This window comes from Mirounga leonina, unplaced genomic scaffold, assembly GCF_011800145.1.
Source record: "Mirounga leonina isolate KUSES-001 unplaced genomic scaffold, KU_Mleo_1.0 Mir_100832, whole genome shotgun sequence".
Classification (NCBI taxonomy): Eukaryota; Metazoa; Chordata; class Mammalia; order Carnivora; family Phocidae; genus Mirounga; species Mirounga leonina.
Window position 1 is genome coordinate 362,043 of NW_023270020.1, and position 72,089 is coordinate 434,131.

Consider the following 72,089-nt stretch of genomic DNA (forward strand, 5'->3'; position numbering starts at 1 on the left):
CAATTAGCATCATGATAAAAACTGTAATTATAAACATGACAAATCAAGGGTCCTGATTTCATAGAGTTGCTAAATATTGAAATATTTATTCTGTCTTCAAAGCCTACTGTAGTGCTCTACCTCCAGCAAGCATATACTAGATGAAAATAATATTTTCCTTAGCAATTTTCTTTTCATTTTCCTTTTCTTTCTATAATTATAGCTGCTTAAATACTTGGTATTGCATTCATTTCTTATGTACCCTAAAACTTCATAGAGCTTTTATTACAATTAATTTTGTATATAACTATACTATAAATTTATTTCCTGATACTCAAGAAGTCTCTTTGCCTTGAAAAAGTAAATTTTTTTTTTTGCTGAACTAGTAAAATGTCAATTTCAAATTGATGACCCCAAAAAGAATCTTTTTAAGTACTTACAATTTATCATTTTTGTTTTCCCAGAATTAAACAGTTCTTAGCATTTAAAATCTTCTTTTGTTATTATTATTCAAAGAACTATATAAATAACTAATATTGCCATCTACTTTATCTGGGTCTCTTTTCCATACTACACAATGTTGCAGGTTATAAATTGTAAAAGAAAATCCATAACACAAATGGTACTGCCATAAAAAAGAAGAGGAAGGGGCGCCTGGGTGGCTCAGTTGGTTAAGCAACTCCCTTCGCCTCTGGTCATGATCCTGGTGTCCCGGGATCAAGTCCCGCATCAGGCTCCCTGCTCAGCAGGGAGTCTGCTTCTCCCTCTGACCCTCCCCCCTCTTATGTGCTCTCTCTCTCTCAAATAATAAAATCTTAAAAAAAAAAAAAAAAAGAAGAGGAAAAGATGACAAGGATGAGGAAGAAAAAGAATAAAATGACATATCTAGGTCATTTTATGACTATCATAGAGGAAATGCTAACATAAGCCTCTCTGATTCTGAGATATTATTCTGTTGACTTCATAGACTTAAACTGAATTATTATTATTCGACCTAACTCTGGGTCTTAGAAGCTGGTTATACCTTTCTTTGATGTTTTACATTTTTTTCAAGCACATTTAAAAATAAAAGCTACTTACAAGTTTTTAAAAAATCCATGTAACTTGTCATTAATTTAAACAAATGTTTAAGATGCTTCACAAGTGATTTCTTAATGTGTAAAACAATTAGTATGGTATTGGTGCCTACCCTAAAGACACTGATACACACAAGCCTCTTCTCATTCCTGTAGAATACAAAGGAAGGGAAAAGTTGCCATTGCATAGACCATTTACAAGTAAGCCTTGAAGCTTCTTTTTATGTAAAATGAAATACTTCTCCACAGCCATTATTAAACTCATCTATCACAAAATTCTATTTTATACCTTAAGACTAAAATTCAATTTCTTTGGAAAATAAAGAGCAAACCCAAGTTACATAAAAATGAATTTAAAACAATGTAACTTTGAAGTGGAATACTTATGAGGCTAAAATATTTTTGACACAGGACAAAGCAGTATTATGTTTTTTTATTTAAATGAAATTCATAGAACATAGCATCAACCATTTTATTTTTTAAGTTTTCATTTAAATTCCCATTAGTTAGCATACAGTATTATATTAGTGTTCCGGGTGTACCATATAATGTTTCAGCACTTCCATGCATCACCTGGTGCTCATCACAAAAGCACTCCACAATCCCCATCGCCTATTGCACCCACCCCCAACCCAGCTCCCCTCTGGTAACCAGCAGTGTGTTCTCTAGAGTTAAGAGTTTGTTTCCTGGTTTGTCTCTCTCTGTCTCTCTCACTTTATCTTCTTTTTTCTCTTTTTCTTCCTATTTCTCTCCTTGCTCATATATTTTGTTTCTTCAATTCCACTCATGAGTGAAATCAACTATTTTAAAGTGTTCAAAACAGTGGCATTTTGTACGTTCACAATGTTGTGCACATCTATTTCCAAAACATTTTTATTACCCTCAAAGCAGTTATAGAACCCATTAAGCAATCTTCCTATTCTCTACTTCTCATTCCCTGAAAACACTTATCTGCTTTCTGTTTCAATAAGTTGACATATTCTGGAACTTTCACATATAAGGAATTATACTGTACGTAACACTTTATATCTGACTTCTTTCACTTAATGTTTTGAGATTTATTAGAGTTGTAACATGTATCATTACTCCATTCCTTTTATGGTTAATAATATTCCATTGTATATACCTACCACACTTGTAAAAATCCATTAATATGTTGGTGTAAAATTGCATTGTTTCTATCTTATAGCCAGTATGGATACTGATGCTTTAAACATTGATATGGAACTTTTGTTTGAATATTTATTTTCAATTCTTTTGGATATTGACTTGTAACTAGAATTGTTGGGTCATATAGGGATGCTATATTTTTTTCTAAGGGTTTTATGGTTACAGGTCTCACACTTAGCTCTTTAACCCATTTTGAGTTTAAATATATATATATATATGTATACATATATAAAGTATATCTTACATATATTATTATATATTATATTTTACATATGCATATATATGTAAAAGAGTTTATTTATTTCTTTATTTAACAGAGAGAGAGAGAGAGGGCATGACCAGGGGAGCAGCAGGAAGAGGGAAAGGCACGCTCCCCGTTGAGCAGGGAGCCCGATGCAGGGCTCGATCCCAGGACCCTGGGATCATGACCTGAGCTGAAGGCAGATGCTTACTGACTGAGCCACCCAGGTGCCCCTATATTTTATATATTATTAAAAAAAAAAAGTGGTCCAGCTTCATTCTTTTGCATGTCCAGTTTTCCCAACGCCATTTCTTGAAAAGACTGTCTTTTTCCCATTGCATATTTTTACCTCCTTTGTCACAGATTAATTGACTATATAATTGTAGGTTTATTGCTAGGCTCTGTAGTCTGTTCCATTGATCTATGTCTATATTTGTGCCAGTACCATACTGTTTTAATACTTTGCAATATATCTTGATATCTGGGATTATGATACCTCCAGCTTTGTTCATCTTCCTCAAGATTGCTCTGGCTACTCAGGATCTATGGTGTTCAGTTCAAATTTTAGGACTTTTTATCTGGTTTGTGAAAATGTTGGTGGTATTTTGATAGAGATTTCATTAAGTGTATAGATTGCTTTGGGTAGGATAGACATTTTAACAACATTTATTCTCCCAATCCATGAGCATGGAATGTTTTTCCATCATTTTGTGTCATCTTCAATTTCTTTCATCAATATTTTATAGTTTTCAGAATACAGGTCTTTCACCTCTTTGGTTAAGTTTATTCCTTGCTATTTTATTCCTTTTGATGCAATTGAAAATGGGACTTTTTTCTTTTTCTTTCTCTCTCTCTCTCTTTCTTTCTTTGTTTCCTTCTGTATTTATTTATTTATTTGAGAGAGAGACAGAGATAGCGAGAGAGAGCATGAGCGGGGAGGAGAGGGAGAAGCAGGCTTCCCTCTGAGCAGGGAGCCCGATGCGGGGCTTGATCCCAGGACCCTGGGATCATGACCTGAGTAGAAGGCAGACGCTTAACTGACTGAGCTACCCAGGTAACCCTGGGATTTTTTCTTAATTTCCCTTTCTGCTACATCATCATTAGTGTATAGAAATGCAAGAAATTGTTATTTTCTTAATTTTATATTTGGATTGTTTATTTCAACTGTATAAAAATGCAACTGATATTTGTCATTGATTTTGTATCCTGCAACTTTGCTGAAGTGGTTTATAGCTGCAAACGGAAGTGTTTGCAGAATCCTGTTGTTTATAGCTCCACTTAGTTGCATAATGTCACATCATATTTTTATTTATTTATTTTAAAAAATATTTTATTTATTTATTTGACAGAGAGAGACACAGCGAGAAAGCAAACACAAACAGGGGAAGTGGGAGAGGGAGAAGCAGGCTTCCCGCTGAGCAGGGAGCCCGATGCAGGGCTCGATCCCAGGACCCTGGGATCCTGACCTGAGCCGAAGGCAGACACCTAATGACAGAGCCACCCAGGTGCCCCTCACATCATATTTTTAAATAGTATCTTAATTTTGATTTTAATAAAAATCACTTTCTAATAATTTCTCTATGTTTGTAGACAGGCCATAGGTGAGATATATTATACCAAAAAAAATAGTACTCTTTAAGAAATAGGAAGTAATAACTGGACCACTTTCTTACACCACTCACAAAAATAAATTCAGAATGGGTGAAAGACCTCAATGTGAGACAGGAATCCATCAAAATCCTAAAGGAGAACATAGGCAGTAACCTCTTCGACCTTGGCCACAGCCACTTCTTCCACCTCAGCCACAGAAACTTCTTGCAAGACATGTCTCCAAAGGCAAGGGAAACCAAAGTAAAAGTGAACTTCTGGGACTTCATCGATAAAAAGCTTTTGCACATCAAAGGAAACAGTCGAGAAAACTAAAAGACAACTGACAGAATGGGAGAAGATATTTGCAAATGACATATCAGATAAAGGGCTAGTATCCAAAATCTATAAAGAACTCATCAAACTCAACACCCAAAGAACAAATAATCCAGTCAAGAGATGGGCAGAAGACATGAACAGACATTTCTCCAAAGAAGACATCCAAATGGCCAACAGACACATGAAAAAGTGCTCAACATCACTCGGCACCAGAGAAATCCAAATCAAAACCTCAATGAGATACCACCTCACACCAGTCAGAATGGCTAAAATTAACAAGTCAGGAAACGACAGATGTTGGCGGGGATGTGGAGAAAGGGGAACCTCTCCTACAGTGTTGATGGGAATGCAAGCTGGTGCAGCCACTCTGGAAAACAGTATGGAGGTTCCTCAAAAAGTTATAAAGAGAGATACCTTATGATTCAGCAATTGCACTACTATTTACTCAAAGGATATAAAAATATGAATTCAAAGGAATACATTCACCCCGATGTTTATAGCAGCATTATCAACAATAGCCTAATTATGGAAGCAGCCCATGTGTCTATCAACTGATGAATGGATAAAGAAGATGTGGTATATATATATCTAAAATGGATTATTTCTCAGCTATCAAAAAGAATGAAATCTTGCCATTTGCAATGATGTGGATAAAGCCAGAGAGTATTCTGCTCAACAAAAATAGTTACTCAGAGAAAGACAAATACCATATGATTTCACTCATATGTGGATTTAAGAAACAAAACAGATGAACATAGGGGAAAAAAACTAAAAAGAGAGGCAAACAATAAAGTAGACTCCTAACACTAGAGAATAAACTGAGAGTTGCTGGAGGGAGTTGGGCCAGGGGTTGGGTTAATTGGGTGAAGGCTATGAATAGCCAGTTAGAGGCCTTCACCACTTTAGTTGCCTGCAGCCAATGAGAATCTGCCACCACATCAAACTCCCCTTTTCCTCCAAAATCCTTTTGTTGAAAACAACCTCTCTCAGCTTCCTCCTTTCCTTTCTATAATAGAATGCTCTTTTCCTTCTTACTCTGGACTTGGCTATGGTTCACCATGGTTTGTTTGTCCCAAATTGCAATTCCTCTGATATTCCTGAATAAATTCTATTTTGCTGGCTGTATCTCTTACCTTGTCTTTAAGCTTTGTTCTTGTAAAAGGTTGACAATATCCACAAGAAAAACACTATTAGAATAACTGAAGTTAGCAAGATTGCATGGCACAAAATCAATAGAGAAAAACCAATTATATTTCTATGCACTAGCAATAAACAATCAAAAAATGAAATGTTTTAAATTCCACTAACAATAACATACAAAATAAAATGATGTGGAATAAATTAATAAAAGAAGTATAAAATGTGTACACTTAAAATTACACAACTTTAAAAAAACTTTTTATTTATTTATTTGACAGAGAGAGAGCAAGAGAGGGAACACAAGCAGGGGAAGTGGGAGAGGGAGAAGCAGGCTTCCCGCCGAGCAGGGAGACTGATGCGGAGCTGGATCCCAGGACCCTGGGATCATGACCTGAGCCGAAGGCAGATGCTTAACGACTAAGCCACTCAAGTGCCCCTAAAATTACAAAACTTTGTTGAAAGAAACTAAAGAAGGCCTAAGTAAATAAGAAGACATCTTTTGCTCATGAATTAGAAAATTATAATATTGTTAAAATGGCAATATACCCCAAACTTATCTACAGATTCAACACATTCCCTTTCTAAACCCTGCAGAAATATACAAGCTGATACAAAAATTCATATGGAAATGCAATACACGTACAATAGCCAAACCAATATTGAAAAACTCACTTTTCCCAATTAAAAACGTACAACAAAGCTACAGTTACCAAACAATGTGGTATTGCATTAGGGTATATATATAAATTAATGGAATAGAATTAGGAATCTGGGGAAGAAAAAAATTATGGAAGGCAAATTGATTCTCACCAAAGGTGCCAAGACCCATCAAAGAAGACATAATCATGTCTTCATGAAATTGTGTTGGCACAAATGGATACCTACACTCAAAGGTATATAGTTGGACCACTAATTTACAGTACACATAAGGGTGACCCCATGTAAAATCTGAAACTATAAAACTCTTAGAAGAGAGTATAAAGGAATAAATATTTGTGACTCTGGGTTAGTAAACCCTTCCCTTTTAAAGCACTCAAAGTCCAAGTGACAAAAGCAAAATATACAGATAGTCATCACATTAAAAACTTATACTTTGGGGCGTCTGGGTGGCTCAGTTGGTTGAGCGACTGCCTTGGGCTCAGGTCATGATCCTGGAGTCCCGGGATCAAGTCCCGCGTCGGGCTTCCTGCTCAGCGGGGAGCCTGCTTCTCCCTCTGACCCTCCCCCCTCTCACGTGGTCTCTCTCTCTCTCATTCTGTCTCGAATGAATGAATAAAATCTTTAAAAAAAAAAACCAAAAAAAACCCCCAAAAAACTTATACTTCAAAACACATGATTAGAAAAGTAAAAAGACGATCTACAGAATTGGAAAAAGTTTTTTGTTTGTTTTAGATCTCTCACACTCTTACAACAGAAAATGTTTAGATTATTTTAAAAAACACAACTAAACAACAAAAAGCAAACAATCCAATTTTAAAATGAGCAAAGAACTTGAATAAACATTTCTCCAAAGAAGACTTACAAATGGTCAATGAGCACATGAAACGATGATCATAATTTTTAGTAATTCAGAAAATGCAAATCAAAAGAACGAGATACAACATTTGCAGTAGGATGACCATATCAATAAGGCAACAACAGTGTTGTGAAGAAATGAAAATCAGAATGTCTTACACACTTGGTGGGAATTAAGGTCATAGAGATAATTTGGAGAATAGTCTGGCAGTTCATGAGAAGTTTAAACATAGAATTACCAAATAACCCAGCAATCATATTGGCCTGTGTATATTTAAGAGAAAAACATACACATGCAAAAAACCTGTACACAAATGTTGACAGTAACATTACTCATAATAGTTAAAAGCAGAAACAACTCAAATGTTCACCAACTAAAGAATAAACAAAATGTGGTATATTTATACAATGGAATATTTTTCTGCCATCAAATATAAAATTCTGATTTGCACACCTAAAATGAAATGTACACTTACAAATGCTTAAAATAGCCAATCTTGTGGAATTTTGAAAAATGTTACAAGATGGGTGAATCTTGAAGCATTATGCGAAAGTAAGGAAGCCAGACACAAAGGAAGAAGTCAGGCATATACTTCATGATTCCATTTTTAGGAAATATCAAATATTCAAATCTATAGCAACAGAAAATTGATTAGTGCTTGTGAGGGGGTGGAATATGACTGCTAATGTGTATGGGGCTTCTCCCTGAGGTAATGAAATGTTCCGGAATTTGACAGTGGTCAGAGTTGCATAACTCTGTAAATAAACTAAAAACCACTGAATTGTATACTTTAAAATAGAAAATATTGTGCTCTGTGAATTCTATCTCAATAAACCTATTTAATAAAAAGTGATTCTCAGATTATGGGAGGAAAGTAGATTTAAGCATATGAAAGATTAACAGTATAGGGTAATCTATGGCAAATCTGATTTTATGAAATATAAAAGAAAAATATAAATGAAAATGCTAGAAGGTGAAAACAAAATAAAAAGATAAAATAAATATTTAAACATAATATATTTAATCTAATAAATTAATAATGCTGATAACCTAGGTCAAGTGGATAAACTTTTGAAAAAAAGAAATATCAAGAGTAGTGTTAAATAAAACAGTATTCCAATCACATCAAGAAACCTAAAAGCAAAGATTTTTCCTCTGCTGTCAAAATGGGGCATAACAGTTAATTTTTAGAGTAATTTTATTTATTTATTTATTTGCTTGTTTGTTTGTTTATTTATTTATAGATTTTACTTATTTATTTGAGAGAGAGAGAGAGAGAACAGAGGCAGAGGGAGAGGGAGAAGCCAACTCCTGGCTGAGCATAGAGCTGGATGCAGGTCTTCATCCCAGGACCCTGGGATCATGACCTGAGCCGAAGGCAGACGCTTAACGACTGAGCCACCCAGGCGCCCCCAAGAGTAACTTTTAAAGGAATAAATGGGCACTTCCTTATTTTGCAATCCTTCAAACACATAGCATAAGATACGCAAAATGAATTTCACAGCATAAAACTGATTCTAAGCTAATTGGAGGACAACAAATCATAGCAAATTTCTCTTATTAACATAAAAGTAAAACATTGGTAAAAAAATCTGTAGACAGCTAACTGTAACAGCTTGTTTTGAAATAACACCTCATAACTAATTATAATTTGAGAGATAGCAAGGACAGTGATTGCATCCCTTGAGAGACCAGTGTAGAAATTAACAAGGGACAGCTATAGTTTGCATAATCCTTCCAAATTAGACTTTCCTGGGGGTTGTGATCAGAACAGTTTACTCTTTCTTACGAATATGGTATTCCTTTGAGATATAGGAGTGGGTACTTTATTTTTATTTGATACTTTAGTATTTTACATTTTGTTTACTAGCTGCGTAATGTCCATGTTTGTTCAAGAAGGGGACTGCTCTTCCAGAAGGCAAGTAGGTTTTCTATTTTTTGTTTCTTTTATTGAAATTAGAGTGCACATTTTCCCAGTCTGGTTGTTTTATTTCATTGTATGGATAGTTAGGAATTGCAGTGAAGGGCCTATGTCATTATTTGACTAGGTCTTTGTAATAACGCACTCAGTTTTTATTTAATTGTGTTTCTAACTAATTTTTAGGGGATGCATCTATTTGGCAATCATTTTTATAAAAGCGTTTAGTGCCCCTCCCCCTTTGTTTAGGTGTAAAGAAATGCAATATTGAGTTTGTTCAAATGCAATAAGAAAATGTATGCATGCCAGCCGCGTTATAAGTGAAATAGCGTACCGGAATAGAAGTAATTTGTATTCTACAAATACTTGTAGGATTGTAAAAGTGTTGTAACTGGTACCCCCTTATCATAAAGGCAGGTGGGTAACTGAAGAGCCAGTAAGTTTCAAGTGTTTCAAGGACTTTGGAATGGGTGCTCATATCGTCGTGGATTGCAAGGGTAAAGGAACGGGGGCAACTGGGCTTCCATTCCAGTTCCTGCAAACGGGGTATTCTCTGCGTGAAAAAAAGAAAAGGACCGCTCAGCCACACTAAGACTTTTCGTCTACTGCGCACGCGTAACATGCGCCGTTGTCCCTTAAAAAAAGATCCGGCGGTTTTGTTTGTAGTTGTGCTTTTCTGTTCCGTGGAAGAACTATTTAAGGTTACTCGACTGCTTGGTTTGTGGCGCTTGTTTCGTTTTAGTGGACTCCCTTCTGTGTCTTTAGCTTTTACTAGCCCACATAGAACATCTCCGTTTAGAAGATGTTTTAGCGCCTGAAGAATCAGTCCGCGGAGTGACACGAAGTGTAAATCAGCCGGAAAAGCTGGATGGTCAAGATGGTGGTTATAGAACTGGGAGGCAATTGCATGAATTAAAATAACTGTAGGAGTTAAAAGAAAATAGAGGCCTTCTGGGGCCCACGTTTTGGCGACGAAGGATTCATATGCCACTGAAGAAAGAGGAAATCATTTTACAAATTAGCATCTGAGAGCGACATGGAGCCGGGGTCCGATGACTTCCTACCGCCGCCGGAGTGCCCAGTGTTCGAACCTACGTGGGCCGAATTTCGAGACCCGCTTGGCTACATCGCGAAAATCAGGCCCATTGCAGAGAAGTCGGGTATTTGCAAGATCCGCCCACCCGCGGTAAGGTTCTCAAGCAAAATTTGGAAACGGGGTTGCGTTAACTCCGAGCGTTTGGGCACCGTACTAGTAAACAAGGCCTTAATTCGGTAGTTCTTGCTCTTGGTTAAATGCTGTATGTAGGTATAATTTCTCGTTTTGTAAATAACCGTAATACGCTGGTATCAGAGAGCTAGTTTCGAATCGTCGGACCTCGTGCAGTTGTAAAGATGTATTTTAGAAATGAAAAGAGCGAATTTGAAGTTGTTTGTATGCTGTGCCACAATATACGCGTCCCTAATATACTAACGTCTTTTATATTTACATTCAAAAAAATTTTAACGTACCCAAGACCTTGATACGTAACTGAAGCAAAAAAATATGGATTGTCTTATTGACCATTGGGCCTGATCTAATGCTGTAAAAAATTCAGGTAAAAATGGGAACGGATGTGGGAATCTTCCTACCATTTAATTTCGTGTTTCACAGACAAGCCTCTCCTCTGGATTAAGTTTACTCAGAACTGCTCATTAGGTTTCTCTAAATTAATGCAGACTTAAAAGTGTCTACGCTATCACTTTAAACAACTAAAATGAAAATTCAGCGTATGTCCTCTTACTGCACGCTATTTTGCTCATTTGTCAGATGCTTAACGGGATTACATTTTCTTCTGTTTGAATGTATATACTTTTCTCACTACTATTAATATACTTCTATTCTTAAAACACTATTACAGCGGGAATAAATAATGGTCCAACTTTCAGAATCACTTTTCCTCCATATAACATTTTCTTCACATTAATAAGAACCCAAATGAGCGAGTCTGCATTGGGGTGTGCTTCATTACTTTCAAATTGATCTTTTAGGCCCTTTCTGAGGATTTGGAATTTTGTTTCTTTTTTATGGGGTTTTTGGGGAGGACACGTACCAAGGAGTTTCAAAGGGGTTTTTTTTTGGATTTGTTGTTGTTCTTTTTCACTATGTGATATTAAAGAGGCAACCATATGAACCTTTAGGAGCAAAAAATAGCAACCAGAAGTCTTAAGAGGGAGGAATATTAAATTGGAGACAAATGGTTCTACTTCTTACCATTTACATGTTTTGCTGTGCCATAATAAGTTCTTTTATTTTCTTCTAGGACTGGCAACCTCCCTTTGCAGTAGAAGTTGACAACTTCAGATTCACACCTCGCATTCAGAGGCTAAATGAACTGGAGGTAAAATGGAAAGTCATCCCTGTTATGGTAGAATATAAGCTGTGATCTTGCTTTACTAGTAGTTATATAACAGTGTAGTTAAATATATAAGTTTTTAAAGCAGGTATATTTTTATTCTAACGCCAGTTCCACTTTTTTCCCAGAATATTGATTTTCAAGAAAGTCTTCTGCAGAATGACAGCACAGGAAGAAGGGTTTTTTTTCAGGAATGAATGACATTTTTCTGCCTTCGAATGGGCTAAAATTAGACATATGAAAAAGATAGATTTTTCCTACCCATGCCCACATGTTTTATCATTTTGGGGTTTCCCTGATATCTTTCATAAGAGCAAAGTTCAGGGCAGATACATGGGCAGCTAAATTTCGCACTTAAGGCTGGTGGTAGTACATTAGTTCTTCTTGAATAGGAAAAGACTGTATTTTGATATGGGTCAGAGTAAGTAGGAAAGACAAATCTTATTTTATAAAGCAATCAACAGCCTGCATATTCAGCTTAGTAGTATTAAATGTGGAAAGTATATGAATGATTTGGCATTTTCTTTTGCTATTATGAGTTTTGACCATGGTTACTGGTTAGAAACTCCAAAATGACTTAGAATAAGAGAAGGATAATTCAGAAAACTGGTGTCATGTAGAAATTTTTGACATAGCATAGAAAAATATTTTTTTTCCATGTATAGGCTACAGAGTGCTGTCTTAAGGAAGATATTAGATTAAGCCTAAATGGTCTTGCTTAGCCCTTACTAAGTCCAAGGATAATGCTTTAGATTTGGGAATGAAAGATTTTGACTTTGAGGCATCACTCTTTGAGCTTTCTTTTTTTTTTTTTTTAAAGATTTTATTTATTTATTTGAGAGAGAGCAAGCACATGAGAAGGGGGAGGGTCAGAGGGAGAAGCAGACTCCCTGCCGAAAAGGGAGCCCGATGCGGGACTCGATCCAGGGACTCCAGGATCATGACCTGAGCCGAAGGCAGTCGCTTAACCAACTGAGCCACCCGGGCGCCCCTGAACTTTCTTTTCAGATTGAAGAATCAGCTGAGTTGAGTCTTTTTAGACACTAGTGGTAAGATAGGCAGTGAAATCTAGGTTCTAGCCTAGTAGGGCACTATAGATTGTACAAAACAGTACTTTTTTATGGAAGTCACATTGGACCAAAGTCAGGTTAAGGAGTAAGCCAATCTCATAGGACTCTCTTTCCCAGGCCCAGACCAGAGTAAAACTGAACTATTTGGACCAGATTGCAAAATTCTGGGAAATCCAAGATTCTTCATTAAAAATTCCCAGTGTGGAACGGAGGATATTGGATCTCTACAGCCTTAGTAAGGTAAGAGTACTTTTGCTTTAAAGAGGAAAAGAAGTAAAAACCTTTGGCTAGGAGACCCTGTGGTTGAACTTTGTGTCTCTAGGCAGGAAAGCAGACAACAGAGAGCCTGCCAGCATTTCTTCACAAAATTGTTTTGTCTTGGAACAACTGACATTGGGGAGCAGTGCACAGTCCTCATATTTAACCATCACTGCTGTTTTTAGGTCTCTCAGTTTGCACACAGTTAATTTATACTTTTCTTATCTTTGCAGATTGTGATGGAGGAAGGTGGCTATGAAGCTATCTGCAAGGACCGTCGTTGGACCCGAGTTGCCCAACGACTCAACTACCCACCAGGCAAAAATATTGGTTCCCTGCTACGATCCCATTATGAGCGAATCATTTACCCCTATGAAATGTTTCAGTCTGGAGCCAACCTTGTGGTGAGGGCTCTTAGCTTATTTGGGGCCGAATATGATTTTGTTTTCTACTCTTGTCTGCCTTTTTCTGGGTTGAGCTTTCTCCTGAATAGTCAAGGTTTAGTATCTTAAGTACATTGATAGAAATTTTGGGAATTGGCTCTGGAAAATATTTTTCAGTTTGTGAAGAAGTGTGAAGTATATTTTGAAGAAATTTCATATCTGCTAGAGCAGCTACATGAGAACTGGAGGATATTTTTCTTTAGTCCTCCTCTCTAGGGGGTTACTAGGATATTTTTATGGAGAAGATATCAGTATAAGTTAGAGAAAGCAGTTCTTATTTTAGGCCATCCTCCTTGATAAGGTAATTATCTTATGAAATTACTAATCTTCTTAAGGGTAGTTCAGATAGAGAGTTAGTTTAAGGATAAAATTTTGGTATTGGGTTTAACTCAGGAAGGAGTGGGAACTGATTTGGCTGGGTATGTAATGTTTAGGTTTTATTATTTTCAAAGCGTTTTGTAAAATTGTGTGTATATATGAATATTTATAAATGGTTATTTAATCTATGTAATTCTGTTGGATTTGATATTTATATTATCCATTTTTCAGACAAAGAAATTGGAATAGATAGCAAAAGGCACACAAAGTAAGAATAGAAGCCTAGGTTCAAACCTGGTAGTCTATAGGTTCAAAGATGTAGAAGAATTTTCATTGTATGTGTGCTGTTATCACAGAAACTATAAAGGATAGATTTGTGTAATTTATTGAGAAGGAAGTACAGCTTTCATTGTTGGAGATTTAAGATAAAGGAATCACTTCATTATTTGCTGATTATGAATGTGACTGAGTTCCTGATCTTATGTTTTCTCATGTTCCCAGCAGTGTAACACTCACCCATTTGACAATGAGGAAAAAGACAAGGAATACAAACCCCACAGCATTCCCTTAAGACAGTCTGTGCAGCCTTCCAAGTTCAGTAGCTGTAGTCGGCGGGGAAAAAGACTACAGCCTGATGTGAGTGCCTGTTTTTTTCCCCATAAGCTTCAAAGTTTTTGTTCAGTTCATATATATAAGACATTCTTTCATTTATTTATTTTTTAATGAATTTTATTTTTTAAGGTTTTATTTATTTGACATTTTTATTAATTTTATTTTTTAAGGTTTTATTTATTTATTTGACAGAGAGAGACACAGCAAGAGAGGGAACACAAGCAGGGGGAGTGGGAGAGGGAGAAGCAGGCTCCCCGCTGAGCAGAGAGCCCAATGTGGGGCTCGATCCCAGGACCCTGGGACCATGACCTGAGCTGAAGGCAGACGCTTAATGACTGAGCTGCCCAGGTGCCCCAGACATTCTTTTATTTTTAATGTATAGCTGGTTGAATAAGGATTTAATTGAAAATGAATGGGTTATTTTATTTTTGTGGGTATTATTTGAAATATTTTTGTTTTGGTAGTTTTGTTTTTATACATTTCAAAAACAAGCATATTCTTTTAATACAGTTTTTTTTTAAGATTTTATTTATTTCTTTGAGAGAGACAACATGAGCAGGGGGAGGGGCAGAGACAGAATCTCAGGCTCACTCTGTGCCGAGCACAGGGCCTGAGAGGGGTCTCAGTCTCATGATCCATGAGATCATGGACCTCGGGCTGAAACCAAGAGTCAGACACCTAACCGACTGAACCACCCAGGTGCCCATCTTTTTAATATAGTTTTAGGGGTTACTCTTTGAATCTTGGGTTGGTTTATACAGACTTTGTATTGTTGTTTATTTTTTGTTACTTTTTGGTCTGTATTTTTTTATGAGACAGAGTCAGCTCGGGAAGCTCGGGAAAACACTTACACTCAGGACACTTGCCACACAGTGCCCCAGTGCAAAGCAAAAGCATGGGTCAGGTTGTAGAAGGGGCATGGGCAAGGGGAAAGCCTAGGTCATGGCCTTACTGGTGTTTTCCAGGGAAAGGCAAGGCAGAGCCAGGAATAGTTTAGGATTGGCTGGTTTGAACAGTTGCAGTGGGCTCTAACTTGTCGGAGCACCCCTATTTCCCTCGTGCCCTGGGATGATTAAGGCAGAGGAATAATCCCTCCTGTTGTGCTGAAGCCTAACAGGGAAGTATGGCTCTAGATTGGTTGGTTTGTGTATGAAATGCAAGCACTTTGCTGGATCCTTTGGTATCTCAAAGAATTGGCTAGCCTCAGAGGAGCAGTCTCTCCCCAACCAGGCAGGGGTTTTCACATGTCAAACAGTGTAATATCAGAAAATTAAAAATACAAACAAAACAGCCTTAAAATTTCTCATCTTGCTAAAACTGTTTTGTGGGGGCACCTGGGTAGCTCAGTCGTTAAGCATCTGCCTTCGACTCGGGAGTTGGGATGTGATGTTAAGCATCTGCCTTCGACTCAGGATCCTGGGATTGAGTCCTGCATCGGGTTTCCTGCTTAGTGGGGAGCCTGCTTCTCCCTCTACCGATCCCCCTCCTCATACTCTCTCTCAAATAAATAAAGTCTTTAAAAACGACAACAACAACAAAAACACCTGTTTTGTGTGTCCACATATGTTCTCATTAAATTTTGGATATTTGTATTTCTAAAATATATTAAATTAGGATAGCACTGTTTGTTCTTAGATATTTTGTGAGTAATCCTAATATTAAATTTTAAAATATTTTAATATTTGGATGTAGAAGGAAGAAAGGAGAAATGGTAATCTAGCTCAGATTAATGCAATTCAGATAGATTCTGCATTAGTGCTTTAGTTCTTCAAACAAGGTGGTATCTGATAATTATCTGAATAAGAAAAGTGAGCTTCTAATCTTGGGAATCAGTAAAATTTGTTCAAAAGTAGTAATTATCAGCTAAGGATACAAAAATTTTTCCAAATCAAGGAATCTTTTTTTTTTCTTTTTGACAGAGAGGTAGTGAGAGCAGGACCACAAGCAGGGGGAGTGGGAGAGGGAGAAGCAGGCTTACCACTGAGCAGGGAGCCCAGTGTGGGGCTCAGTCCCAGGACCCTGGGACTATGACCTGAGCCGAAGCAGACACTTAACTGACTGAGCCACCCAGGTGCCCCAAAAATCAAGGAATCTTTAGACACTTACTTTCTAGAGAATAAAGTTGTTCACTTTGCTGGAAAGGTCTTAAAAATTCTTAAAACTGTATGGTTACCAAAACAAAGAGATTGTACTTCTATAATACTAAGAGCGAAAAAATTATAAATAAGTTCTGCATAAAGCAGAAAAGAAGTGACAAATTAGGACTAACGTCTTTTTTCCCAGTTTGGACATAGGTATATGTAGTACAAGAATGGATAGTAAGATGTCTGAAAGGTTAAGAATAATACCTATTATTTCATATTTGAAAGCAAGTATTAGCTCTTTTAAAAGGTACTTTGCTAGGAAACTATATTTTAAGATAATGGTGTTAAGTATAATGTATGTAGTATAATGAATATATAATGTAAAATAATGGCACTTAGGAGTTTTATGCCAACTATGCTGATAGAATCATCTTTCACAACCTATTTTCAAGTTTTGTATTAAACCATACTGATAACTCGGAAGTGTTTAATCTCATTTATAAATTGAAATTATAAAAATAATGATGTGTTTCTTTTTATATAACTGATTGGTAAAATCAAAATGTGTAAAAAATGAGGAACCAGGCATCTTTGTACACTGTTGGTTTTAAAAGATTGTACTGAAGTTAAAATTTTAAGTTATTAAAATTTCAAAGGTGCCCTCCTGTTTTAATTTCTATTAATAAATCTTTCACAACAGTATACAACAAATACACGGGTATTAATAATTTATGTCCAGGTCTTAATGTATAAAAGTGACTGAATGACAACATGGAGAGTTCAGTGCCACTAAAAGAAAAGTTTAAAGTTACAGTTCTCCTAGAAACAAGAGTGATAGTGATAGTACATCATACTGGGCCACAAGAGGAAGCATTAATCTTAGTAAGGATCAGAAAGCAAGGGGAAGGCATAGGCCACAGCATTTATTGGAGTTTCCTTGGGAAAGGTAAGGCAGGGTGGAATAAACATCTTATGATTGAATAGTTTGAATAATTCCACCAGGCTTTGGAGCACAGAGACTTTCTCTGAAGTTGTTTTGGACCTGGCCATAGGTTGATTTAGGAAAGGGGAAATAATGTCTTAGTGTGTGAAGGTTAGATAAGGAGGTGGTTGGGAGTTGGGATGTGATATTGCTTGGTTTGTGTGTGAAAGGAGGACTCAACTACAAATTTACTGCATTCCTTCTTTAAACCTTGTTTTAATAGCCAGAACCTACAGAGGAAGACATTGAGAAGAATCCAGAGCTGAAGAAGCTGCAGATCTATGGGGCTGGTCCCAAGATGATGGGCTTGGGGCTCATGGCTAAGGATAAGACTTTACGGAAGAAAGGTGAAGCTTAATAGGGCCAAGAAGCAATGTGTGCGTTAAAGTACAAAGTGGGACAGTGGGTTTGTTGACTTTGATGGGAGAACAGATTTGTTTGTTTTCAGATTTGTTTCTAACTGCCCTAGATAAAGAAGGTGTCATATGCCCCTGCACTGTTCTGATGAAGGAGGAACCAAGAGAGGATGGGAAAGTGATGTCACCATTGCGCAGAGAGGACTTGAATCACAGCATAGAGCCCTGCACCAAGATGACTATGCAACTGAGGAGGAGTCACAGTAGTGCCCATTTTGTAAGGACTTAACCTATGATTTTTTTTTTTTATTATGTTATGTTAGTCTCCATACATTACATCATTAGTTTTTGATGCAGTGTTGCATGATTCATTGTTTGTATATAACACCCAGGGCTCCATGCAAGGACTTAACCTGTGATTTTCTAATACTCTTTTTGAATTATCAGAACTAGGTGGAACTTGAAGTTATGTTATCCCACCTTACATTCTCCTCCCTTCCATTTATTTCTGGGCCCTTCATATATAACAGACAGATGGTTAGGAAGGAGAAGAAACATATTCAAGGTATTATAGTTAGGAGGAAAATTTGCCTCCTTTTTTTTTTTTTTTTAATTAATTTATTTATTTGACAGAGAGAGACACAGCTAGAGCGGGAACACAAGCAGGGGGAGTGGGAGAGGGAGAAGCAGGCTTCCCACTGAGCAGGGAGCCCAATGCGGGGCTCGATCCCAGGACCCTAGGATCATGACCTGAGCTGAAGGCAGACGCTTAACGACTGAGCCAGCCAGGTGCCCCTGTGTCTTCTTATTTTTAAAATCTGAAATTTCCACCAAACTGCTGCATCTTTTCTAATACAGTGATAAGTATTTTGTCAGCATGTTTTACAGCTGTGTATGGTAGGACATAATGTGAAAGCTATTTGTTTTTGGCAGATGCTTCAGAAATCCCACATCTCATATAGCAGTGTCTCTCTTCTCTGATCTTGCCTTTTGTTCTTTTCCTGTTTTGTACTTCTTACTAGAAAGATTTTTAGAATCACTTGAATATTCTGGAGTCTGTATGTTTATAAAATGGTAAATTTTCTTTCTTGATTGTCCTTTTTCTTTTCTAGCAAATTTTACTTTTTTTATAATTTTGTTTGAGCACTCCTACTCTGATACTACTAATGTTCCTAAAAATTTTACCTTTTTTTTTTTAAAGATTTTATTTATTTATTTGACAGAGACAGCGAGAGGGAGCACAAGCACGGGGAGTGGGAGAGGGAGAAGAAGCAGGCTTCCCGCTGAGCAGGGAGCCCCATGTGGGGCTTGATCCCAGGACCCTGGGATCATGACCTGAGCTGAAGGCAGACACTTAACAACTGAGTCACCCAGGCGCCCCTAGAAATTTTATCTTTGAATAGACTTCTGTTTTGAACTTCAGCTCCTGCATTTCTCTTAATCATCTCTTTCTAATTATTTAGGGATTATCTGTATTATCATTACCTCCCCAGTTGACATTGTGTTTCTTATGTTATGGGCTGTAGCAAGATCTTGTCATCCAAATGTGAAGTCTGTGAGTCTTTTAGGACTTTTCTGTTACCCCTATATCTAGTTGGTTATCTAGTTCTATTGCCTTTTTTTGTTGTTACAGCATGCATACAGAAAAATGTGCTTTTTTTAAAAAAAAAAATTTTAATACATAAAAACAGGTTTGCTTATTTTTGTACTTTTTTTTTTTTTTTAAGATTTTATTTATTTATTTGAGAGAGAGAATGCGAGAGAGCACAAGAGGGGGGAGGGTCAGAGGGAGAAGCAGACTCCCTGCTGAGCAGGGAGCCCGATGCGGGACTCGATCCCAGGACTCCAGGATCATGACCTGGGCCGGAGGCAGTCGCTTAACCAACTGAGCCACCCAGGCGCCTATTTTTGTACTTTAAATAAGTAGTATCACTATATAATCTTGTGTTGCCTTGTTTATTGATACACTTTAGAGTATTTATATTGTGTTAAGTTCTCGTATTGGGTTTTATTAAGTACGCTTTTTAAAAATACAGCTATGATTTTTTAGTCTCTTTTACTGTTCATGGAATTTTTGGTAGTTTGCAGTTTCAAGATAAATTGAATAATAGTAATGTTAAAATACATGCCATTAGGAAAGATATATAGGCATTTTTATTGTATATGTGAAAGGATTGAAATTTCTGTGACTAAAGGTTACTGCCACACATACATAGGTAAGTAAGCTAATGTACATATGTGTGTTTAAATACATACACATGTATATATATTTGTACATTGATGTATATGTGTGTCTCCTATATTAATATGAAAGTTGTATATATGTATCTGTCTAGCTTTATACAGACATCATACATTTTGTCTTACTCTATGAGTCACCTCTTTTCTCTTATTTTAGTGATCATTTTAGTTCTCGATTCTTCTGGTATAGCCTAGTCTCACTTCAGGTGGTTTTTCTAATATTCATCCTGGTAAAAATGTATTGATATGTTTTGTTTTTTATCTGGTAATACTAGGTTATCTCAGTGGTATCTAAGTATCCCAAGTTGTTTGGCCTTGCCCCCTAGTGTGGTGTTCTTACGGCATACTACTATGGTGACCAATTCATTATGAAAATCAAAGACACAATTTAGAGTGAAAATGGACGCCTGTTAAACTTTATAACAATAACAGGTGTTACTTGATATTTGGTCAGTTGGGGTTATTATGTTCAACTTGCAGTGAGCATATTTTATTATTAACCATATGTAGTTTTTTGAATGATCCATGCCAGTTTATAGCTTCATGATTTAGGTTTGTACCATTAAATCTTATATAAAAAATCTAGTTTGTTGTTCTGTAAGCATCTTAACCATGGTTTATTTCTGGATGTGTTATATTATTTCATAATTGTTTATGTCCTATCATATTTTTCCCCATATAGTGAACTCATGAGTACAGCACAATGTAGTAGTTGTTTGGTGGGAGCTGTTCAAAATAAGTGGTTTGGAAACCTGAGATAAGGTATCATGGAGTATGCACTTATATTTTCATTTTTCCTGGTAGATTGACTCATATGTTTGTCGAATATGCTCCCGAGGGGATGAAGATGATAAACTACTTCTATGTGATGGCTGCGATGACAATTACCACATTTTCTGCCTAATACCACCCCTTCCTGAAATCCCCAGAGGGGTCTGGAGATGCCCAAAGTGTATCATGGCGGTATGACTATTGAATATGAATATTTTAAATTTAGTTCTTGGTGATTTTTAAAAATCTAGGCTCCTGCTTTTAAGGGAAACTAGAGTAGATGTTATGGTTGCCCTTTTCTAACTTAATATTTCTGTCAGGTTTTGATCATCTATCTATGAGTTATTAAGCAAGAATGGTTAGACAGATTGTACACACTTAAAACAGTAAGAACCATAATACAAAGGATGTGAACCATATGAGGAAAGAAAAAGGAATAGTTTTAGTAGATAGTGAAGGAACCATCCTACCTTGAAACATAAGAAAAGGTGGACGGTAGAACACAAGATCTATCTCCTGCTGTTCTTTTTGGGTTGTTTGCCTATTTTCTTTTTCTTGCTGAAATACTTTCTATTTTAGGAGTGTAAGAGGCCCCCTGAAGCCTTTGGCTTTGAGCAGGCTACCCAGGAGTACACTTTGCAGAGCTTTGGTGAAATGGCTGATTCCTTCAAAGCTGACTACTTCAACATGCCTGTGCATGTATGTGATTGTGGAGTAGAGATATACGGTTTAGTTCTGATAAGTCTTAGTGTTCATACAGACATGGGGCCAAAATACAAAGTGCTGTGATCATCTTTTACATCTTTTGTCGCAGATGGTACCTACAGAACTTGTGGAGAAGGAATTCTGGAGACTGGTGAGCAGCATTGAGGAGGATGTCACAGTTGAGTATGGAGCAGACATTCATTCCAAAGAATTTGGCAGTGGTTTTCCTGTAAGCAGTGGCAAAGGGAACCTGTCCCCCGAGGAAGAGGTAATGTGATTTGTAACTCATATTAACAGCACATTTTAGCATGTGAAACCATCTGTACTCATGAGTCCTTCCACATAGTGCTGTTTTCACATAACAGGAATAAAGGTCAGATTTACTGGCATTGGTTGATCTGTCAGTAACCCACAGTGTGCATAACCACCATTACCATCACTGTTTCCATTCTGCATTTGTGATAGCAAAAAAAAAACCCCAAGGAATAGTATGAAACCTTGAATTTATCAATTAGGAGCTACAGTGGCTCTTCTGATTTCCCTGAAACTAAATACTTAAAGTTTATCATTTTTGGTTATCTGCATGATAGACAAAAATAACTGCTGTCACCAGTTTATTCATATTTATATATAAATTTGAAAGAAAATTGGGAAATGCCCTCATTGACATTTTAATTTGTGTTCATCGTGTGGAACAAATTGAGTAATATGAAAACTACCTTATCCAAGGTGATCTCATGTAGAGTCACACCCATTTAGATGTCTGAAGATTTAACTAATTACATTAGAAATTTCTTATGAGCAGCCAAACAATATGGGTGAAGCAGAACTTACTTGGGAAAAAGAAGCTAAAAGATAATGCATCTCTGTATTATTGAGCAGTTATTCCTTTTCTCATTTTTGTTTTACCATGATGGCCAGAGCCTGGACAAATACGGTTCAGCTTTGTATATACATTGACCTCATGTAAACCATTATGAGGCAGTTGTTCCAAATAAAAAAGTGGCAGTTTAAGAGGTGAGAAATTTTTAGGAAGGCTTACTCGGCTTTTATGTGTAAGTATATTAACTTATATAAACTATATGAGAATATAGAGAGAGAGACAGGTATCTGTACATAGATAACAGCATTTGAACAGCGAGCATGTCTGAGAGACAGAGAGCATGAGAGGGAGGAGGGTCAGAGGAAGAAGCAGACTCCCCACTGAGCAGGGAGCTGGATGCGGGACTTGATCCCGGGACTCCAGGATCATGACCTGAGCCGAAGGCAGTTGCTCAACTGACTGAGCCACCTAGGTGCCTCTTAACAGCGTGTTTTAATAAAAAAACAGTTCAGGTTCTTTTTTTTTTTTTTTTTAAGATTTTATTTATTTATTTGACAGAGAGAGAGCAAGTGAGGGAACACAAGCAGGGGGAGTGGGAGAGGGAGAGGCAGGCTTCCCGCTGAGCAGGGGGCCCGATGCGGGGCTCGATCCCAGGACCCTGGGATCATGACCTGAGCCAAAGGCAGGTGCTTAACCGACTGAGCCACCCAGGCGCCCCAGTAGTTCAGATTCTTAAAAGTCTTATGTATCAATTGTGGAAAATTGAAAAGTATAAACTAAGGAAACCAGGAAATCACCTGTAGTCCTTTATTGACATCTTGGTGTTCTTTGAGTTACTTTTTGGAAATTGGAAACAATTTAATCATGATACTGTAAAACCACAACAGAATAATGTAGTTTATTTATCAGTTATAAAGCATAATATTAAATAATATCCTCGAACCCACATTTGAATGTAATGATGTTTTCTAATATTACATCTATTTCCGTGTTTCCCCACAAGTCATATCTGCCTGTGTCACCTCAAAAGCCCCGAAAGGAGACAGATAAAAATTTTATTGTCATAATTTTCTTTTAATTTTTTAGTGTTTAATTATATATGAATGTATTTCTAAAAAGCATGTTACCTAATTTTTGAGCTTTGTAAATCTTATGCTGTGTGTACCTCTGACTTAATTTTTGAAGTTAGTGTTACGCTTTGAAAAATCATTCACATGTTGCCTAAAGCTTGAACTTACCTGGTTTTTCACTATTGTATAATATTCCATTGAGATTATACCATTATTATCCATTTTCTGCTGGATCGCTTTCAGTATTTGTAAGAGTCTCTAGGTTACGTATTTGGAAGTGGTTGTTCCAAGTGTAGACTTTTAAAAGTATACAATTTATATTTTCTACAAACTGTTAGAAGTCCCAGGTACTTATAGTGCATGTGTAATGCTTAGACATGTGACTGTGTATGTATGTATAGACATACAAGTACTTGCAGTATTTTCACAATATAGTATTCTCTCCAGTAGGGGCTTGTACTATTACTAATTTTTTTACCTATTTTACTTAGGCTGTACGTATATTTCTTTTTTTTTTTTTAATTTTATTATGTTATCTTAGTCACCATACAATACATCATTAGTTTTTGATGTAGTGATCCAAGTTCATTGTTTTCATATAACACCCATGCTCCATGCAGTACGCGCCCTCCTTAATACCCATCACCGGGCTAACCAATCCCCCCTCCCCCCTCCCCTCTAAAACCGTGTTTGTTTCTCGGGTCCATAGTCTCTCATGGTTCATCTCTCCCTCCAGTCCCCCCACCCTCCATTTTTCCCTTCCTTCTCCTAATGTCCTCCATGTTATTCCTTATGTTCCACAAATAAGTGAAACCATATGATAATTGACTTTCTCTGCTTGACTTCTTTCTCTTAGCATAATCTCCTCCAATCCCATCCATGTTGATGTAAAAGTTGGGTATTCATCCTTTCTGATGGCTGAGTAATACTCCATTGTATATATGGACCACATCTTCTTTATCCATTCATTTGTTGAAGGACATCTCGGATCTTTCCATGATTAGTTTTTGATGTAGTGATCCACGATCCATTGTTTTCGTATAACACCCTGTGCTCCATGCAGTATGTGCCCTCCTTAATACCCATCACTGGGCTAAACAATCACCCCTCTAAAACCCTGTTTGTTTCTCAGAGTCCATAGTCTCTCATGGTTCATTTCTCCCTCCAATTCCCCCCCCCCATTTTTCCCTTCCTTCTCCTAATGTCCTCCATGCTATTCCTTATGTTCCACAAATAAGTGAAACCCTATGATAATTGACTTTCTCTGCTTGACTTACTTCACTTAGCATAATCTCCTCCAGTTCCATCCATGTTGATGTGAAAGTTGGGTATTCATCCCTTTGATGGCTGAGTAATATTCCATTGTATATATGGACCACATTTTCTTTATCCATTCATCTGTTGAAGGGCATCTCGGCTCTTTCCACAGTTTGACTATTGCGGACATTGCTGCTATGAACATTGGGGTGCATATGGCCCTTCTTTTCACTGCATCTGTGTCTTTGGGGTAAATACCCAGGAGTGCAATTGCTGGGTCATAGGGTAGCTCTATTTTTAAATTTTTGAGGAACTTCCACACTGTTTTACAAAGTGGCTGTACCAACTTGCATTCCCACCAACAGTGTAAGACGGTTCCCCTTTCTCCACAACCTCCAACATTTGTTGTTTCTTTCCCTGTCCATTTTTGCCATTCTAACTGGTGTAAGCTGGTATCTCAGTGTGGTTTTGATTTGGATTTCCCTGACGGCTAACGATGATGAAAATTTTTTCATGTGTCTGTTAGCCATTTGAATGTCTTCTTCAGAGAAGTGTCTTTTCCTATTTTCTGCCCACTTTTTGACTTGATTATGTAGTTTGAGAAGTTTTTTGTTTTTTTTTTAGATTTTATTTATTTATTTGACAGGGAGAGACAGCGAGAAAGGGAACACAAGCGGGGGGAGTGGGAGCGGGAGAATCAGGCTCCCTGCTGAGCAGGGAGCCCGATGCGGGACTCATCCCAGGACCCTGGGATCACGACCTGAGCCGAAAGACGCTTAACTGACTGAGCCACCCAGGCGTCCTGAGAAGGTCTTTATAGATCTTGGATACCAGCCCTTTATCTGTAGTGTCTTTTTCAAATATCTTCTCCCATTCTGTGTGTTGCCTCTTTGTTTTGTTGACTGTTTCCTTTGCTGTGCAGAAGCTTTTTATCTTGATGAAGTCCCAAAAGTTCATTTTTCCTTTTGTTTCACTAGCTTTTGGAGATGTATCTTGAAAGAGGTTGCTGTGGGCAATGTCAAAAAAGGTTACTGCCTATGTTCTCTTCTAGGATTTTGATGGATTCCTGTCTTACACTGAGGTCTTTCATCCACTTTGAGTTTATCTTTATGAATGGTGTTAGAGAATGGTCGAGTTTCATTCTTCTGCATGTAGCTGTCCAATTTTCCCAGCACCATTTATTGAAGAGACTGTCTTTTTTCCATTGCATGTTTTTTCCTGGACCATAGAGTTGAGGGCCCATATCTGGGTTCTCTATTCTGTTCCATTGGTCTAGGATGTCTGTTTTTATGCCAGGACCATGCTGTCTTGGTGATCACAGCTTTGTAATATAGCTTGAAATCGGGCAAGGTAATGCCCCCAGCTTTGTTTTTCTTTTTCAACATTTCCTTGGCGATTCGGGGTCTTTTCTGATTCCATACAAATTTTAGGATTGTTTGTTCCAGCACTTTGAAAAATGTCTTTGGAATTTTGATTGGGATGGCATTGAAGGTATAGATTGCTCTGGGTAGCATAGACATTTTAACAATGTTTATTCTTCCGATCCATGAGCATGGAATATTTTTCCATCTTTTTGTGTCTTCTTCAATTTCTTTCATGAGTAGTTCCTAGAGTATATATCCTTTACCTCTTTGGTTAGGTTTATTCCGAGGTATCTTACGGTTTTTGGTGCTATTGTAAATGGAATCGTTTCTGTAATTTCTCTTTCTACAGTTGTGTTGTTAGTGTATAAGAAAGCAACTGATTTCTGTGCATTGATTTTGTATCCTGCCACACGACTGAATTGCTGGATGAGTTCTAGTAATTTGGGGGTGGGGGGTCGTTTGGGTTTTCCACATAAAGTATCTTGTCGTCTGCAAAAAAGAGAGAGTTTGACTTCTTCTTTGCCAATTTGAATACCTTTTATTTCTTTTTGTTGTCTGATTGCTGTTGCTAGGACTTCTAGTACTATGTTGAACAATAGTGGTGAGAGTGGGCATCCTTGATGTGTTCCTGATCTTAAGGGAAAGGCTCTCAGCTTTTCCCCATTGAGGATGATATTCACTGTGGGTGTTTCATAGATGGATTTTATGAGCTTGAGGAATGTTCCCGCTGTCCCTATACTCTGAAGAGTTTTAATCAGGAAAGGATGTTGTATTTTGTCAAATGCTTTTTCTGCATCAATTGAGAGGACCATATGGTTCTTCTCCCTCCTCTTATTTATGTGTTTTATCACACTGATTGATTTGCGATTGTTGAACCACCCTTGCATCCCGGGGATAAATCCCACTTAGTCGTGGTAGGAGATCCTTTTAATGTATTTTTGGATCCTATTAGCTAGGATGTTGTTGAGGATTTTGGAATCCATATTCATCAGGGATATCGGTCTGAAATTCCCTTTTTGATGGGGTCTTTGCCTGGTAGGGGGATTAAGGTAATGCTGGCTTCATAGAATGAGTTTGGAACTTTTCCTTATGGTCCTGTTTTTTGGAACAGCTTCAGTAGAATAGGTATTATTTCTTCTTTGAATGTTTGGTAGAATTCCCCAGGGAATCCATCAGGCCCTGGACTCTTGTTTTTTGGGAGGTTTTCGATCACTGCTTCAATCTCATTACTGGTTATTGGCCTATTCAGGTTGTCAGTTTCTTCCTGTTTCAGTCTTGGCAGCTTACAGGTTTCCAGGAAGGCTTCCATTTCATCCAGATTGCTCAGTTCATTGGCATTTTGTTGTTGATAATAAATTCTAATAATTGTTTCTATTTCCTTGGTGTTAGTCGTTATCTCTCCCCTTTCATTCATAATTTTATTAATTTGGGTCCTTTCTCTCTTCTTTTGGATAAGTCTGGCCAGTGGTTTATTGATCTTATTAATTCCTTCAAAGAACCAACCTCTAGTTTTGTTGATCTGATCTACTGTGTTTCTGGTTTCTAATTCATTGATTTCTGCTCTAATTTTAATTATTTCTCTTCTAATGCGTGGCTTAGGTATCGTTTGTTGCTTTTTCTCTAGTTTTTTTTTTTTTTTAAATAGCTGTTCCTTTTTTAAAAATTGTTTTATTGTTATGTTAATTCCCATACATTACATCATTAGTTTTAGATGAAGTGTTCCATGATTCATTGTTTGTGCATAACACCCAGTGCTCCATGCAGAACATGCCCTCCTCAATACCCATCACCAGGCTAACCCATCCTCCCACCCCGCTCCCCTCTAGAACCCTCAGTTTGTTTTTCAGAGTCCATCGTCTCTCATGGTTTGTCTACCCCTCTGATTCCCCCCCTTCATTCTTCCCCTCCAGCTACCTTCTTCTTTTTTTTTTTTTCTTAACACATATTGCATTATTTGTTTCAGAGGTACAGATCTGAGATTCAGTAGTCTTGCACAATTCACAGCGCTTACCAGAGCACATACTCTCCCCAGTGTCTATCACTCAGTCACCACATTCCTCCCACCCCACCACCCACTCCAGCAACCCTCAGTTTGTTTCCTGAGATTAAGAATTTCTCATATCAGTGAGGTCATAGGATACATGTCTTTCTCTGTTTGACTTACTTTGCTCAGCATAATACCCTCCAGTTCCATCCACATCGTTGCAAATGGCAAGATCTCATTCCTTTTGATGGCTGCATAATATTCCATTGTATATATATACCACCTCTTCTTTATCCATTCATCTGTCGATGGACATCTTGGCTCTTTCCACAGTTTGGCTATTGTGGACATTGCTGCTATAAACATTGGGTGCATGTACCCTTTCAGATCCTTACTTTTGTATCTTTGGGGTAAATACCCAGCAGTGCAATTGCTGGATCTTATGGTAGCTCTATTTTCAACTTTTTGAGGAACCTCCATACAGTTTTCCAGAGTGGCTGCACCAGCTTGCATTCCCACCAATAGTGGAGGAGGGTTCCCCTTTCTCCGCATCCCCGCCAACATCTGTCGTTTCCTGACTTGTTAATTTTAGCCATTCTGACTGGTGTGAGGTGGTATCTCATTGAGGTTTTGATTTGGATTTGCCTGATGCCGAGCGATGTTGAGCACTTTTTCATGTGTCTGTTGGCCATTTGGATGTCTTCTTTGGAGAAATGTCTGTTCATGTCTTCTGCCCATCTCTTGATTGGATTCTTTGTTCTTTGGGTGTTGAGTTTGATGAGTTCTTTATAGATTTTGGATACTAGCCCTTTATCTGATATGTCATTTGCAAATATCTTCTCCCATTCTGTCCGTTGTCTTTTGGTTTTGTTGACTGTTTCTTTCACTGTGCAAAAGGTTTTTGTTTTGGTGAAGTCCCAATAGTTCATTTTTCCTCTTCCTTCCCTTGCCTTCCACGATATTTCTAGGAAGAAGTTGCTGTGGCTGAGGTTGAAGAGGTTGCTGCCTGTGTTCTCCTTTAGGATTTTGATGGACTCCTGTCTCACACTGAGGTCTTTCAACCATTTGGAATCTGTTTTTGTGTGTGGTGTAAGGAAATGGTCCATTTTCATTCTTCTGCATGTGGCTGTCCAATTTTCCCAACACCATTTGTTGAAGAGACTGTCTTTTTTCCGTTGGACATTCTTTCCTGCTTTGTCAAAGATGAGTTGACCATAGAGTTGAGGGTCCATTTCTGGGCTCTCTATTCTGTTCCATTGATCTATGTGCCTGTTTTTGTGCCAGTACCATACTGTCTTGATGATGACAGCTTTGTAATAGAGCTGGAAGTCTGGAATTGTGATGCTGCCAGCTTTGCTTTTCTTTTTCAACATTCCTCTGGCTATGCGGGGTCTTTTCTGGTTCCATACAAATTTTAGGATTATTGGTTCCATTTCTGTGAAAAAAGTGGGTGGTATTTTGATGGGGATTGCATTGAATGTGTAGATTGCTCTAGGTAGCATTGACATCTTCACAATATTTGTTCTTCCAATCTATGAGCATGGAACGTTTTTCCATTTCTTTGTGTCTTCCTCAATTTCTTTCATGAGTATTTTATAGTTTTCTGAGTACAGATCCTTTGTCTCTTTGGTTAGATTTATTCCTAGATATCTTATGGTTTTGGGTGCAATTGTAAATGGGATCGACTCCTTAATTTCTCTTTCTTCTGTCTTATTGTTGGTGTACAGGAATGCCACTGATTTTTGTGCATTGATTTTGTATCCTGCCACTTTACTGAATTCCTGTATGAGTTCTAGCAGTTTTGGGGTGGAGTCTTTGAGGTTTTCCACGTAAAGTATCATATCATCTGCAAAGAGTGAGAGTTTGACGACTTCTTTGCCGATTTGGATGCCTTTTATTTCTTTTTGTTGTCTGATTGCTATGGCTAGGACTTCCAATACTATGTTGAATAGCAGTGGTGATAGTGGACATCCCTGCCGTGTTCCTGACCTTAGGGGGAAAGCTCTCAGTTTTTCCCCATTGAGAATGATATTCGCTGTAGGTTTTTCATAGATGGCCTTTATGATATTGAGGTATGTACCCTCTGTGCCTATACTCTGAAGAGTTTTGATCAAGAAAGGATGCTGTACTTTGTCAAACGCTTTTTCTGCATCTATTGAGAGGATCATATGATTCTTGTTCTTTCTTTTGTTAATGTATTGTATCACGTTGATTGATTCGCAGATGTTGAACCAACCTGCAGCCCAGGGATAAATCCCACTTGGTCGTGGTGAATAATCCTTTTAATGTTCTGTTGGATCCTATTGGCTAGTATTTTGGTGAGAATTTTTGCATCCATGTTCATCAAGGATATTGGTCTGTAATTCTCCTTTTTGATGGGGTCTTTGTCTGGTTTTGGGATCAAGGTCATGCTGGCCTCATAAAATGAGTTTGGAAGTTTCCTTCCATTTCTATTTTTTGGAACAGTTTCAGAAGAATAGGTATTAATTCTTGAAATGTTTGGTAGAATTCCCCTGGGAAGCCATCTGGCCCTGGGCTTTTGTGTTTTGGCAGATTTTTGACGACTGCTTCAATTTCCTTAGTGGTTATAGGTCTGTTCAGGTTTTCTCTTTCTTCCTGGTTCAGTTTTGGTAGTTGATACATCTCTAGGAATGCACCCATTTCTTCCAGGTTATCTAATTTGCTGGCATAGAGCTGCTCATAATATGTTCTTATAATTGTTTGTATTTCTTTGGTGTTGGTTGTGATCTCTCCTCTTTCATTCATGATTTTGTTGATTTGGGTCATTGCTCTTTTCTTTTTGATAAGTCTGGCCAGGGGTTTATCAATCTTGTTAATTCTTTCAAAAGAACCAGCTCCTAGTTTCGTTGATCTGTTCTACTGTTCTTTTAGTTTCTATTTCATTGATTTCTGCTCTGATCTTTATTATTTCTCCTCTCCTGCTGGGTTTAGGGTTTATTTGCTGTTTTCTCCAGCTCCTTTAGGTGTAGGGTTAGGTTGTGTACTTGAGACCTTTCTTGTTTCTTGAATAAGGCTTGTATTGCTATATACTTTCCTCTTAGGACTGCCTTTGCTGCATCCCAAAGATTTTGAATAGTTGTGTTTTCATTTTCATTGGTTTCCATGAATTTTTTAAATTCTTCTTTACTTTCCTGGTTGACCCATTCATTCTTCAGTAGGATGCTCTTTAGCCTCCATGTACTTGAGTTCTTTCCGACTTTCCTCTTGTGATTGAGTTCTAGTTTCAAAGCATTGTGATCTGAAAATAGGCAGGGAATGATCCCAATCTTTTGGTACTGGTTGAGACCTGATTTATGACCTAGGGTGTGATCTATTCTGGAGGATGTTCCATGGGCACTAGAGAAGAATGTGTATTCCGTTGCTTTGGGGTGGAATGTTCTGAATATGTCTGTGAAGTCCATTTGGTCCAGTGTGTCATTTAAAGTCTTTATTTCCTTGTTGATCTTTTGCTTAGATGATCTGTCCATTTCAGTGAGGGGGGTGTTAAAGTCCCCCACTATTATTGTATTGTTGTTGATGTGTTTCTTTGCTTTTGTTGTTAATTGCCTTATATAATTGGCTGCTCCCATGTTAGGGGCATAGATATTTACAATTGTTAGATCTTCTTGGATAGACCCTTTAAGTAGGATATAGTATCCTTCCTCATCTCTTATTACAGTCTTTGGTTTAAAATCTAATTTGTCTGCTGTAAGGATTGCCACCCCAGCTTTCTTTTGGTGTCCATTAGCATGGTAAGTGGTTTTCCACCCTGTCACTTTCAATCTGGCGGTGTCTGTGGGTCTAAAATGAGTCTGTTGCAGAGAGCATATCGATGGGTCTTGTTTTTTAATCTAATTTGATAGCCTTTGTCTTTTGATTGGGGCATTTATCCCATTTACATTCAGGGTAACTATTGAAAGATAGGAATTTAGTGCCATTGTTATTGCCTGTAAGGTGACTGTTACCGTATATTGTCTGTGTTCCTTTCTGGTCTATGTTGCTTTTAGGGCCTCTCTTTGCTTAGAGGACCCCTTTCAAATTGTTGCAAATTCCTTTAGTTTTTGTTTGTCCTGGAATCTTTTTATCTCTCCTTCAATTTTCTTTTTTTTTTTAAATGATTTTATTTATTTATTTATTTGAGAGAGAGAGAATGAGAGACAGAGAGCATGAGAGGGAGGAGGGTCAGAGGGAGAAGCAGACTCCCAACCGAGCAGGGAGCCCGATGTGGGACTTGATGCTGGGACTCCAGGATCATGACCTGAGCTGAAGGCAGTCGCTTAACCAACTGAGCCACCCAGGCGCCCCTCTCTCCTTCAATTTTCAATGACAGCCTAGCTTGATATAGTATTCTTGGCTGCATATTTTTCTCATTTCGTACTCTGAATATATCATGCCAGTCCTTTCTGGCCTGCCAGATCTCTGTGGATAGGTCTGTTCCCAATGTAATGTTTCTACCTTTGTAGGTTACATATCTCTTCTCCCAAGCTGCTTTCAGGATTTTCTCTTTGTGAGACTCGTAAGTTTTACTATTAGCGGTCAGGGTGTTGACCTATTTTTATTAATTTTGAGAGGGGTTCTCTGTGCTTCCTGGATTTTGATACCTGTTTCCTTCCCCAAATTAGGGAAGTTCTCTGCTATAATTTGCTCCATTATACCTTCTACCTCTCTCTCTCTTTCTTCTTCTTCTGGGAACCCAATTATTCTAATGTTGTTTCGTCTTACGATATCGCTTATCTCTCGAATTCTGCCCTCGTGATCCGGTAGTTGTTTATCCCACTTTTTCTCAGCTTCTTTATTTTCCATGATTTGGTCTTCTATATCACTGATTCTCTCTTCTGCCTCATTTATCCTAGCAGTTAGCGCCCCCATATTTGATTGCACCTCATTAATAGCCTTTTTGATTTCAACCTCGTTAGATTTTAGTTCTTTTACTTCTCCAGAAAGGGTTTCTCTAATAACTTCCATGCTTTTCTCAAGCCCAGCTAGTATCTTTAAAGTCATGATTCTGAACTCTAGAGCCGACATCGTACTAATGTCTGTATTGAGTAGGTCCCTGGCAATCGGTACTACCTCTTGTTCTTTTTGTTGAGGTGATTTTTTCCGTCTTGTCATTTTGTCCAGAGGAGAATAGATTAATGAGAGAACAAAATGCTAACAGGTAACAACGTCCCCAGAAAATATACTCTAAACAAATCAGAAAAGACCTGAAGCAGTGGGAAAAGAAAGGGAAAGAGAGAAAAAAGAAAAAGAAAAAGATTTAAGATAAAAACAAACAAAAACAGAACAAAACAACAACAACAAAAAAAAACAGAATGTGATCAGCTGGTATATAGATCAGTGCCACACACTAACTAGATTTTGGCTGTATTTTGGTCTGTTAGAAGAAATTGCCTCCCAAAATTTTAAAGATAGAAAAACTTATATATGTACAGAAAAGGGTTTATGTAATGAAGGGATGGAATATGACTGTAAAGATGGAAATTATAAAAAATTTTATAAAACGAATTGAGAAGAAGTTGTTTGAAAAAAGAAGAAGAGGATTAAAAAAAAAAAAAGAAAAGGGAGAGAATGTGATCAGGCAGGGGAGTAGGAAAAAACCATATACTAGAGATTTAGGGTGCATTTTGATCTATTAGAAGAAACTATCTCAAAATTTTAAAGAGAGAACAACTTATATATATATGCCAAAAATAAGGGTAACTACTATGAAGGGAGAGAATATGACTCTAAAAATGAAAAATAAAAATTTTTTTAAAAAGGGATTGATAAGATGTTGGTTGAAAAAGGGAGAAAGAAAAATTCGAAAAAGAAAAAAAAACAGTTAAAAAAAATTAACTTTGAAAGACTAAAGAATCATGGTAAAAAAGCCATGAATTCTATGTGTAGTATTCCCCTAGCGCTGGAGTTCTGCCGTTCTCATTGATCGGTAAACTTGGTCTTGGCTGGCTTTTCTCGCTGATCTTCTGAGGGCGGGCCTGTTGCCGTGGTTTCCAAATGTCTTCGCCAGAGGCGAATTGCCCCACCCTTGCCCTGTCTGGGTTAAATAATCTGCTGGGGTTGCTCTCCAGAGCTTTTATTCCCTGCAAGCTTTCCGTACAGCTTTGGAGGCCGAGAGTGAGAATGGCGGCCTCCCAATCTCTGCCCCGGAGGAGCTGAGAACTCGGGGCCCCGCTCCTCAGTGCGCCCCCAGAGAAAAGCCGTCAGTCACTCCCGTCTCCCCGGTCTCCGGCTGCACTCCGTGCTCACCCGGCCTGTGACCACACGTTTCTCTCTCTGGCACCCGACTCGGTGTGGAGTCTCCAAACCCAGCAGATCCCTGCGGTGTGCTCCTAAGCCACTCGTCCCGGGGGAGGAAGGTGAGTCTCCCTGGATCTGCTGCTTGTTGGGTCCCTGCTGGAGGAGCAGTGGCCCGACTGTGCCGCGGATCATGGTTTATGGCAACCCCGAGCTGAGAGCCCGCTCCTCAGCTCCGTCTCTGCAGCTGGCTTCCCCGCTCCGATTCCTGGGAGCTCTGCCAAACTCAGGCACCCCCGGTCTTTCTGTGACCCCAAGGGTCCTGAGACCACACTGTCCCGTGAGGGTTCCACCCCCTGCTTAGCCACCAGAGTGACGTCCCTCAGTGGAGCAGACTTTTAAAAGTTCCGCTTTTGTGCTCCGTGGCTCTGTCACTTGCCAGAAGTGACTGACAGAGCCCCTCCCTCGCCGTCTATCCTCCCGAATATCGCCTCGGATTCACTTCTCCGCACGTCCTACCTTCCAGAAAGGGGTTGCTTTTCTGTTCAGAGAGTTGTTCTAATCTTTTCTTCGATCTCCTGTTGAAGTTGTAGGTGTTCAGAATGGTTTGATCCCTATCCAGCTGAATTCCTGAGAGGAGACAACATTCAGGTCTCCTACTCCTCTACCATCTTGCTCCGCCCCCCCTACATTTGTATCTTTGGGGTAAATACCCAGTAGTGCAATTGCTGGGTTGTATTGTAGCTCTATTTTCAACTTTTTTTTTTTTAATATTTTATTTATTTGAGAGAGAGAGAGAAACAGCATCAGAGGGGAGAGGATCAGAGGGAGAAGCAGGCTCCCCACTGAGCTGGGATCCCGATGTGGGACTCGATCCCAGGACTCTGGGATCATGACCTGAGCCGAAGGCAGTTGTGTAACCAACGGAGCCACCCAGATGCCCCTATTTTCAACTTTTTGAGGAACCTCCATACTGGTGGTTCAGTTCCAGATTGTTTTCCAGAGTGGCTGCACCAGCTTGCATTCCCACCAACAGTGGAGGAGGGTTCCCCTTTCTCCGCATCCCCGCCAACATCTGTCATTTCCTGACTTGTTAATTTTAGCCATTCTGACTGGTGTGAGGTGGTACCTCATTGAGGTTTACATTTGGATTTCCCTGATGCTGAGCGAAAACATACCACATTTTTAAGTATATAGGTCTTTGGCATTAAATGCATTCACATTGTTCTACAGCCATCACCATTGTCCATCTTTTGTGCAACTAAAACTGTATTTATCAAACATAATTATTAGGAAAAGATGTGGATTATTTTTAAGTTCATTTCTACATCAATTAGTACAGTCAGGCTTTTCCTCCTTTCATTCTACTAATGTGTTGTATTGATTAGTTTTCATATTTGAACATTTTGCATTTTTGGCACACTTTCACTGGATCATCATATATAATTTTTAATTTTTTATTTATTTTTATTTTTTTTAAAGATTTTTTATTTATTTGAGATAGAGAATGAGATAGAGCATGAGAGGGGGAGGGTCAGAGAGAGAAGCAGACTCCCTGCTGAGCAGGGATCCCAGTGTGGGACTCAATCCCGGGACTCCAGGATCATGATGTGAGCCGAAGGCAGTCGCTTAAGCAACTGAGCCACCCAGGCGCCCTATGTATATATTTTTTTAAGATTTTATTTGTTTGACAGAGAGAGACCGTGAGAGAGGGAACACAAGCAGGGGGAATGGGAGTGGGAGAAGCAGGCTTCCCGCCGAGCAGGGAGCCCGATGTGGGGCTTGATCCCAGGACCCTGGGATCATGATGTGAGCCGAAGGCAGACGTTTAACCGACTGAATGATTTGTATTTTGTTGAAGTATTCCACTTAGGTAATACATAATGCTCTGCGTTTTCTTGTAATGTCTCTCTGACTTCATTATCAAGATAATGCTGCCCTCTTTAAGTTCAATTAACAAAGATTTAATCATTTTTGGGTTTTTTTTCCAAACAGTTTGAGACAGATGGTGTAATTATATGTTAAATATTTGGCAGAATTCATCAGTGAAACTATTCAATTTCTGAGCATTTCTTTTTTCAGAGGTCTTACATTGCTGATTTGCATCTATTATTAGTCTTCATATTTTTTATTTCTTGAGTCAGTTTTGAGAGGTTGTGTATTTCTAGAAATTTGTCCATTTCATCTGGGTTACATGCTTTATTGGCATAAAATTATAGTGTCAATTGTGTTGTTTGTTTGTTTTTCAAAGTATCTTATTTCCTTTGTGATTTCTTCTTTGACCTGTGACTTTTAAGAGTATGTGGTTTAAAATACTTTTGTTAGTTTATTGCGTTTTGCTTTATAACCTAACATTTTATCATGGGGAATGTTATTTTTTTTGTTTTGTTTATTTATTTGGGAGAGAATGAGAGAGAGCACATGAGAGGGGTTAGGGTCAGAGGGAGAAACAGACTCCCCGCCGAGCAGGGAGCCCAATGCGGGACTCGATCCCGGAACTCCAGGATCATGACCTGAGCTGAAGGCAGTCGCTTAACCAACTGAGCCACCCAGGCGCCCTATCATGGGGAATGTTCTATCTATACTTGTTAGAAATGTGAATTGTGTTGTTAGGTAGTGTAGTCTGTGTCTACCTGTGTTTGTTGGCTTCTTGGCTGTCATTGCTCTATCATTGTTGACAGTGCAGTAGTAAAATATCCAATTATCACTGCAGAACTTTTTCTCCCTTCAGTTTCATCAACTTTTTTTTTTTTTAAGATTTTATTTATTTATTTGAGAGAGCGAGAATGAGAGAGAGAGAGAGCACATGAGAGGGGGGAGGGTCAGAGGGAGAAGCAAACGCCCTGCCGAGCAGGGAGCCCGATGCAGGACTCGATCTCGGGACTCCAATATCATGACCTGAGCCGAAGGCTGTCGCTTAACGAACTGAGCCACCCAGGCGCCCCCAGTTTCATCAACTTTTGCCTCATTTATCTTGGCACTAATTTTTAGGTGCATGTACATAACTTATTTTCTTGGTAGATTGACATTTTTATCAATTTAAAATTTGTTCTTTGTTTTAAGAAATTTTTAAAGTCTATCTTGTTTGACAGTAACATGCCCACTCCCATCTCCTTTGGTTATAATTTGCATGAAATACATTTTTTTATTTTTCAATTCTTTTCCATTTAACTTGTTCGTATCTTTGGTTGTAAAGCAAATGTCTTTAACTGAGATCACATCTCTGTGCATGTCTCATAATTTTTGTTAGCATTTTGAATGTTGATATTTTGAATGTTTTCATGTGAGGAGTCTGGAAATTAAGTTTTCCTGCCCCTTATTTTCTTATTGCTGCTCCTTAGAGTTTGTATTTGTTTAAAGTGACTTTTCAAAACTGTTTTTGTACAGACAGTATTTTTTGTCACATTGTTCCTGAATACTCTCCCATTCTTTCTAGATTCGCTCTTTGTATGACTCTTCAGTGCTTAGATAGGTCATTTATAAATCTTTCTAAAACTCTTTGTTTCCTGCTTGCCTAGAGCTTGAAGATCAGGCAGAGATGAAAATCTAGGTACCTTTTCTGAGCTTATTTCCTAGCGTGGGTACCTTCGGCCTTCTGGATTCTTGGAATAGATAGAAGCTTTTCAAAATCCTTAATCCCCAAAGCATCTCACTCTTAGCTTTTCCATGCAGACTTTTTGTCATGTCTGTTTGATGCAGCTGCTATCCTTTGCTCTAAAGGATTGGTAGATTCATTTTCCATCAGTATTTTGAAGAAATGTTCTTCATAGTTGCTTCTGAACTCTGAGGTAATTATGAGTTAGGAAATGGATGAGATGGTATAAGTAGTATAATTTTAGTAGTTTGGGAGTGATGGAGAGTCTGAAATATTGTATGCTCAGTATAGCTAAGGTTCGGGCGAGATTTGGAGCATAACATTTTTTTTTGTTTTGGGTTTGGATCAGTAATACAGATGCATATAAGAGAATAATAGGATTATGACATTTAAAAGATGTAAATTACTTAAGGATTAATTAGGGGCCTAATTGCTATACCTAGTGCATAGCAGCTAGCTGATAATAGGATAAAGTGACTTAAGAGAAAACCTATGAACAGTGCTTGTTAGTTTTAGGACAGATGAATCTTAATCCAGATTATGGATAAATATTTTGAGTTACAGTGTTTTCTGTCTCCCTAAAAGAAAGATGTGCTTTCAGAAATAATGCAAATTATCGTGGCGGGGGTATCATGAGGTATCATGAGTATTAAGATATCATGAGTATTGAGTCTGTATTCTTAAATGAAAGCAAATAGCATGCCCTGAAATCACTACTGTCTTCTATATTATATATGCCTCGTTCAGTTTGTTTTTATTCACCCCATCCTGCTTCCTACTTACCCTGGCAAATCTTGGACTTAACAGGAATATGCAACCAGTGGTTGGAATCTGAATGTAATGCCAGTGCTGGATCAGTCTGTTCTGTGCCATATCAATGCAGACATCTCAGGCATGAAGGTTCCCTGGCTGTATGTAGGCATGGTATTCTCAGCATTTTGTTGGCATATTGAGGATCACTGGAGTTACTCTATTAACTATCTTCACTGGTGAGTGGGGTCCAAATGGCTGGGATGGATATTAAGACTTCTTCCATGTGCAAGGATATGCCCAGACTTCATATATCTCCTCTTTATCTAATCAGGGGTGAACCAAAAACCTGGTATGGGGTACCCTCATTGGCAGCAGAGCGGTTGGAGGAGGTGATGAAGAGGCTGACACCTGAGCTATTTGATAGCCAGCCTGACCTGCTACACCAACTTGTCACCCTCATGAATCCCAACACGCTCATGTCCCATGGTGTACCAGTGAGTACCTGGAAATAAGGGACAAAACAGATTTCATGCCTGTACTAAGGTGGAAAGGAAATGAGGAAGAACTTAGTTTCACAGGAAATAAAGTTACATGCATTTTGATGTGGAGACTAGGTTTAGTCTTTGTCTTCTTACCTTTCTGTATTGCTGTCAAATTGCAATCCTATATAGACCACTAGTATATCCTTAAGAGGAAGGGAAAGGAGAGATCAGATAGTTACTTAAATAACATAAAAGTTAAAAGCTGCTGGGGCGCCTGGGTGGCTCAGTTGGTTAAGCAACTGCCTTCGGCTCAGGTCATGATCCTGGAGTCCCAGGATCGAGTCCCTCATCGGGCTCCCTGCTCGGCAGGGAGTCTGCTTCTCCCTCTCACCCTCCTCCCCCTCATGCTCTCTGTCTCTCATTCTCTCTCTCTCAAATAAATAAATAAAATCTTAAAAAAAAAAAAGTTAAAAGCTGGATTTTGGCCTTTTAATATGCCTCCTGCTCTAGGATTGGTTCTTTTTTAATATCAGTGGGCATAAATTCTAATTTTATGAAACTTAAATTGGGGTTGAGGATTGGTTTCAGATTTGGGAATTGCTAGGATTGATTTATGTCAGCCAGTTTTTCAGAAAATGTAAGTACCCAGCAATTTGTAGAATAAAAAAAAGTGCATTAAATTTGTAACATACTGGGGCACCTGGGTGGCTCAGTTGGTTAAGCGTCTGCCTGCCTTCGGCTCAGTTCATGATCCCAGAGTCCTGGGATTGAGTCCCACATTGGGCTCCCTGCTCAGTGGGAAGCCTGCTTCTCCCTCTGCCTCTGCCCCTGCTTGTGGTCCCTCTCTGAGTATGTCTCTCTCTGTCAAATAAAATATTTTATAAATAAGTAAGTAAATATATTTGCAACATACTGTAATGTTGTCATATGTGCTTTTGTAAGGTATAGGTCAGCCTCTACACAATCTTTTTATAACTCATGTCCATTTCAGTTTTTCTGTTTCATAAAATGATCTTGGCATTTCCAAGGCTTCCTTCGATTACTGACATTTTATAAATTCTTGTTTGCACTTTTTTCTTTCTTTTTCAACATTACTGTTTCATAAAAAACAAGTAAATATGAATATTGATGAAATCATGCAGCTGTCTAGGCCTCACGATTCTTGGCTTACTCACTGTTTTTTTTCTTCCTCATGTATTCGGCATACACTCCCACGCATATTTTGGACAGAAATATGTCCATTTTACCTATATTGTCTAATTTGCCAGTTTCCAGTTATTTATAGTATTGTCTTATCTCTCTTTTATTTTTGTAAACTTGGTAGTTTTAATATCCCCACTCTCATTTCTGATATAAATAATTTGAGTCTTCTCTTTGTCTCCTGTACCTAAAGGTTTGTCAATTCTATTAATCATTTCAAGGAAGTAACTTTGCGTTTATTCATTCTCTGCTCTTTTTCTCTTACGTATTTCATTTAGCTTCTGGATGAATTGACCCTTTTTTCAGTATATAATCTTTTTTATTATGTTAATCACCGTACATTACATCATTAGTTTTTGATGTAGTGTTCCATGATTCATTGTTTGCGTATAACACCCAGTGCTCCATTCAGTACGTGCCCTCTTTAATACCCATCACCAGGCTAACCCATCACCCACCCCCTCCCCTCTAGAACCCTCAGTTTTTTTCTCAGAGTCCATAGTCTCTCATGGTTCGTCTCCCCCTCCGATTTCCCCCTCTTCATTTTTCCCTTCCTGCTATCTTCTACTTCTTTTTTTTAACGTATAATGTATTATTTGTTTTAGAGGTACAGGTCTGTGATTCAGCAGTCTTAAACAATTCACAGTGCTCACCATAGCACATACCCTCCCCAATGTCTGTCACGCAGCCACCCCATTCCCCCACCACTCCAGCAACCCTGTTTGTTTCCTGAGATTAAGAATTCCTCATATCAGGGCGCCTGGGTGGCTCAGTCGTTAAGCGTCTGCCTTTGGCTCAGGTCATGATCCCAGGGTCCTGGGATCGAGTCCCACATCGGGCTCCCTGCTCGGCGGGAAGCCTGCTTCTTCCTCTCCCACTCCCCCTGCTTGTGTTCCTGCTCTCTCTGTCTCTCTCTCTGTCAAATAAATAAATAAAATCTTTAAAAAAAAGAATTCCTCATATCAGTGAGATCATATGATACATGTCTTTCTCTGATTGACTTATTTCGCTCAGCATAATACCCTCCAGTTCCATCCACGTCATTGCAAATGGCAAGCTCTCATTCCTTTGGATGGCTGCATAATATTCCATTACAATTCCAATACACCACATCTTCTTTACCATTCATCTGTCAACGGACATCTTGGCTCTTTCCACAGTTTGGCTATTGTGGACATTGCTGCTATAAACATCGGAGTGCACGTACCCTTTCGGATCCCAACTTTTGTATCTTTGGGGTAAATACCCAGTAGTGCAATTGCTGGATCATATGGTAGCTCTATTTTCAACTTTTTGAGAACCTCCATACTGTTTTCCAGAGTGGCTGAATCTTCTTGTATCCAGTGCTGTGAACACTGGGGTATAAATATGATTTATCTTTTCAGTCCTTGCTTTCCAATCTTTAGGTTATATAACCAGAAGTGGAATTACTGGGTGAAATGATATTTCTGTGTTTAATTTTCTGAGGAACCTTTTTCCTGTTTTCCAGAGTGGCTGCATTAATTTACATAAATTACATTACACCAAGTGTTGCCTTCTTTTCATTTCCTTGCCAACCTTACAGTTTCCCTGTTTAAAAAAAAATTATGGATGTGAGAGTTTTAAGAAGTGGTACCTTCTGGCTATAATGTGCATTTCCTTAGTGACTAGTGATACTGTGCAGCTTATTATGATTAGAAGTAATCTTGTCAAGTGTGTAGTTCTCTGTTCTGTCACCATGGAGTTTCCTTAAATCAAAAAATGAAAAAAAAAAAAAATACCCATCAGCAGGCTAACCCATCCCCCATATTTCTAAAAAAAAAAAATAATAAATAGCCTTCTACTCTTTCCAGATTGGCTCTGTTTTGGACTACTTTTCACTGCTTTGGGAAGCTGTTTAAAACTATGTTAGCCTTTAGCCTGAAAGTCAAACCACAGATGGAGCTAAGGGTCTTTTAAGTTTTTCTTAGCATGTTTATGGCTTTCTCAATTCCCAAAAATGCATGGGAGTTTTTCAGAGCTTTTATTCTTCCAAATACCTCCTTCTCCTGCCTTTTCCTTCCTAGGCATTTTAGAATTTTTGTTTGTCCAGTCTCTTCTTTTACCACAGGAGGTTGTAGCTAATCCAGTTGTGTTTAAGTATTTTCAGCTAGCAGAGCCTGGGAATCCACTTTTGTTCTAGTTAAACCCTGAGGAAGTTTAAATAAAAGCAGGTTCTTGAGCCAGTTTTTTCAGGAGATGAGTCAGGTCAAACCATGTCACCTCAGTTCTTTGAAACAAGATCCATGTTCTGTGGCACCAGATACTGCACCAGGATCTTAATAGTATTGTTTCCAAGGTGGCTGGTGATGATGGAGGGATTGTAGGCAGGAAAGATACACTACCACAAAGTCTTTTGCCAAAATTTAGAAGCTATTTTGTTTTTCACTAAGTGTCCTCCTAGTATTTGTAGTTTGTGATTTTAGTACAGAGTTTTTAAAATACTTTGCAACTTTATGTTAGTTTAATCATTGTTTTAGTAGAGGGATGAGATTTTGGAGTTCTTCTTCCGTCATTTGTGTTGACATCATGTCCTGTTTTTTTTTCAGTTATATGTTTTTATTTATTGAATAAGTTAAGAATGTTTATCATATGTTACGGACGTATGTGTATTTCCTTCTTGAATTACACATTGTTTTTATTTGTCTCTTACTTCGCATGTCACCTTTTTTTTTTATGTGGGCCGCATGTGGGTGTAGAGTCTAGTTCATGGCTAGAATGTCCTTCTCAAACTAAGATCTAGACCTCATCTGAAATCAAGAGTTAGATGCTCAACAAAGCCATTGTGTGCCCTTCCTATCATTTTTAAAGTTCACATTCTCATTTTCTTTTGTAAGGTATACATATATGAAGATAGAGTCTATATGTTTCTGCAATCACTTCCCAGATCTATAACAAATTTTTTTTTTTTTAAAGATTTTATTTATTTGAGAGAGAGACACACAGTGAGAGAGGGAACACAAGCAGGGGGAGTGGGGGACGGAGAAGCAGCTCCCCACAAAGCAGGGAGCCCGATGTGGGGCTCAATCCCAGGACCCTGGGATCATGACCTGAGCCGAAGGCAGCCGCTTAACGACTGAGCCACCCAGGCATCCCTGTAACAAAATTTAAAGATACTATTAAGTGCACATTCTCTCATAGTCTCCCCTCTGTTCTTTTTAGGTTGTCCGTACAAACCAGTGTGCAGGAGAATTTGTCATCACATTTCCTCGTGCTTATCACAGTGGCTTTAACCAAGGCTATAATTTTGCTGAGGCTGTCAACTTTTGCACTGCTGACTGGGTGAGTCTGGAGTATGGTAGGCTTGTAGATACAGAGGGACAAAGAATATGGACAGAGATCATTGTGGAGAATGTAAATACTGTGGCTGCAGATGGCCACACACAGTGTTGAACTACTTACAGCTACCTGCTGGACGCCAGTGCATTGAACACTACCGCCGGCTCCGGCGTTACTGTGTTTTCTCCCATGAGGAGCTCATCTGCAAGATGGCTGCCTTTCCAGAGAAGTTGGATCTGAATTTGGCGGTGGCTGTGCACAAGGAGATGTTCATTATGGTGCAAGAGGAGCGACGTTTACGAAAAGCTCTATTGGAGAAGGTGGGTGGTGGGAAGCATGGCTTAGGGATTCAGTGAAGTAGGCTTCTGGAAGGGAGACAGATAAAAATTGAGTAGTCATTCCGTGCCTCATCTCTGACTCATACATTTTGAAGTGGAAAGACAGAAACTGTATGTGTTTATATTTTTTTCTTCCGATTTCTCTACAGCTATCCTTACAAGGTTGAGCCCCCAGCAGGGTTCAGTGTTGGCTGAGGTGGGGTGTCCACAACCCTGCTCCTAGTCTTTACAGTATATGTGGGTTGAACACCCCCAGGGCATCACGGAGGCTGAACGAGAGGCTTTTGAGCTGCTCCCAGATGATGAGCGCCAGTGCATGAAGTGCAAGACAACGTGCTTCCTATCAGCTCTGGCATGCTATGACTGCCCAGATGGCCTAGTCTGCCTTTCCCACATCAATGACCTCTGCAAGTGCTCGAGTAGTCGGCAATATCTGCGGTGAGCCATGGGGTCTACTTGGAGGACACAGAAGAGGTTACAGAGCTGGGCCACATGTGTGTTTCATTGCTCCCTTTCTCCAGGTATCGGTACACCTTGGATGAGCTTCCTGCCATGCTACATAAGCTAAAGATTCGGGCTGAATCCTTTGACACCTGGGCCAACAAAGTACGAGTGGCCTTGGAAGTGGAGGATGGCCGGAAGCGCAGTAAGTGATGAGAAATGGAAAGACACCCCCCCCCCCGCCCGCCCCCTGCCCGGCAACTCCACTTTTTCCTAATACTGCTTACTTTTTTGCAACTTTTACTCTATTTTCAGGCTTTGAAGAGCTAAGGGCACTGGAGTCTGAGGCTCGTGAGAGGAGATTTCCTAACAGTGACCTACTTCAGCAATTGAGGAACTGCCTAAATGAAGCAGAGGCTTGTGTCTCCCAAGTCCTGGGGCTGGTCAGTGGTCAAGAGGCCAGGTAGGTTACAGAATAAGACAAAAAACGGATGTTAGTGTATGAAAATGGACAACAAAAAATGGGTAAGTCAGGGATGCCTGGGTGGCTCAAGTGCCTGCCTTTGGCTCAGGTCATGATCCCAGGGTCCTGGGATCAAGCCCCACATTGGGCTCCCTGCTCTGTAGGGAGTCTGCTTCTCCCTCTTCCTCTGCCCCTCCCTCTTCCTCTGCCCCTCCCCCTGCTTGTATTCTGTCTCTTTCTAATAAATAAATAAAATCTTAAAAAAAAAGATAGGTCCTAAATAAAAAATCCATATAATAAAGTTAATAATTCATATGCATGAGCATATTAATATCCAAAACTTATGTATATAATCTAGTTGAAGAAGCGTACTTACACCATCAATGACAATGAGAATGAAGATGCAGTACAATCATTACAGTCCTACTTGCTAGCAGATTTCATAAAAATATTCAGACATCAGATTTCCAGAAAATTAATTATTGACTTTATAGGTAGATACAGTTTTTTATCTATTAGTTGCCAAATGTGTATAATCATAGATTAAGTTTTTCTTTCTAAAAATTACGTGATTATATACATATGCTTTGTAAATTTCACATAAAACAAACAGTTGAAGATACTAATCACAATATCTCAAAGTCAGATATTTTCAAATTCAGAGAATTTTTTTTAAAACTAAAGGTCAAAGTAGTAATGAATTCCCTTTTCATAGTCAATTTCCCTTCCTTCTCTACTTCAAAAGAAAGAAAATTTTTCCTAACTTGACCTGGTGAATTCATCAGGTGGCTGTGGGTTTTAGTATTTGTGATCTTAATCTGTCTCCAGTTCAAATTCATCTAACTTCTGGCCTCTTTAATTCTTCTTGCTTATGGACGATTACACCAGAGAGTACATCTAAGAACTTATTTTTAGAGCTCTTGCATTTCACACATAATGAATTCTTACTTATTCCTCTTTTGTCTATAGTATTGTGTCCATTATTAATTTTGTTCTGCATCATCCCATCACACTCCTTGTTTCTTAATTCTTTTCTCTGTTTTTCTTAAAAATTCTGATACTTATTTTAAATGTAATTAACAGATATTTTAACTTTAGCCTCACTCTGAAAGCTGCTACTCTTAGATACTATTGAATCTTTATTTTTTTTCTTCCTATACTTCATTTTGATTTCCTTATAACCCTTCATTAGTATAGGAAACAGAAGCTTTGAAGAAGTCATCTCACATTGTTGTTCTCTGAAAAAGAAATTTGTATTTATTTTAATTTTTCTATCTACTGGTTTCGCAGAAAGCATACTTTCTTCAGAAACTTGTATTGTCTCACTTTGATATCTTCAGTCTTCTCTAACAGTTTCAAATACAAAATGTCCCCACATTTTTTCAACTTAACTGATTGATAGTCCCTGAACCTTGAAGATGACTTCAAAGGTATTACTATAACATGGAAATAGGATAAAGATGTTGGGTTACTGAAAATGCATGCACTATGGCTTTAGCAGTTTCAGTGAATCTTTTTTTCCCTTACTCCCACAGGATTGAAACTCCACAACTGACTCTGACTGAGTTGCGAGTACTTCTTGAGCAGATGGGCAGCCTTCCATGTGCTATGCATCAAATTGGGGATGTCAAGGTAAGGAGGGAATTCCCATTTAGAACAGATACTAGTAAAATCTGGGTTAGCAGGGAAGCTTGAAACTCTGATTATTTTAAATAGCTTCTTATAATAAATCTTTGTTACAAACTACAGAGTTGGGTGCTTCAGTACTATCTGTATTATAATAGCTTTGTAGCTATACAGTTCATACTGAACACAGGGCTGGATATCTGGATCTTGGCATTGGAGAATGTCAAGGAGATAGGCAGATTTTTTTTATAATTTCGAGTCTCAGGAAGCTTTCTGAAAGGGTAAGATCATACTAACCTAAAGTGGGCCTGAAAGTGTAAGTTTGAGATAACTAAAGGAAAAGCAGTGTTATCATGGCAAATAAAGGACTTTTGTTGATAGTAAGTATATCATGTCTTATTATATGGTTGAAGGGAAGTATAAATGCCTAAGAGAGAACATAAGGGAACAGATTGAGGATAGGTGGTTGCATATCTAGATAACTAAAAAGTGTCTTTTTTATCCTATATCTTTGCAGGATGTTTTGGAACAGGTGGAGGCCTATCAAATTGAGGCCCGGGAGGCTCTGGCCTCACTGCCCCCCAGTGTAGGGCTATTGCGGTCCTTGTTGGAGAAGGGGCAGCAGCTGGGTGTAGAGGTACCTGAAGCCCAACAGCTTCAGCAACAGGTGGAGCAGGCACGATGGCTAGATGAGGTGAAGCAAGCACTGGCTCCTTCAGCTCAGAGGGGCTCTCTGGTCATCATGCAGGGGCTCTTGGTTACAGGTGCCAAGATAGCCTCCAGCCCTTCTGTGGACAAGGCCCGGGCTGAGCTTCAGGAGCTGCTGACCATTGCAGAGCGCTGGGAAGAAAAGGCCCATTTCTGCCTGGAGGCCAGGTGGGGCGCAGCCTTTCCTCAAATGTACTGTGTAACTCCATCCCTCAGACTCTGGGGATGGCTTTGCTGGGTCACCCTGACACCAGGCCTCTAATTAGGCATCTGCTGAACCGTAAAGGATTGGTGTGACATGTCATCCACTCGTCTATTTACTACTGTATTAAAAGGCAATAATTGAAATATTTCTGGGTGTAGTTCTCAAATCACACATACCAGACCTAACTTAATGAGAGATTCAGATGTTTGCTTCAGTGTTTAGTGAGACTTGAGGGATTATTATTGCTCACTTACTATTTTGAACTTTTTGTTACTTATGCTTTTGATACTGAAACCTATGACAAAAAAAAATGCCTGTGCATATAATATTGAAAGATGGATTCCTATCTTTCCAAACATGTTTAGGCAGAAGCATCCACCAGCTACATTGGAAGCCATAATCCGTGAGGCAGAAAATATCCCAGTTCACCTGCCTAACATCAAAGCACTCAAAGATGCTCTGGCTAAAGCACACGCTTGGATTGCTGATGTTGATGAGATCCAAGTAAGGACTTGCCTCCTCCTTTCCTAGTGCAGATGTATAGGCAGAAGAAATAGTTCCGCCTTTGGCTTTTTAATAACACAGTTCTCTTGTGCTAGTAAGTAGAGGTAACAGGTTAGAGCTGTGAGGATATCAGGATAAAAATAGCAGAAGGAGAAGCCTAGGCATGGGCCTACACCTGAACATCGACTATCCCAAAGGAACGGGGCCATACAAAGGAACCAGAACAAAATAGTTGACACGGAAGGGGATATTTTTTCTGAGTCAGTGAAGTATGACCTCTTGGTAAACGTATTTGCTATCCCACTGTTTTCTTTAGAATGGTCTATGTATTTTCTTTATAACTATGCAGCATGATGTTTAGCATTGACCAGCATAAATCTGAACGCAAAGTAATTGCCATAATTTAATTTCTGTTGTCCGTGTTTTTAGAATGGTGACCACTATCCCTGTTTGGATGACTTGGAAGGCCTGGTGGCTGTAGGCCGGGACCTACCCGTAGGCTTGGAAGAGCTGAGACAGTTAGAGCTGCAGGTTCTGACAGCACATTCGTGGAGGGAGAAGGCTTCCAAGACTTTCCTTAAGAAGAATTCATGCTACACCCTGCTGGAGGTAAGACCTGAGACTAACGCACATCCTTTCCTGCCTTAGCCTGGGTATTGTGAGAACATCAGGAATTGGGGGATGTGGTAAGGGGAGGGGAACTTTAGCCATGCTCCCACTCTTTGCCTGCTTCAGGTACTTTGCCCATGTACAGATGCTGGCTCAGACACCAGCAAGCGTAGCCGGTGGATAGAGAAGGAGTTGGGCTTGTACAGATCTGACACAGAGTTGCTTGGACTGTCTGCGCAGGACCTCAGGGATCCAGGCTCTGTGGTAAGGAGTTTGGGCATAGGTGGGGAGAAGAGCATGCTGACTTACAATAAGAGTATCTGAGCTGGGTGACTATAGTCAGACCATTTGCTCTCTAAATCTTACCTGGTTTGTGAGTGAGATGGTAAAAGCACCAGAGAAGGGAATGGAATGGACTGCTGACCTTCTCTTCCTCTGTCCTGGGCATGTCAGATTGTGGCCTTCAAGGAGGGGGAGCAGAAGGAGAAGGAGGGTATCCTGCAGCTGCGTCGCATGAACTCCGCCAAGCCCAGTCCACTGGCATCATCGACCACAGTTTCTTCTGCAGCCTCCATCTGTGTTTGTGGGCAGGTGCCAGCCGGGGTGGGAGTTCTGCAGTGTGACCTGTGTCAGGACTGGTTCCATGGTCAATGTGTGTCAGTTCCCCACCTCCTCAGCTCTTCAAGGCCTAGTTCCACCTCATCACCACTGCTAGCCTGGTGGGAATGGGACACCAAATTTTTGTGTCCACTGTGCATGCGCTCACGGCGCCCACGTCTGGAGACCATCCTGGCACTGCTGGTAGCCCTGCAGAGACTGCCAGTACGGCTGCCTGAGGGTGAAGCCCTACAGTGCCTCACAGAGAGAGCCATTGTCTGGCAAGGCCGTGCCAGGCAGGCTCTAGCATCTGAGGATGTGACTGCTCTGTTGGGACAGCTAGCTGAGCTTCGCCAGCAACTGCAGGATGTACCCAGACTGGAGGAGCCCCTTACCTACCCTTCAACCCCTGCCTGTGACCCACACAGAGAAGGCAGTGGCAACGATATGCCTAAGGTTAGCTGCCCTGCCCAGCTCCTGCCCTTAAATGTCTGTCTCCTGGCCATATCCCTATTTAGGCTTTACGCTCTGACCTGTAATTTTTAGTCTCCCTTGGTGTAACCTCCGTGGTCCCATTTTGCATCCTATCCAGATCTCTGACTGCTCCTGTTGTCAGCCAGTATGTACCTTCCTACCCCAGGAGGTAAAGGTCCTAAGTTTGGAGTTGGTGCAAAAAATACTAGGATGTGGTTTTTCTTTTACATGTTACCCTACCCATTCTTACTCTCCTTAGCAGGTCCTAGGGTTGCTGCCGAATGTGGACAGTACGACTAGTCATGAAAAGATAGCTCCTATTCAGGGCTCAGGTAAGACATGTAGATCTAGGTTTGGGTAGACTGTTGAGTAGATGCCACAAAGGTGAACTCTCTGGTTGTTGTCTTTGTCAAGGTGTTGGGGATAAGACTACGCATAGCCTCTAACTCAGCCTGTCCCTAAAATTTCCCAGACCTGGAGGTACTGTCCTCACTATTGCCAAAGTTGACTGGCCCTGTATTGAACCTGCCTGAGGCAACCCGAGCCCCATTGGAGGAGCTCATGTTGGAGGGGGATCTGCTAGAGGTGACTCTGGATGAGAACCATAGCATCTGGCAACTGCTGCAAGCTGGACAACCTCCAGACATAGAGCGGATCCGTACACTTCTAGAGGTGAGGAAAAAGGTCTTGGGCAAGGCCAGGAGATTAGGCCTGACCGCTGGTCCACAAGTACTTTCTGCTTCCCTGTGTATCATTGTAGCTGGAGAAGCCTGAGCATCAAGGAAGTCGGACAAGAGGCCGGGCATTGGAGAAGCGAAGGCGGCGGCGACAGCAGAAAACAGATCTGGGTAGGAAAAGTAAAGAAGAGCTGCAGTCAAAAAAGGCCCGAAACTCAGAGATTAAGCTTGATGAGGGCCAAGAAGAAGAGTTTGAAGAGGAAACAGATAGTGAAAATATTTTCCTGACATCTCCAGACCATAGCCCCATCTTGAAAGGGAACCAAAATAGCTTCCAACAGAACGATTCAGGTTCTGTAGCCTCTTTTCCTTCCTTGACCCCCTTGCTACACCAGCCCTACCCTCAACAGGAAGAGTTATGACACCAAGCAGAAAAGGGTTTTTTTAAATCCACTGCCTCTTGGACCTTCCTAGGTCCTGAACTTTGTTTCTTAATTTGTCACTTCAGAGTTTTGATACCTTATGTCTTAAAAGTGATGTTTTGAGCTCAGTTCCTAAGGTCAGTGCCCTGTGTGCCTCTTCCCAGAAGTTTCTCGCCAGCATTACTGGGACTACCATACAGTGAATGATTTCCCAAGCCAGTTTTGTTCTGCACTTGGGCAAATAAAACTTGACAAAGGCAAATATATCTCTTTATTTCTCTTCCTTTTTTCTTATATTTTAAAAATATTTTGGTGCTTCAAGGCTTCTTCTACATTCTACCTCCTTTTCTCACCTTGGTTCACATAAGAAAAGACATTTTGTTAATGTAATTACTTGTTAAAGCCAAAATAGAAGTTCTTGGTTCAAACTATTGTCTATTTTAATTTTATTCCCTTTGTTAAAAATAAAACAAATTGGTGTGTTTTAAAACTGTGGATCTGATTTGAACTTCTTTCAGTATAACAGTGAATGACTTAAGTTGGGAAACTTAAAAACCTGGTTTGAACTATCTGTTATACTCTTTTGGTGGGTGTGTGAAGAGTCAGCTTTATAACATACAACACTTAGATCAAGATAATTTACTCCCCTATGGATTCCAGTTGTTCACCACCGTTGGGGAGTTACTCATTCTCCATTGAATCACTTTGTTATTCCTTTGTTGAAAATCTCTTGGCCATACTTGTATGTCTGTTATGTTCTCTTCATTATTGATCTATATGTTTATCTCTTTATCAGAACCTCATTGTCTTGATTACTGTTAACGTTTAGTAAGTAACTAACTTTCAGTAAGTCTTCTAATATGGTAGAATGATGCCTCCCTCTTTATTCTGTTTCATACAGTTTTAGGTAGCCTGGTACCAAACTTAATTTCCTATATGCAGTTTACTTTGCCTCCTGAATTTGATAGAGCTGAACTTGAACAATTTATTATACCTCTTACCTTTCCCTGTTCTTTTTGGTGATAAAATATGATAACTGATACATTTGTTTTAAAAGTTCACAAAGATGAATATGTAAATGTCTCAAGCAAGACTAGTACAACAACCTTAGTTTACATCTATCTTTTTGTGTGTCTCAGTAATCCAGTCGTACATTCTACTTTCCTCAATCCTTTTCGGTAATCAGATTCTGTGGACCTGGTTTGAATCTTTTAAAATGAATGCTTTACTTTTTATTTTTGTTTACGCAGCCAGTATAGACCTATTTCTCTATATAAATTTTTTTTTAAGATTTTATTTATTTAGGAGAGCGAGAGCACAAGCAGGGGGAGGAGCAGAGGGAGAGGGAGAAGCACGCTCCTCGCTGAGCAGGGAGCCCAGGACCCTGGGATCACTGTCTAAGCTGAAGGCAGACAATTAACTGACTGAGCCACCCAAGTGCCTAGTGTGTATAAAATTTCATACCTATAATTGTCACCATCCTAGTTGTCTTCTCCCTCTTATTTCCTGTCTTTCTTTTCCACACTATCAGTTTATCCTCAGACATAACTTTGTTGATTACAAACATAATCATAGCCTCCTACCCCAGTTTTAGTTTATCTGTCAGAAAAATAGCTTATTGTCAGAAACATAGCAATCAGATTAAATTAAAGTCTTGTGCTATTTCATCTACATACAAGAATTATTTTCTGAAGTTTTACAGGTGTTGTTCTCCCACACAAATGTGGTAGGTTTTTGATTCTCAGCATGCACTCTGAAAATTTTTATTAATTCTCCAAAGGAGTATCTTTTAAATACAGCCTTTGCTCCCTGTATTTGTTTTCCCAGAGTTTATATTTGCATATGGCCATTTGAGAATCACTGTGTAATGGAAAATGCTCCTAATACAATTGTACATCTTTTTCTGGACCACCTTTGTTTTACTTCAGGAGCAAGTTCTTTTATTTATTTATTTATTTATTTATTTATTTATTTATTTATTTATTTATTTTTTAATTTATTTGAGAGAGAGAATGAGAGAGAGCATGAGAGGGGGGAGGGTCAGAGGGAGAAGCAGACTCCCTGCCGAGCAGGGAGCCCGATGCAGGACTCGATCCTGGGATTCCAGGATCATGACCTGAGCCAAAGGCAGTCACTTTACCAACTGAGCCACCCAGGCACCCTTCAGGAGCAAGTTCTAACATAAAACCAAATACAAAGATGCATCATTAAGTTTTGTATATAAGTGCTGATGATCCTGTGATTGTATGTTGAATTAAAAAACATCAAATCTGTAGCATAAAGTTAATTTCCAAGGCCGTTTAGTGCTTTATAATAATTCAGGGTAATTTTTCTATTGCAGGAAAATTTTCATGTTGATTTTCATTGATACTATTGGTATAGCAATATATGATGGTATTTTATATGATTTTTACCACTAGCACTTCTAATACCTCTTCATATATTCCACTTTAGGATTCAGTGATTTTGTGTTTTCTTATCTACGCTAAAAATACTGTTACTGGTAGTTGTTCCATATAGGCTATTAATAAAAGCTCATCCTTTATTTACTTTCTACTTCACACTGACTTTTCAAAAATAAGAAAAGCAGTAGTAGTAATTTCACCTTGGCAGTTAAGGATACTCAATTTTTTTGTTTTTATTTATTTATTTATTTTTAAGATTTTATTTATTTGAGATAGAATGAGAGAGAGAGAGAGAGCACATGAGAGGGGGGAGGGTCAGAGGGAGAAGCAGACTCCCCGCTGAGCAGGGAGCCCGATGCGGGACTTGATCCATGTGAGTAGAGGGGAAGGAGCACAGGAAGGGAAAATATCAAGCAGACTCTGCAATAGATGTGGGGCTCAATTTCACAATGTTGGGATCGTGACCTGAGCCAAAAGCAAGAGTCGGATGCTTAACCAATTGAGCCACAGTTCTTCAAGCTGCTGTTATGAAACACAATTTAATTAACTCAACATCTATAAGTAACTTTCCTTAATTGGTGTCATTGACTAATTAGAAACATACTTTAATTCCATTGTGATATTTATTTTTAAGAAAAAATCATGGTGGGACCCCTGGGTGGCTCAGTCAATTAAACATCTGCCTTCAGCTCAGCTCATGATCCCAGGGTCCTGGAATAGGAGCAGCACTTTGGGCTCTCTGCTTAGCGGGGAGTCTACTTTTCCCTCTGCCTGTGGCTGTGCTCTCCTCCCCACTGCTCCTTCTCTGTCTCTGTCTAAAATAAGTCTTAAAAATCGGGCTAAAATGAGATTCTTTTATTTTAAATTTTCTACTTTTTTCTGACTCATGTTTTTGTATGCCGTTGGAAGTGAGTACTTCATCTAGTAATATCAGTATACATTGTGTTTTTTAATAGCTGTCATGTTACTGAAAAACATTTTTTACCATGTAATTCAGATACAGTTGTAATTATACATGCAGATGTCTAAACCATTCCTGACATTCATGATCCACTCTTTTTGTGATCAGTTTGCACTAGTAATCAGAAAAAATGAACTCCTGTAGCACTGTATATGCCACTTGAAACATTATTTTAACTAAAAACTGACTTACTGTGATTTGTAGTGTGCCAAGCAAGTATACCAAGGAAAAACTCCAAATCCTCTATTTTCAGCTCTTCACATGTAAAGGAATAGGTATGGCTGTATTCAGTATAATTTCATTGATGACCACAAATCTGAATTTTATGAAATTTTCACATGACAAACTATTTTCATTTCTTTCCCCCCAACTATTTAAAATGTGAATATATGTGGTGGAGGACACCCTGATTATAGACAAAAGATTTCGACTTCTGGTCAAAGGGACGAGTTAAAACAGTGATTTAATTAAGCCTGGCCAAACTTTTGTCAAAGAGTCCAGATTTCTTAAACTTTCCCACTTTATGTTCTGGTTGATACAGTCCTTCCTTAGTAGTAATAGGGGCTTAGAAGTCTATGTCTGTTACTAGCCCCTTACAAGTAATAGGAGCTTTCTTGTTTTTCTCTTAATTTAAATTTTAGTTAACATACAGTACAATACTGCTTTCAGGAGTAGATTCACAGATTCATCACTTACATACAACACCCGTAGCTCATTTCATCACATGCCCTCCTAAATATCCATCACCCAGTTACCCCATCCTGCCACCCACCTCCCCTCCAACAACCCTCAGTTTGTTTCCTCAGATTAAGATTCTTTAATCTCTCTCCTTTCTCTTTTTCCTTTCTCCACAGAAGATATGTTCATATCTTATGCACATACATTTATATCACATGTCCATATGTTCATATCATATGTCCATATGTTCATCTCTTTTTTTTATTCCACATAATGAATGAAGTCACATGGTATTTGCCTTTTTCTGATTTTTTTTAGCATAATACTGTACTCCACGTTATTGCAAATGGTAATATTTCATTCTTTCTGATGGTTGAGTAATATTCCATTGCATATATATATATATACACACACCACATCTTTCCCCATTCTTCAGTTTATGGACATTTGGGCTCTTAACATACTTTGGTTGTTGCTGGTCATGCTGCAATAAACATTGGGGCTGCAAAAAACGAATACCCTTTTGAATCAGTATTTTTGTATTCTTTGGGTAAATATGTGGTAGTACATTTGCTGAAATGTAGGGTAATTCTATTTTTAACTTTTTGAGGAAGCTCCATACTGTTTTCCAGAGTGGCTGCACCAGCTTGCATTCCCACCAACAGTGTAGGAGGGTTCCCCTTTCTCTGCATCCCAGCCAATATCTGTCATTTCCTGACTTGTTAATTTTAGCCATCTGACTGGTGTGAGGTGGTATCTTATTGAGGTTTTGATTTGTATTTCCCTGATGCCTAGCGATGTTGAACATCTCTTCATTTGTCTGGTAGCCATCTGGATATCTTCCATGGGAAAGGGTCTGTTCATATCTTCTGCCCATTTCTTGACTGGATTATTTGTTTTTTGGGTATTGAGTTTGAGAAATTCTTTATAGATCTTGGATAGTAGGCCTTTCTCTGTAATGTCATTTGCAAATGTCCCACGACCTAGCTTGCCTTTTAATTTTGTTGGCGGTTTCTTTTGCTGTGGAGAATATTTTTTATCTTGATGAAGTCCCATAGTTCATTCTTGTTTTTGCTTCCCTTGCCTTTGGAGCCATTTCTAGCAAGAAGTTGCTGTCACCGAGGTCACAGAGGTTGCTGCCTTTGTTCTCCTATAGAATTTTGTTGGATTCCAGTCTCATATTTAGGTCTTTCATCCGTTTTGAGTTTATTTTTGTGTGTGGTGTAAGAAAGTAGCCAGTTTCATTCTTTTGCATGTGGCTGTCCTATTTTCCCAACACCATTTGTTGAAGAGACTGTCTTTTTTCCATTGGACATTCTTTCCTACTTTGTCAAAGATTAGTTGCCCATAGAGTTGAGGGCCCATTTCTGGGCTCTCTGTTCTGTTCCATTGATCTATGTGTCTGTTTTTGTGCCAGTACCATACTGTCTTGATGATGACAGCTTTGTAATAGAGCTGGAAGTCTGGAATTGTGATGCTGTCAGCTTTTCTTTTCTTTTTCAGAATTGCTTTGGCTATTTGGACCTTTTGTGATGCTATACAAATTTTAGGATTGTTTTACCTCCATGAAAATTGCTGGTGTTATTTTGACAGAGATTGCATTGAATTGTGTGGATTGCTCTGGGTGGCATAGACATTTTAACAATATTTGTTCATCCAGTCCATGAGCATGGAATGTTTTTCCATCTCTTTGTGTCTTCCTCGGTTTCTTTCATGAGTGTTCTGTAGTTTTCTGATTACAGATCCTTTACCGTGTGGGTTAGATTTATTCCTAGGTATCTTACGGTTTTTGGTGCTATTGTAAATGGGATTGATTCCTTGATTTCTCTTTCTTCTGCTTCATTTTTAGTGTATAGAAATGCAGCTGACATCTGTGCATTCATTTTAGATCCTGCAACTTTGCTGAATTCCTGTGTCACTTCCAGCAATTTTTTTTGGTGGAGTCTTTCAGGTTTTTTTAGAGTATCATGTCGTATGAAAATAGTGAAAGTTTGACTTATTCCTTGCCAATTTGTATGCACGTTATTTCTTTTTGTTGTCTGCTTGCTGAGTCTAGGACTTCTAGTACCAAGTCGAATAACAGGAATGAGAGTGGGCATACTTGTCTTGTTCCTGACCATAGAGAAAAGACTCTCCCTTTGAGGAGGATATTAGCTCTCAGTCTTTTGTATGTGGTCTTAATGATGTTGAGGTGTGTGCCCCCTACCCCTACGTTGTTGAGCGTTTTTTATCAAGGAAGGAGGCTGTGTTTGGTCAAATGCTTTTTCTGCAGCTATGGAGAGGACCATATGGTGCTTCTCCTTCCTTTCAGTAATGGTTTGGATCCCGTGGATATATTCATAGATGTTGAACCATCCTTGCAACCCAGGAATACATCTCACTTGGATGTGGTGAATTTGTGACCCAGTATGTGATCTATTCTGGAGGTTGTTCCGTGTGCAGTTGAAAAGAATGTGTATTCTAATGCCTTAGGATGAAGTGTTCTGAATATATCTTTTCAGTTTATCTGGTCCAGTGTGTCATACAAAATGATTGTCTTGTTGATTTTCCGTTTAGATGACCTATCCATTGCCAATAGTAGGGTGTTAGAAGGTCGCCTACTATGTATTATTATCAACGAATTCTTTTTAATGTTTGCTGTTAATTGATTTATATATTTGGGTGCTTCCAAGTTGGGGGCATAAATATTTACAACTGTTAGATCTCCTTGATGAATAGACCCCTTAATTACGATAATAAGGCCCTTCTTCATCTCTTGTTACAGTCATTGTTTTAAAATCTTGTTTGTCTGATGTAAGTATGGCTACTCTGGCTTTCTTCTGACGTCATTAACATGACAGATGGTTCTCCATTCCCTTACTTTCCATCTGCAGGTGTGTTTAGGTCTAAAATGAGTCTCTTGGTGGAAGTATATAGATGGATTTTTTTTTTTTCATCCATTCTGATGCCTTAATGCTTTTGAGTGGAATAGTTAGCCCATTTACATTCATAGTAATCATTGAGAGATAAGAATTTAGTACTATCGTGTTACCTGTTCTCTGGTCTTCTCTAGTCTGATGTTTTTAGTCTGTTTTTCCTCACTCTGTCCCCTTTTAATATTTCTTTCAGGGTTGCTTTAGTGGTCATGAACTCCTTTAGTTTTTGTTTGTCTGGGAAGCTCTTTATGTCTCCTATTCTGAATGACAGCCTTGCTGGATAAAGAATTCTGGTCTTCATATTATTCTGATTCCACATGTTGAATATATCCTGTCATTTTCTTCTGGCTTGCTAAGTTTCTGTGGACAGATCTGTTGCAAACCTGATCTATCTTCTCCTTTTAGATTAGGGACTGTTTTTCCCTCGCTGCTTTCAGGATTCTTTCCTTGTCTCTGATTTTGTAAATTTGATAAGGCTATGCCTTGGTGAAGGCCTGCTTTTGTTGAATTTAATGGGAATTGTCTGCTTCTTGGATTTTGATGTCTGTGTCCTTTGGCAGATGAGGGAAGTTTTAAGCTATAATTTGCTGAAATAAACATTCTGCCCAATTTTCTCTTCTGTTCATCCTCTGGGACTCCTATGGCAGGGATGTTATAATGCATAAATAAGTTACTGAGACCTAAGTCTACCTTTGTCATCCAATAGTTTTCTTTACCTCTTCTGTTCAGCTTCATGATTTTCCAGAATTTTATCTTCTCTATCACTGATTTGTTCTATTGATTTGTTCATCCTCGTTGTATGACATCATTCTGGTTTGCATCATTATTACAGCATTTTTCGTTTTGGCCTGAGTAGATTTTAGCTATTTTATCTCTTGCAGTAGAGATTCTCTAGTGTCTTCTATGGTTTTTTCAAGCCCAGCTAGTATCCTTATAATCCTTGTTTTAAATTCTAGTTTAGACATCTGTATTGAGAAATCCATGGCCATCTTTTCTTCCTGTTCCTTCTGGGGGTGAATTCCTCCATCTCCTCATTTTGGAGGTGAAAAAAAAAAAAGGTAAAATAAAATAATCAATCAGTCAGTCAGTCTCTAAAGGAAGCTGGATCCCAGGTGTGTGTTTGTATGCCTGTTAAGAGAAGCCTTATAGAAAAGAAAAAAAGATAAAAACTTAAAAATAATTTAAAAATTTAAATAAATAAAACAGTGGCTCTTTTTGTATCCAAAAGAAAAGAGAGAAAGAAAAGCAAAGGAACCTAGATCCTGTTTCTCATAGAGCTGAAGTGTTGCAACACTCTATGATCAGTACACTTAGTGCAGGGGTGGGGTTTGTCCTGGTCTTGTGGGGTAGGGGACTGCTGCTCTGATTCTTAGGTGGACTTGCCCTAGTGGAGATGCACCTGCGGAGCACAGGGGGATAGGGCTTGGTGTAATCAGATCAGGTGTCAAATTGATGGTGCTGTTTACCTCACTGAGGTATATCAGTGCTGGTGGGAGTGGAAGGGATGAAAATGGGTTCGTTCATCTTTCTCAACTCCAAAATGGGGATCTTGTGCCCACTACTCTTCAGGAATCCTCACAGATGAGCAATCACCCCTCCTGTGTCCCTGGCTTCTATCAGATCCCCGCCTTCACCCAGCCTGTGCAGTACTCCTCTGTTTTATCTCAGATGCAGCTGGGTTTCAAAGCCCCGTACTTCAGAGACTCCCACAACAGAGTCACATGCTAATTTCCTGGGGGCCTGTTTCATTGCACTGTGGCTGGTGCATGTCCCAGAAAAGACTTTTGCAACTTCACAGCAGTTCAGAGTTTATGGTAAATTGCAACACATAGCTGGTGCCAGGGTTTTTGATGCCTTCAGCCTGTATCTTCATTCCTATGCTTGTGAACGGGAAGCTCAGTGGCCCCTTAAGGACTTCTCCCCTCGAGAGGCCATATCACCTCTACAAAATGCACTCCAGGCAGGGGAACCACTTCTCCCCACGCAAATCATGGGGTCCTCAGCCCCCATTGCCCGCTCCTGAACCTCTGCCCTCCTTCCCAAACAGACTGCCACCAGGGGCCACCCTGGTAATTGCCCTAACTTCCAAATCCTCAGACTTTGTGCTGCACCGTTTATAAAAACCTGGTGTTTTTTTTTTTTTTTAGTTTTGTAGTTTTTAATTTTATTATATTATGTTAGTCACCATACAATACATCATTAGTTTTTGATGTAGTGATCCACGATCCATTGTTTTCGTATAACACCCTGTGCTCCATGCAGTACGTGTCGTCCTCAATACCCATCACCAATCCCCCCTCCCCCTCCCCTCTAGAACCCTGTTTGTTTCTCAGGTCCATAGTCTCTCATGGTTCATCTCTCCTTCCAATTCCCCCCCAACATTTTTCCCTTTCTTCTCTTAATGTCCTCCATGCTATTCCTTATGTTCCACAAATAAGTGAAACCATATGATAATTGACTTTCTCTGCTTGACTTCTTTCACTTAGCATAATCTCCTCCAGTCCCATCCATGTTGATGTAAAAGTTGGGTATTCATCCTTTCTGATGGCTGAGTAATATTCCATTGTATATATGGACCACATCTTCTTGATCCATTCATCTGTTGAAGGGCATCTCGGCTCTTTCCACAGTTTGGCTATTACGGACATTGCTGCTATGAACATTGGGGTGCATATGGCCCTTCTTTTCACTGCATCTGTGTCTTTGGGGTAAATACCCAGGAGTGCAATTGCTGGGTCATAGGGTAGCTCTATTTTTAAATTTTTGAGGAACCTCCACACTGTTTTCCAAAGTGGCTGTACCAACTTGTATTTCACCAACAGTGTAAGAGGGTTCCCCTTTCTCCACAACCTCTCCAACATTTGTTGTTTCTTTCCCTGTCCATTTTTGCCATTCTAACTGGTCTAAGGTGGTATCTCAGTGTGGTTTTAATTTGAATTTCCCTGATGGCTAATGATGATGAACACTTTTTCATGTGTCTGTTAGCCATTTGTATGTCTTCTTCAGAGAAGTGTCTGTTCATCTCTTCTGCCCACTTTTTGAGTTGATTATTTGTTTTTTGGGTGTTGAGTTTGAGAAGTTCTTTATAGATCTTGGATACTAGCTCTTTATCTGTAGTGTCATTTGCAAATATCTTCTCTCATTCTGTGGGTTGCCTCTGTTTTGTTGACTGTTTCCTTTGCTGTGCAAAAGCTTTGTATCTTGATGCACCCAAAAGTTCGTTTTGGCTTTTGTTTCTTAGCCTTTGGAGATGTATCTTGAAAGAAGTTTTTGTGGGAGATGTCAAAGAACTTACTGCCTATGTTCTCTAGGATTTTGATGGATTCCTGTCTCACATTGAGGTCTTTCATCCACTTTTGAGTTTATCTTTGTGAATGGTGTTAGAGAATGGTCCAGTTTCATCCTTCTGCATGTGGCTGTCCAATTTTCCCAGCACCATTTATTGAAGAGACTGTCTTTTTTCCATTGCATGTTTTTTCCTGCTTTGTCAAAGATTATTTGACCATAGAGTTGAGGGTCCATATCTGGGTTCTCTATTCTGTTCCACTGGTCTATATGTCTGTTTTTGTGCCAGGACCATGCTGTCTTGGTGATCACAGCTTTGTAATATAGCTTGAAATCGGGCAATGTGATGCCCCCAGCTTTGGTTTTCTTTTTCAACATTTCCTTGGCGATTCAGGGTCTTTTCTGATTCCATACAAATTTTAGGATTGTTTGTTCCAGCACTTTGATAAATGTCATGGGAATTTTGATTGGGATGGCACTGAAGGTATAGATTGCTCTGGCTAGCATAGACATTTTAACAATGTTAATTCTTCTGATCCATGAGCACAGAATGTTTTTCCATCTTTTTGTGTCTTCTTCAATTTCTTTCATGAGTGTTTTGTAGTTCCTAGAGTATACATCCTTTACCTCTTTGGTTAGGTTTATTCCGAGGTATTTTATGGTTTTTGATGCTATTGTAAATGGAATCGTTTCTGTAATTTCTCTTTCTGCAGTTGCGTTGTTAGTGTATAAGAAAGCACCTGATTTCTGTGCATTGATTTTGTATCCTGCCACATGACTGAATTGCTGGATGAGTTCTAGTAATTTGGGGGTGGAGTCTTTTGGGTTTTCCACATAAAGTATCATGTCGTCTGCAAAAAAGTGAGAGTTTGCCTTCTTCTTCGCCCATTTGAATACCTTTTATTTCTTCTTGTCTGATTGCTGTTGCTAGGACTTCTAGTACTATGTTGAACAATAGTGGCGAGAGGGGGCATCCTTGATGTGTTCCTGATCTTAAGGGAAAGGCACTCAGCTTTTCCGCATTGAGGAGGATATTCGCTGTGGGTTTTTCATAGATGGATTTTATGAGCTTGAGGAATGTTCCCTCTATCCCTATACTCTGGAGAGTTTTAATCAGGAAAGGATGTTGTATTTTGTCAGATGCTTTTTCTGCATCAATTGAGAGGACCATATGGTTCTTCTCCCTCCTCTTATTAATTTGTTTGGGGAATATTTTTCTTGTGCAGTCCCCTATATGTGCTCTCTCTCTCCCTCTCCACACAGCACTTTATGGCACCAAATCAACTCTCTGCACTTCCTACCTTCCATGGGTCATTTTTAGTGCATTTAAATTTGTAGCTTTGTTCTCAAAGACCTCTGATCATTTTTTTGGATGTTCAGAATTATTTGATATTTATTTACCTGTGCTGAGGGAGCAGGCAAGCTTAGAGTTGCCCTACTCCTCCGTCATCTTAAGCACCCCCTAGGGGCTTTATTGTTTTGTTTTTTTTCTTTGACCTTTCTCATCACCTTTTCACTTTAATAATTAACCGGGTACTGCTTCTCCTAAGGCTTTCTTAAATGATTAACTACAGTTTAAATACATCTTTTCCTTGCCCTTGAGATATGCTTCTTGAACAGTTGTTCCCTTTCCTAATAATTCCCTTTTTAGCTTATGCATTAAACTCTCTGCCTCTTTCTCCTTCAAATTATACACATAATAAAATCACAACTCTGACTCTCCATCCTCTGGCCATTACCAGCCATTATCTCATTAGCCTGGTTTTCATCTGTTATAACCCTGAAAACTCTGGTTTGTTTATTCTCATAAACTGAACTGAACACCCTATCTGTGGTTTACATCCAACCCTTAGCCATTCTGTTTCCTCCATCCCTTCCAAGATCACATTTATATAAATGATCCAAAGATGGCCTTTGTGTTTTGACCCCTAATTTGTTTCTCCCATTGTGTAGATCAAAAGCTGCTGGCACTTGAGTCAATTTTTTAAACATACAATTATATTTTAAATATCTCAAACAAGCAGAATTTAGCCATTTAGATTTTCCTGGTTTGCAAATACTTAAAATCTTCACTCTGCATGTGCTGGTTGATGAAATAGAAACTACTACCCTTTGGTGCCCTCTGACCCAGAGAATTTCTATTGAATTGCTGAACAGCATTTCTAAGTGTGCTTCATATGGAGTTTGCTTACCTAAACTCAGCATCTTGATGGTAGTCTCTGTGCCTTAATTTTCATGCTGGGAGTATCTTTCTCTCTCATATAAATCCCTCCTTATCATCCAATAAAGCATGTTCTGTGTTACTGCTTCCTAATGTTCTTATCTTTTTACTTCATCAGTTCGTAAATCCCTATCCACTACAACCATGTGACAGTGTTAATGTCCATAATGGCTTCGAGCTTCCCATGTTTCTCTAATTCCGCCATCCAAAGCCAAGCTCTGTTTCCTCCACTGCCAAGATCACTGTTACATTAATGTTCAATACTGGCTCTCTTTATTTGTCCTTCTCTTGTTTAGTTTTCACTTCACACTGAGATCACTTACCTCAAGTTTTTAGGTTTTTTTGTTTGGATTTTATTTGTTTTTTGTTTTTTTTAAGAGCCAAATTGCTGTTTTTTAACATTTAAATGTTTGCTTAACATAAAGTCCCATTTTTGCCTCTGCATCCTCTAACACACACATTGGACCTCACCCACCATCTCTTGGATGTTGATAAGGGAGAGCCTTCTCACAAGACCTGATACCACCATTTCCTCTAACAATTTTGGTGCTGAGTGACATCACCTAGACAGCTATCTTCTCATCCCTGTATCTCCTGGAAGTTCCTTTGCCATCTTCTCCTTCTGAATGATGGCTCTTTTACTGCAAAGACTAGAAAGCAGTGAGAAGATTAAATGAGTTTTATGCCCAAGCAGCAGTCTCCTGCTTTGGGAGCTGTGCACTTCATGAGGAGGTATCAGGAGCAATCCTTTTTGCACCAGTAGACTTTCAGAGTCCTAATAGCTTTATTATCACTGCGAATTCTGAAGAGGGGCATCAGACAAAGGTTGGTGTTCTGTGAGTGCACCAGCAGCTCCATGTAGATAGTGAAATTGGGATATAAAAAGAAGGATCGGGCTAGGAGTTGAACCCTCAGCTGTCAACTTTAGCAGTGCCTTGCTACCTGCCTTCCCAAAGCCAGAGTGTAGAAGCTGTAGTAATGAGATAAAAGGAGCAGGGCAACAGTCTGTTTCACAGGGAGCACCAGTGCTCTGCCTCCTTCTCTGCAACCCCACCCACCAAGGTCACCAACAAGTCAAAATTGTCACCTTCCTGAAACATCTGCAAGAAGCCTTATATGTCTTTGTCTGAATGCATTCCAAGCACAAACAACCTTCAATAGGGAGTTATCTTCATCATAGCCTCTATTAGTTCACTTCTTTTCCCCCTGCCTGGAGAAGTCTAACAGCAGGGTTTGGTGAGGTAGGTGGCCTGAGGGGTGCCAGGAAGAGCATCAGGACTTGTCAGCTCTCCTTTGGTCACAATGATGTCTACTGGTATGTGTTAAGTAGAGGTCCGGAAAGAGATGTAGGTAAGGTTAGGACTGGGGCCCAAATTGGAGAAGAGTCCAATGGCTGTGTGCCTGAAGCCCTGAGGCCTCTAGCTGTAGGTTTTGAGCATTTCTGAAACTACATCCAGTCAGGCCTTTTAAGTACAGGGACAGGAGACCACTTGGAATAAAGGATGGCAGGTGACTCTCCTTACTGGAACAGGTAGCAGCATTATACAAGATTTGGTTTATTGCATGCCTTCTTGCATGGCATCTGCATGCCTTTGGTGAGAGGGGAGCATGGTAGGAGGAAGAGGACAGGCTGTCACAGTCCAGGATATTGGGGAAAGGGGTGTGGGTCAGTGTGGTGTTCTGGCCTGGTCATTTTGACAGGACTCAGAAACTGGAGTTGGATAGTGGCTGAATGGGTCAGGCTAGAGAGGTCCTCAAAGACTTTGCAATTTGTGTTGGTATGAAGTAGACTCTTGGTAGGATCCAGTCACCTGGAGACCTTAAGGACAAAGCTGCCTTAAGGTGGGTATGACATTGCTAGGCATTATGGGTTTTTGAGGCAGCCAAGGGGGACTGTGTATACGTGTGGCCTTAGCACTTCGAATGCATCATATCACCTGTATCTTCTCATCTCAATCAAATAGGATTGGAACATATAGAAATTACGGGTGTTTAAGATTTTGCCTCCCACCTGTCAATAGTATGTGGCTCCTAAAACTTTCTCGCTTCATTTTCCACTTCCAGTACCCTCCTGAGGTGTTTGAGACTCCTAGTATACAGGCAAGGACTCTAGTCTTTTGCATAGTCCTGCACACCAGTGCCTGGCCATTCAGAAAAGTGATCATGCTATTAATGCTACATTAAGCAGCTGCTAGCCTCAACTCAGCCTAGTGTAGTCTTTATGTCTAAAAAGTTGGGATGCTTTCTGAATAAATGACTTTCATCCCCATTACAGGGAGGATCCCAAGAATAATTATCCCCTTGCTGTGGATCCTCATCATATAAACTTTGGGTGCACTAAAGTTCTCAGGAAATTAGATGGACCAGTCCCCATAGGCATGTTTGTCACTAGGGGTTTCAAGAAGGAATAAGGCACTTTTAGTAAGCACAAGGTTTCCCTGCAGAGAAAGAAAAAACAAAACCAGAGTACACATCCCAGGATACATTTATTTTTCCCATACCAGGTCAGCAAGAACTGAATTTGGAAAGACTTCAAGAAATCTTTGTTGCCTTCATATTCTGGCTAAGCCTAAATCATGACTATCCCTGTCTTGGGAGCTAGTCACAGTATTCACCAGAGCATCTCCCTCAAAAGCTATCTTCTTTTCCACTAGGGAATACTGAGGTGGTTGGTAGGGATGGATGCAAGGGCTGGGTGGGTGGCATAGGGGAATGAAGGGAAGCGGAGGGACGTTTTGAGGAAGGTCAGCAGACACTAGGCTGATAGCAGGTATCTCCCAGTGAAAGTCTAGACTGGAGCTGGGCCAGAAAGAAAGAGAATGGGATCAAATGTGCTGAAACATGAAAGAAGTTCCCATAATGCCTCTGGATACACATTCCTGAGCTTGGCAGATCTCATGGAATCTTGGAAATAAAGTTGGAGTGGTCTTGGAGAGTCTTGGGATGGGAGAGGGACCGGATTCTCTTTCTTTATTCTGGGTAAAGACTGCCTCTTAGTCTGCTTGTGTTCCAGCTCTACTGAACAGAGAGCAGGAGAACCCATGTAGGAAGGAACAATGAGACTGCTGGCTTGATGGGTGGTAAGTGTTGTGATCTAAGCAGCTGCAGAAGTAGAATTTGAGTTGGAAGGCCTACAGCACAAGTCCTTTAGGTACATTTTCTTGAGGCACCTGGCCAGAGAACCAAGTACTACTATTTTTCCTGATATTAGAAGCTAAGTTATGTCTGATTAGTACTTGAAAGGGAGTTAGCCTGTTAGGGTCAGTACTGTATGCTATTGCCATTCTTTTGAATAGCCACCTTAGTGCACCAATGTGAGGATATACACAAACATGTTTTTTTTCCCCTCCCTTAGACACCATGGTTACTTATCTCTGCCCAACTGCAATACACACACACAGCATGATCTAGCCTTTCCTCTTTGCAACCCCACCATACTGTACAATTTCAAGTAGGTTAGAGTAAAAAATTTCCTAGTCCTAGGCACAGTCTTGCATACCAGATTTGGCAATTGAAACAGAGGCCTCAACTATACAACCAAGGGGCAGCTCATCCCAAGTTCCACAATGTAGTATTTGTCTCCTCCATGATTTCATTTCCTGAAAGAATGACATTCCTTTCAAGCCAGAGAAACTGCCATGGCAACAAGTGCAATTTTTCACCTGTTTCCTATCATGAACACCTGCATGAACACTCAAGTTACAAGGAAAAGAAGCAGAGAGACCTGATTGGCATACTTGCCATTGTTCTTCAGGTAATGTAAATATACTTTCACTAAGTTGTACATTTCATGCAGAACATGGAAAAATAAATGAACACATTCCACCAGACAATACTGTCCTTCTGCATGAGACTTGTATGGGATTGAAAGAGAAAACAGCTGAACATACCACCTTTTGTATTCCTGTGATTCCTTGGGTGACTGCCAGCACAGAGAAGTGATCTCTTGTACAACATAGATCCATCCTTGAATGACGCAGCAAGGCTTGGATTTCAGCAGAACCTATTTATCAGGAGTTCTCTTTTTTCTACGTATGACTAACCATGAACCAGAGTTTTGGGATAGTGCCTCTGTGGGAGTGGTTGACAGCAAACTCTGCTGATGCTGTTTGGACGATGTCAGCTCAAATTGTAAGGAAAATTAGGGAAATTAGTCCTGACACATTACTGGAGAGGGATACAAGTGTCCTGAGCTCAGGCATTTGGATTCTTGGCCAGATCTCCCAGAATCTGCTTAAAGCTTGGAAGGTGAACTTTGCAATCCAGTTTAGAGTATCGAGTTAAGAGACTTCCAGGATTCTAGGGAAGAGGTGGTGGAAGTCTATTGTCCTACATGTGTGTCACTGCCTATGTGGCACCCCCTTCTCCCACAATGGGCACAGCGGCAACCCTCTCACACTCTCAAGAACCCTTTACGGCCCTGCCTGACAAAAAGTCAGGGCTGACATCTCTCTAGATGTCTGGTCCCTCTCCTCCCTTGGAGAGTGAATAAATTCTTTCCCTGCTTGTTGCTCCACTCTTTTTGTGCAATTCTCTGCCCACCCCCCTCCCCCGCCCCCAACCCATCACTAGTCACCCTAACAGTTGTGAAAAGTTATTGTCTCTTCAGGTCATTCCTGAGTGTGCATCCAGCACTTGACATGTCTTTGGGGTGTTTTCAGGGCTGTCTGTTATTCCTCAAAGTATCTCACTTCCCCCTAAGTATTTTCCCATGCTTTCAAACTGTTTGTTGTTGATTGTTATTTTTGGCCTCATACAGCAATGTCATGTTATTCTTCAGTGTTTTGGAGAAAACCTTGTGTAGCCACTCTTTGGACCGAAAGAGTGTGGAGTCAGTGGATCTTCTAATTCATCATTTTCTTAGTTGCTATCACCCTTGGTTGTCTTCCAGAATTCTAATAAAGTTGAGTCTCTTAATTTGCTGGTTTTACAGTGTTTTTTTCTTAATGTTGTTATTTAAATTCCAGTTAGTTAACATATGGCGCTGTATTAGTTGCAGGTGTACAGTATAGTGATTCAACACTTCCATACAACACCCAGTGTTCATCATAAATGCACTCCTTCATCCCTATCCCCCCAGGCCCTCTCCTCTGGTGACCGTCACTCTGTTCTCTAGAGTTAGGAGTCTGTTTCTTGGTTTGTCTCTCTCTCTTGTTTTTCTTTCCTCATTTCTTTTGTTTTTTAAATCCCACAGATGAGTAAAATCATATGGCATTTGTCTTTCTCTGACTGACTGATTTCACATAGCATAGTTCCATCAACATCGTTGCAAATGCCAAGATTTCATTCTTTTTGATGGCTGAGTAATATTCCATTATATATATGTATGTATATGTATGTATATATACACCACCATCACCACTTCTTCTTTACCCATTATCTGTTGATAGACATTAGGGCTCTTTCCATTATTTGGCTGTTGTAAATAATGCTATTATAAACATGGGGTTGCATGTATTCCTTTGACTAAGTATTCTTATATTCTTTGGGGTTATATAATACAATTGCTGGATTACAGGGTAGTTCTATTTTTAAAATTATAAGGAAACTCCATACTGTTTTCTATATGGGATGTAACAGTTTGCATTCCCACCAACAGTGCAAGAGTGTTCGTTTTTCTTCACATCCTTGCCAACACCTGTTGTTTCTTGTGTTGTTGATTTTAGCCATTCTGACAGGTGTGAGGTGGTATCTCATTGTGGTTTTGATTTGTATTTCTCTGATGCGGAGAGATGATGAACATCTTTTCATGTTCTGTTAGCCATCTGGATGACTTCTTTGGAAAAGTGCTATTCATGTCTTCTGCCTCTGTTTTAACTAGATTATTATTTTTTTCCTGGTGTTGAGCTTGATAAGTTCTTTGTAGATTTTGGATAAAAGAAATTTGAAAAGAGAAATAAAGGAAATACATTCTGTGCTTTGATTTTCATCCCCCTGATGACTGATGTTGACCATTGTTTCATGATTCTGTTGGCCATCGTATGCCTTCTTGAAAAAATGTTCATGTCTTCTGCTTATTTTTAAGTTGGACTCTTTGTGTTTTCAGTGTGAGTTTTTATAAGTTCTTTGTATATTTTGGATGGTAATCTTTTGTCAGATATGTCATTTGCAAAGATCTTCTCTCATTCTGTACATTGCCTTTTAGTTTTGTTGATTGTTTCCTTCACTGTACAGAAGATTTTATTTTGATGATGTCCCAATAGTTTATTTTTGCTTTTGTTTACCTTGCCTTGGGAGACTTAAGAAGTAGCTATGGTCGATGTCAAAGAAGTTACTGTCTGTGTTCTTTTCTAGGACTTTGATGGATTCATATCTCACATTTAGATATTTCATCCGTTTTGAATTTATGTTTGCATGTGATGTAAGAAAGTGGTCCAGTCATTCTTCTACATGTTGCTGTCCAGTTTTCCTACCACCATTTGTTAAAGAGACTGTCTTTTCTCCATTGGGTATTCTTATCTGTTTTGTCACAGATTAATTGACCATATAATTGTGGTTTCTTTCTGGGTTTTGTATTCTGTTCCTTTGATCAAAACCATGCTGTTTTGATTACTACACCTTTGTAATATAACTTGAAGTATGGAATTGTGATGCCTCCAGCTTTGCTTTTCTTCTTCAGGATTGCTTTGGCTATTCAAGGTTCTTTTGTGTTCCATACAATTTTAGGATTATTCTAGCTTTCTGAAAGATGTTATTTTGATAGGGATTGCACTAAATGTGAATTGTTTTGGATAATATAGACATTTTAACAATATTTGTTCTTCCAAGTCATGAGCATGGAATGTCTTCCCATTACATTGTATCATCTTCAGTTTCTTTCATCAGTGTTCTGAGTACAGGTCTTTTACCTCTTTGGTTAAGCTTATTCCTGGGTATCTCATAGTTTGGGTGCAATTGTCAATGGGATTGATTCCTTAATTTCTCTCTCTGCCGCTTCATTATCAGAGTCTAGAAAGGCAACAGACGCTGTACATTGACTTTGTATACTGCAACTTTATTGAATTCATTTATCAGTTCTAGCAGTATTTTGGTGGACTTTCTCTTTCAGATTTTCTCTATAAGGTATCATGTCATATGCAAGTAGTAAAGTTTGACTTCTACCTTACTGACATGGATGCCTTTTATTTCTTTTTGTTGTCTGATTGCTGAGGCTAGGACTTCTAGTACTAGAAGTACTATAATTATTGATAGATAGGAACAGCAGTGGTGAGAGTGGACAACTTGTCTTGTTCCTGACCTTAGGGGAGAAGCTCTCAGTCTTTTCCATTGAGATGATATTAGCTTTGGGTTTTCATAGATGGCCTTTATTATGTTGTGGTATGTTAGCTCTAAATCTACTTTGTTGGTTATTATTTTTTTTTATCACGAATAGATGTACTTTATCAAATGATCTTTCTGTGTCTACTAAAATGATCATATGGTTCTGTCCTGTCTCTTATTAATGTGATGTATTACATTGATTGGGTTGGGAATATTGAACCACTCTTGCAACCCAGGAATAAATCCCAACTGGTCATCACAAATTTTTAAAAATGTATTGTTGGATTTGGTTTGATAGTACTTTGTTGAGAATTGTCGCATCCCTGTTCATCAGGGATGTTGGGCCATACTTCTCTTTTTCGGTGGTGTCTTTATCTGGTTTCAGTAGCAGTGTAATACCTGCCTCATAAAATGAATTTGGAAGTTTTGCTTTCTATTCTATTTTTTAAAATATATTTTCAGAAGAATAAGTATTAACTCTTCTTTAAGTATTTAGTAGAATTCACCTGTGAAGTCATCTGGTCCTGGACTTTTATTTATTGTGTTTTTGATTTGTGACTCAATTTCTTTGCTGGTTATAAGTCTGTTAAAATTTTCTATTTCATCCTGTTTTAGTTTTGGTAATTTATATGTTTCTAGGAATCTATTCATTTCTTCAGGTTGTCCAATTTTGTCATTTTATTTATTTGAGTCCTTACTCTTTTTTTATTATTAAGTCTGGCTAGCGGCTTATCAATGCTATTCATTTTTTTGAAAGAACAAGCTCCTGGTTTCATTGATCTGCTCTATTGTTTGGTTTGATGTTTATTTGTTTTATATCATTTATTTCTGCTCTAATCTTCATTCTTTCCTTCCTTTCTCCTGCTGCTTTTAGGTTTGTTTGTTATTCTTTTTCTAGCTATTTTATGTAAAGTGTTAGATTGTTTATTTGAGACTTTTTTTTTTTTTGCTTCTTAAAGTAGCCTGGTATCACTATATATTTCCCTCTTTGGACTGCTTTTGCTGCATCTTAAAGATTTTGGACCACTGTATTTTCATTTCCATTTGTTTGCATGGTTTTTAAATTTCTTCTTTGATTTCCTAGTTGTCCCATTCATTGTTTAGTAGCATGTTTTTAATCTCCATTATTTGTGGTCTTTCCAGATTTTTTTCTGGTGGTTGTCTTCTAGTTCATAGCATTGTGGTCAGAAAGATGCATGGTATGATCTTGATCTTCCTGAATTTGCTGAGGTTTGTTTTATGTGATGTGTTCTGGAGAATGTCCCATATGTACTTGAGAATGTGTCTTCTGCTGTTTTAGTATGAATGTTCTGAATAATCTATTAAGTATATCTGGTCTAGTGTGTCATTCAAAACCATTGTTTCCTTGTTGATTTTCTGCTTAGTTGATCTGTCCATTGATGTAACTGGGGTGTTAAAGTACCTTACTATTGTGTTACTATAGATTAGTTCCTTTATGTTTGCTATTAACTGTTTTATGTATTTGGCTGCTCCATGTTGGGTTCATAAGCATTTACAATTGTTATATCTTCTTGTTGGATTGTGCCCATTATGATTATGTTGTTTCCTTCTTTGTCTCTGTTACAGTCATTGTTTTTTAAAGTCTAGTTTGTTTGATATAAATATGGCTACTCACCTTTTCTTTGACATCCATTTGCATGACAGATGTTTATCCAACCCCTCACTTTCAATCTGCAGGTCTCTTTAGGGCTATAATGAGTCTCTTGTAGGCAGCATATAGATGGATCTTTTTATTATTATTATTCATTCTGACACCCTGTGTCTTGATTGGACTGTTTAGTCCATTTCCATTCAAAATAATTATTGATAGATATGTATTTACTGCCATTTTATTACTGGTTTGTGATTGTTTCTGAAAATATTCTGATCTATTCTTGTCTTTTTCTCATGTTTTGTGATTTTCTTTAGTGATATATTCAGATTTCCTTCTCTTTATTTGTTGCATATTTTTAGTGTTTTAAAATTTTTTTTAAAAAAGATTTTTATTTATTTATTAGAAAGAGAGAACAGTGGAGGTGGGA

At 39.0% G+C, this 72,089-nt stretch overlaps 1 protein-coding gene across 8 annotated transcripts; it reads left to right on the plus strand.

The window, feature by feature from the left end:
- Positions 1–9,660: 9,660 nt before the first annotated feature.
- On the plus strand, positions 9,661–50,853 carry LOC118006907 (lysine-specific demethylase 5D). Of its 8 annotated transcripts, none has more exons than XM_034999787.1 (26): positions 9,661–10,152; positions 11,267–11,344; positions 12,547–12,669; positions 12,921–13,091; positions 13,950–14,084; positions 17,350–17,473; positions 17,575–17,759; positions 20,528–20,686; positions 21,074–21,193; positions 21,309–21,467; positions 38,334–38,515; positions 38,611–38,773; positions 43,142–43,261; positions 43,384–43,578; positions 43,853–44,034; positions 44,118–44,242; positions 44,353–44,500; positions 46,036–46,132; positions 46,644–47,002; positions 47,405–47,543; positions 47,973–48,152; positions 48,279–48,416; positions 48,606–49,205; positions 49,483–49,555; positions 49,696–49,895; positions 49,984–50,853. In XM_034999787.1, the coding sequence occupies exons 1-26, from the start codon at positions 10,003–10,005 to the stop codon at positions 50,320–50,322; spliced, it is 4,644 nt and encodes a 1,547-aa protein (XP_034855678.1). In that variant the 5' UTR covers positions 9,661–10,002; the 3' UTR covers positions 50,323–50,853. The 8 variants fall into 8 exon arrangements, with proteins under 8 accessions (XP_034855678.1, XP_034856135.1, XP_034855854.1 ...); XM_035000244.1 differs by having other exon boundaries at positions 17,596–17,759; positions 49,486–49,555; XM_034999963.1 differs by having other exon boundaries at positions 13,953–14,084.
- The last annotated feature ends 21,236 nt before the right edge of the window (positions 50,854–72,089 follow it).

Coding starts and splice junctions, on each gene's coding strand:
- LOC118006907 (XM_034999787.1), top strand. CDS start 10,003: ATGGAGCCGGGGTCCGATGACTTCCTACCGCCGCCGGAGTGCCCAGTG. Junction 17,474..17,574: donor TAAGACTTTACGGAAGAAAG/GTGAAGCTTAAT, acceptor GTTTGTTTTCAG/ATTTGTTTCTAACTGCCCTA. Junction 47,003..47,404: donor CATTTCTGCCTGGAGGCCAG/GTGGGGCGCAGC, acceptor AAACATGTTTAG/GCAGAAGCATCCACCAGCTA.